The 72,089-nt window shown below is 38.9% G+C and overlaps 3 protein-coding genes across 5 annotated transcripts in view; 2 read left to right on the forward strand and 1 right to left on the reverse strand.

Moving 5' to 3' along the window:
* The first annotated feature begins 4,543 nt into the window (after window positions 1-4,543).
* chrnd.L (cholinergic receptor, nicotinic delta L homeolog) lies at window positions 4,544-23,154 on the forward strand. The gene is given in 12 exon segments (NM_001101797.1): window positions 4,544-4,660; window positions 5,278-5,423; window positions 7,310-7,354; window positions 8,513-8,622; window positions 10,710-10,865; window positions 12,099-12,214; window positions 12,503-12,703; window positions 12,813-12,924; window positions 13,145-13,259; window positions 14,840-15,050; window positions 18,693-18,811; window positions 22,762-23,154. Coding segments are annotated over 12 exon segments (1,566 nt in total). The 5' UTR covers window positions 4,544-4,608; the 3' UTR covers window positions 22,945-23,154.
* Window positions 23,155-26,910: 3,756 nt separating this feature from the next.
* Window positions 26,911-41,163, forward strand: chrng.L (cholinergic receptor, nicotinic gamma L homeolog). Of its 2 annotated transcripts, NM_001087446.1 has the most exon segments (12): window positions 26,956-27,014; window positions 30,052-30,191; window positions 30,358-30,402; window positions 30,559-30,668; window positions 31,664-31,819; window positions 33,720-33,814; window positions 34,984-35,184; window positions 35,770-35,884; window positions 36,103-36,217; window positions 36,538-36,748; window positions 37,832-37,965; window positions 40,516-41,163. In NM_001087446.1, coding segments are annotated over 12 exon segments (1,533 nt in total). In that variant the 5' UTR covers window positions 26,956-26,974; the 3' UTR covers window positions 40,687-41,163.
* Window positions 41,164-56,484: 15,321 nt separating this feature from the next.
* The window catches only part of MGC89871.L (eukaryotic translation initiation factor 4E family member 2 L homeolog), a 21,814-nt gene continuing 6,209 nt past the window's right edge, over window positions 56,485-72,089 (reverse strand). The window contains exons 4-6 of one of the 2 annotated variants that reach the window (XM_018241346.2): window positions 68,393-68,545; window positions 62,122-62,258; window positions 56,485-57,143 (exon numbers count right to left, since the gene is read on the reverse strand). In XM_018241346.2, the coding sequence (XP_018096835.1) occupies window positions 57,104-57,143; window positions 62,122-62,258; window positions 68,393-68,545 (330 nt within the window). In that variant the 3' untranslated portion in view covers window positions 56,485-57,103. 2 annotated transcript variants of the gene reach the window in all.

The following is a 72,089-nucleotide window of genomic DNA, read 5'->3' on the forward strand; positions in this document are numbered from 1 at the left end:
AATGAAGGGCTGTTATCCTCACTTAAAGGGTATGTAAAGTCTAAAAATTAAATTCCTTTAATGGGTCCACTGCCTAAAAATAAACCTATCTTCAATATACTTCCATTAAAAATTCTGTACCCTTTTCATAAAAATCATGATTTTCTGCATTTCAGCTCCCCTTCTCTCCACCCACACGGACTCCAGTCTGCATAAATTTCTTGGCCAAGCCAGCCAGCTGTTGTTGTTTTACTTCAAAACAATCTCTTCTTCTCTGAGTGTAGGGAAGCAGCGTGTGGAGTTGTCATGCAGGTTAACTTTAGTCAGGAGCGGACAAATAAATTAACCCAAAGTATCACTTATCATTTTGAAGTAAAGCAACCACCAGCCGGCCAGCTGAGTTGAGGAATTCATGCATGCTGAAGTCCGTGGGTATTGAGTGAAGGGGAGCTGGAGCACAGAAGATCACTGTTTCTATGAAAACTATACAGATTTTTTTAAATTAATGCAAATTAGAGAAGCAGTGGACCTGTTAAAGTAATTTTACTGTTTTGACTTTACATTTGCTTTAAGGAATTATAGGTTGCCTGCAAAATATATACGGTATAGTAAAGCTTGAGCTTGCATGTGAATCCTTAGAAACTGTGTACAGGAAAGTAAGCTACACAACAATATTTATGGAGTTTCAGCTTTCTGTCCAATGATTACTCTTGTCATTACAGTAGTGTAGACCTTTCAGAATCATATACTGCATACCAACTGTCCATCCTGACATTCTGCAGTGCTACATAGGGTAAAGTCACACACTGTGCCTGTCATAAAATGATGGGAGTCCACACACATTGTGCCAGTCATCAGCAGCAAAAGCAAACAAGGTTTTGAACTATATTAAAAAGGGTATAGATTCATGGAAGGAGAGGGTTATTCTTACCCTTTACTAAACACTGGTAAGGCCCACATATGACATATATATATCCACGCTAACAATTGAAAATAGTTTTTTTTAGAGTGAGAGCTGTGAATTCTCTCTCTCTGAATCAGTTGTTCTGGCAGATAAATTAGATAGCTTCAAGAAAGGGATGGGTGACTTTTTAGCAAGTGAGAAAATATTAATTTACATTATTGAAAATAGCCCTTAGTACATCCAGGGCTAGTTGATCCAGGGACTGGTCTGATTGCCATCTTGGAATTACATTTTTTTCCGCTCTGAGTCAAATTGGAAAGTCTTACCCTGGATTAACTAGTAGTTAGGGAGGTTTTATATAGACTTGAAAAGTTTAAAGTTTAATACAGGCCCGGACTGGCAATCTGTGGGTTCTGGCAAATACCAGAGGGTCTGCTATAAGGTCCCATAGAAAGTCGGTATTTAGTGGGCTTTTGGGGGCTTATTGGGCCTCTATGTGGGATTATTGGGCCTTGGTGTACCTGAAATGCCAGGGCCTATTTTAATTCTCAGTCTGGACCTGGTTTAATGGACATATATATCATTTTTATACTGTGTTCTGGGATGAGCAAAGTATTTCTGTCATAATGTTCTGGGGTATTCTATATGAAACTGGCACTATAGTTGTCCTGCAGGGTATTCTCGGGTATTATACATGATATTTGTACTGTATTTATTTTGCCATGTGTTCTGGGATATATAAAATTGGTAATATACATAAAGTTTCTAGTGAATTTATCCTGCATGTGTTCTAGGGTATTACACATGGAATCGACCCTTGGATACTATAAAGGATTTGTATCCCCTGGGGGGTGGGCCCTGCTAGCTTAGTAGTATATGGCTCCATGATTATTGATGGTGGCCATGATGGATCAGTTAGCAAAATGGCACATGCTGATTGATTGCTAAAGGTAACTTGATTAGATTATTATATAGTCCCCATGTTTCATGTCTTATGCCTATTTGAATGTAAGAATGCAATTTTGTGTGCAAAGTGTTTGATTCTAATGGATCAGGAGGGTATTTCTGGGACTACACTCCATCTGTCTTTGCCCTTAATGTAACACTAGGTCTGAGGGAATTAGATTTCTTGGCAAAGCCCAGCAAGCAGCCCACCTTTTCTATCATTTAGAACTTGTGGCTCTGTTTAAGTGACAAGTTTTATTGGTTCTTCAACAATACAGTATCTAACTATACACATTTTTTACACGTGGACTGTAAATTTTGTCCACTAACTCAGAAATATTTAGAGAAAATCACTCGAAAACTTGAGTCATATGATCTATAAGTGCAAAGAAGAAAATAACATAAGAATATTTTCTTAAAGGAGAACTAAACCCTTAATTAAAAAAACCCTACCCCCCAACCCTAGCCCCCCCCAGCCTAGGTGTTACCCTGGGTAAATGCCCCTTCTCAGATTCAGGGCATCAGAGTTTACAGGCACCGTCTTCTTCTCTTCGGTAATCTTTGGAATGAGATTGGTGTATCGGCGCATGCGCAGTTGAAGCAATCTTCAGCTGCTCATGCTCCGAAAGTCATGGAAATTGCCGAAGTGAAGGAAGAAGACCCAAAGATTACTGAAGTGCCGGAAGATGGCACCCATAAACTCTGATGCCCTGAATCTGCACTGAGGGGTAATTAAAGCGTTAGGGACATTTACCAGAGGTAGCAGCTAGGCTGCGGGGGAAGAGGGAGGGGGCCTATGTAGGGTAGGGGGTAGGGTTTTAGTTCTCCTTTAAAGGGATTGTTCACCTTTAAATAACTTTAAGTATGATGTAGGGAGTGATATTCTGAGACAATTTGCAATTGGTTTTCATTTTTTATTATTTGTGTTTTTTGAGTTATTTAGCTTTTTATTCGGCAGCCCTCCAGTTTGCAATTTCAGCAATCTGGTTGCTAAGGTCCAAATTACCCTAGCAACCATGCACTGATTTGAACAAGTGACTGAAATATGAATATGAGAGGCCTGAATAGAAAGACGAGTAATAAAAAGTAGCAATAACAATACATTTGTAGTCTTACAGAGCATTTGTTTTTAGATGCAGTCATTCACCACCATTTGAAAGTTGGAAAGTAGAAGGCACATAATTAAAAAATATATACAAATTAAATAATGAAGACCAATTAATAAGTTGCTTAGAATGGACCATTCCATGACATATTAAAAGGTAACTTGAAGCTGAACCACCCCTTTAATGTTATAAATAATTATGTCAATATTTAGTTATCAAAGGAAAAACTGAAAGCAGGGAGGTTCCTGGCTGCTCGTTATTTAATAACACTTCCGAAAATGTTGCTTCCTCTGTGAACCAGATGCAGCTGTTGTTTGGATAAGAGTGACAGAGCGGCTGGAGCCTCAGTGAATGAAGTATCACTCTGCCCTCGGCCATATTAACATATAAACTCTCTCCAATCACAGTCCGAGGAAGAGCAGCCCGGATGTTTAGAAATCTGCTCTCATTCTCCAAATTACTAGGCAAGGACCAGTTTATGGGTTACATGATGACAAATAGGATTAAAACAAAAACTAATGTTAATTCATCTACAAACTTATTTAAGTCCCTGTTAATGTAACTTTATACACATTGCTTATAACTCCAGATGTTACATAATTCCATATCCACCATCTCCACTGTTCCCTGTTTCTTAATTTATCATCTCCGGTTATGTATCATATTTCTTATATTATTTCTACCATGTAGCCTCTTCAACATGCCCTTCTATTTACTCTTTCTGACAAATACTATACAGTCTAACATTGATTTTAACTAATTTTACATTTCTGTCATTTTATTATTTTATTTTTAGGTCCCACCATCCCATTATAACACGTTTTTCTCTGAATATACATAACCTGCCCAACATATTTACTTTGATAAAAAACGCTAAGAAAGCTGTAATGTAATTCTGCTTCCGTAACTTATTTAATAATATTTTATGTTCATCCAGTTCCTATAATGGTAATGAAAAGCAGCAATGATAGATACTGTAACAAATATTTCCCCTGGGCTCTGGCTGAACATTAGTAGATGAAAACATAATTCTAAACACAGAAATAAATACTAGCTGTACAGTTATCTGCCCTGATTATTTTGTTGTTGTTTGGCATGTTTTCTCTATGAATGCTTTGCACTTATCCCAGGGACAAAACAAGAGTCTTTCTAACTAGTGTTAGAACTATAGATATACACTGATTGGGTGACATTTTATCTCACAGGAGGGGTATGCACATTTGTCTACGTTTGTTTATATGACCTTGAGCAACTGTTCTCCCTTTTTTTTAAGTTCTGCAAAACTGTGGCTCCTATTATTTTAAACATAATTTACAGTTCCAAAGTGACCACATTTTGTTTGCATACTGGCTTATTAAACCACATCCTGAAGAACACAGGGGTTTATATACCTCTCACAATACCCAATATTTCTACAATATGCAAGATGGTGTCAGTGGCAAGCGATTCAGGGCTAGTGTGTGACGGGCATGCCTGGCTGACGGTTGTTTGATTTGCTTTTCCTCCCAGCAGATTATTTACTCCTGTAGCATTGCACCTGTCCCTGTCTGTCTTCATTCAGCCTCAAATTTCTCTTCTAGAATCCATCCCATTCTGTTCGTTTGCAGGGGGAAGGGCAGCAATAAGCCTGAGAATACCCTGGGTGGGTGAGTGGGAGCTAAGGAACCAGCCACTATGGCTTGGATATGGATCTCCCTTCTACTGCCAATTTTAATCTATTTTCCAGGTAAGGCTTTACTATACTGTCAGATATGTATGAATATACTGTAAGATATATATACATATACTGTAAGATATATATACATGAGTGTTACCTTATGCCTCTTTCTAATTTATCTCAGTGTGAATCTCTTTCTTCCACTATCAGGTCATTCTGACACCAGAAGTTTTCCCCTAATATTACTTGTTAGTTATCTTTTCCTTCTCATCTTTCCCTGTTTGTCCTTCCCTGCTCTTCCCTAATGAGAATTGTTAAGGAAAAGTTATGTTACATGTGGTGTCATGGCTTTTCTTAGATTAACAGATACATAAACCACAAAATAAATATGTTGTAGAAACAATCTCAGCACTATATTGTCATGTGTATATGTCAGTAGGTTTTTTTGGATCTGGGTTAGATATAAGGAACCTTGAGACATTCTACCCAGTGTTGAGGTCAGTGGAGCAAACCTCAGACATGTGCCATGGCCCACACTTATACTGAACCAGGGAGGGTCAACCAGCATGCTGGAATACTGGGAGTTGCAGTTCAACACATTTAGCCTCAGGTTGAGGCTCATAAACAGATGTTTAGAATGTCATGTAGTGTAATGTTTATTAGGCTTGATGTTTTTCCACTACTAGGATGCTTTTCTGAGAGTGAAGAGGAGCGTCTGCTAAATCACATTTTTGTTGAGCGAGGGTATAGAAAGGAACTTCGGCCAGTGGAGCATACTGGTGAAACGGTGAATGTGTCTTTGGCTCTGACACTCTCTAACCTAATTTCCTTGGTATGTATGCACAAAATTTTAAAAAAGTAAGCAGGCAAAACTGCTTTACAGTGTATGTTTACTTATTATATTTATCCTTGAACAAGAATTACCAGTGTCCTATGCTGATTAAAGAAAATTTATGCCAAAATGTATACATTTATAAATGGGACATAGAGATTATATATAGTCCCCGTGGAGTAGATAATTTAAGTGCCCTATCATATTCAGTGTGGTCAGTTTTATCAGGAGCCAACTTACATGTATGTTTTGGAAGCATGGGGAGAGCATACAAATCCCAACATTGCAAGGCTGCAGTCTAGCATTATGCCACCATGGTGTCCATGATAACAACTATAGGAGAAAAGATGTTCCTGCCCATTACAGCATACAATCTAATTGAGTGTGTAATTTACACACACACAAAGAGAAAGGTAATAGGTATGAGTATTGCCAATGCTTGGGGCATTGGCCTGTAAGTGCCAATATTTAATCAGATACTTTGCAAGTGCTCCAAAAAATAGGCCTTGAGTTTAGTTTTGAAGAAGCTAAGGGAGGACTTCTTGTGGGGGAATTTTGGGATGGAACTGAAGTAGGCAAGTAGCAGAAGGATAGAAAGGGTTCAGGCTGCAGAAGACAGTGAATGTGGCTTAAAGAAAAGCATTGGGGATGGAACGGAGCATACAAAGACACAAGTGAAGATAGGAAGGTGGTTTAGTTTGTTAACTTGTGCATAAGATATATGTTATGAGAACAGTGGTATGCAGTTGTTTTTCTATGATATATGTTATGATATACTGAATATTGCCACCTTTACATACCCTGAAGTGGAAAGATGTATACTTATTAGGAATGCAGGAGAACATGCATTGACTGACCTGGGCATGTTGATGGAACTTGAATTATCAGAAACAGGACAAAGAGCTAATGTCTGGAACACAATGTGGTACCATATGTATAAAATGTCCTCAAAGAGATACTGAAACCAGAATATAACCTTTTTTATATCCATCATAACATTATTTTCGAATGCTAGTTATAACTTTGCCATAAAAGAATTTGCCCGATGCTTTTACATTCCCTATCTGATTTCCCGTGTTTGTCAATGAGGGGGCTGCCATATTTGTGCAGCAGAAATCTGTTAGCATTAGAAACTCTAACTGACAGACTGAGATGGGACAGTCAGGTTTAGGAACTTCAAGTAATAATTAGTTACAAAAGCAGAGCTATCAGCAAAAATTGATCAACGTGACCTTTATGTAACTTTTAATGTAGATTAATATTTTGAAAAGGAAATTTTTAGTGTCAGTATCACTTTAAACTTATTAAGACTTATGTGTAACACATTTGAAAATATTGTTTGTTCCATTTTATTAAAATTTCCCTGTCGCAATGTAATATTCTTAGTTAGGCTTTTATTGCATTGCTCAATTGCGCATTGCAAACCTTTAACACCTGCTCTGGAGCTTTGTTAAATATTGTGTCCATAAAAAACGGTTTGTGATTGCGAAATTTTATTACATACCCTGCGAACTTTCTCAAAAGCAGTTTGGTTGCAATCTTTGAGAGGTCTTAATCAGTCTTAATCAGTTAAAAATGGCTCAAACAGGGTCGCTATAGGGTGCAAGCATCTTTGCGAACGCTTTTTTTGCCATAATGAAGCATATAACATTCCCCTCTGACTCTTGTAGCATTTTCAGTTCTTTTATAGCTCTGTAAAACAGATATCACATTAACAAATAACTTACTTGTTCTCCAAGATGAGCTGAGGCTGCCAAACCATGTCAGGTGAAATTTTTGCCTTTACATCCCCTTTAAATAGAGTACTTGTATTTAAAATGCACAATTCAAAGGTGCTGGATGTAGAATTGATTGTCTTTTATATATCATAATATTCTGTATTGCAGAAAGAAGCTGATGAAACCCTTACCACAAACGTTTGGGTAGAACTGGTAAGTGTTTTTATAAGGTCATCTGAAATATTAAACTACTCAAAACGTACATTATTATTTATTTGAATACTATGGGGATAATATTGGCTAAGTGGGTTCATTCACCAAACTCAACTGCTCCAACTCCAGGGTTCCCACAGCAGCCTGCACCACATCAAAGTGCAATATCCAGCAGTTTAAGCTATAACAAAAATGCAGCTGCAATTTCAATGTGGGTTAAAATTGCAAGTACAATGCTGCATTGAGGGTAAAAATCACAATTTATGCTGAAATTGTACTTTGTGAGGAATCTTAAAGAGGTTGTTCACGTTTAAATTAACTTTTAGTATGATGTAGAGACTGCTATTATGAGACAGTTTGCAATTGGTTTTAATTTTGTATTATTTGTGTTTTTTGAATTAAGTTTTTATTCAGCAGCTCTCTAGTTTGCAGTATCAGCACTCTGGTTGCTAGGGTCCAAATTACCCTAACAACCATGCATTGATTTCAATAAGTGACTGGAATATGAATATGAGAGAATAGAAGGACGAGTAATAAAAAGTAGCAATAACAATACATTTGTAGCCTTACAGAGCATTTGATTTTTTAGATGACAACCATTTGAAAGCTGGAAAGAGTCAGAAAAAGAAGGCAAATAAATAAAAAAGAAATAATGAAGTCCAATTGAAAAGTTGTTTAGAACTGACCATCTATAACATACTAAAAGTTAAAGGGATTCTGTCATGATTTTTATGGTGTCATTTTTATTTCTAAATTACACTGTTTACACTGCAAATAATTCACTCTATTATATAAAATGTAATTCCTGAACCAATAAGTGTTCATGTGCTTTCAGAAAGAGCCAGTGCTGCTCTACGGAACTGCTTTCTGACAGGCTATTGTTTCTCCTACTCAATGTCACTTAAGGTGTCGCAGTGGGACCTGGATTTTTACTATTTATTAAATTTTATTATAATTAATAACGATACTTCTACTCTATTGTGTTAATTATATAGTGTAGCAGCACAGTTTCTGCATTGGCGTATCTGTTCCTACATTTATTCTGGAATTGTAACCTTACTTTATTGAGGACATAAAGTTTGGGAATAAGATAAAATTGTGATAAAATATTCACAATCTGATCCAGCACCTTACATATTACTTTTACTCTCTTCTTAGGCCTGGTATGATAAAAGGCTGGCATGGGACATGGAAACATACAATAACATTGACATTCTTAGGGTTCCACCTGACATGGTTTGGCAGCCTCAGCTCATCTTGGAGAACAAGTAAGTGAAGAAATTAGGGATGCACCGAATCCAGGATTCGGGCTTTTTCCGCAGGATTCGAATTTGGCTGAATCCTTCTGCCAGGCCGAACCGAATCCTAATTTGCATATGCAAATTAGGGACGGGAGGGAAACCGCATGACTTTTTGTCACATAACAAGGAAGTAGAAAATGTTTTCCCCTTCCCACCCCTAATTTGCATATGCAAATTAGGATTTGGTTCGGTATTCGCAGAATCTTCCGCGAAAGATGCGGGGATTCCGCCGAATCTAAAATAGTGGATTCGGTGCATCCCTAGAAGAAATGTTCATAATGGGTACATCTAATAATGTATTTACAACAGGGGTATAAATTCAAAAAATACATTTATGTATTTGTACTTTTTTCTGCAGTATATACCTGTCATATATAGAAATATAAGGACTCTTTGTCTAATAATAATGAATATCACTTGATGGAAAATTCTTGCATACCTTTCACTGATGTTTTGGATGCTTTTGGGGTATCTTTTGATGAAGAGACAGTAAATTTACTTACAGGGATATTTTTATTCTCACAGAAACTTTATGTTTAGTAATAACAATATTAGTTAGGCACCCAAAAAGAACATTGTTCTAATTTGATTATCCCCTGAAACAGACATTTATCAAAAAAACTAAGAAGCACTTAAAATGGATCTTCATTCCTGACAATTCCTGGTTAGTGGCATCACTGTTTGCATACAAGTTACTTATCTCCTAATCAAGTATATATACAGTAGTGCTGTCTATCGCAAATGATTTCTTAGGATATCCAATATAGTTTAGTTTCTTTATCTAGATTTCTAGGAATTCATATCTTCAGATGAAATACTTATTTCACTCTTATTCTAGCATACTGGATTTTAAACCATTTTATCAAATTAACCTTTGACCATTGTCTGTCCTGCTTTTTCTGCTGAATTGCTTGCAAGTTTGTCTATTGACATTATGGAACCCTGGAGCTACCATCACCCTGAATGTAGCAGGGTTCCTACAGATTATTGTGTTTATACGCAAAGCAGACTTGCTGCAAAAGTATAACATGGTAACAGCATTGTGAGCCCCAGAAGAGACACACCCCAGTTCTAAACAAAAAGTTACCTGCAACTTGCATTGGGGCATTGTACACAACTGCAACTCTTAGGGGTTTATTTATCAAAGTCCGAATTTATCTCAATATTTTCTGCTACAAACTCCAATCAAATCCGCTCGGGTTTTTTACGCTTATTGATTATTACATTTTCCCGATAATTTTCTTTGCGGGAAAAACAAATTTCACGTTTTTTTGGAATTTTCACCCGAAAACTCCGATAACTACGGGGTATTGCACGAAACCCAGCGCACATCGAAAAAATCGTTGGGACTTCTCCCATTGACTTATATGCAACCTCGACAGGTCTGAGATGCCGGATTTTCAGATTAGGACTTTTCCATCCTCTGGGTTTAATTTTACTTTGAGCTAAAAATGTATATTATTTTAAAAACGGCCCCTTTATTGGAGCTCTATGTCTGCTACAGTCCTTGTCATATTTCAAATGAGAGGTATGTCCTAACTGTCCCTGCCAGTAGGACAAGAATAGCCAATCACAGCCCTGCATTCACACATGCAAATACAAGCTTATGTTCCCTATCAGGTCAACCTAGCTGCTGATTGGTTCCTATTTTACAGTGTAGTGTCCTGAGTGTTGCTGGCTCTCCTGCACACCCTAACAAAGGAGCCAGCAGGAAGTGGAATAAATGGGTGGGGACTAGTAATGTTTTTGCAGAAATTTCCAATAAATAAATCTGAAACACTACTTTTTAAAGGACATTCCTTCTATATTTAAAGACTATAAAACATTGGCACTTTCTTGTTTTTCATAGAATATGTCTCCTTTAAAGTGCTGTCTGGGGCAAGGTTCTCACTTTACCTCATGACAATTATTCCCCTTTATTTTAATATATATTGACAATATATTGTTTGTCTTGCTTTAATACACATCACAAATACACATTTCTTCGTGATTTTCACATTATTATTCTTCATTATTGCATTGTTTGAAGCCAAATAACTTTCTTTTCTATGTAGCAACAATGGTGTCTTTGAGGTGGCTTACTACAGCAACGTCTTGATAAGCAGTGATGGCTTTATGTATTGGTTGCCCCCTGCTATATTCCAAACCTCATGCTCTATTAATGTCAACTACTTTCCATTTGACTGGCAGAACTGTTCTCTTAAGTTCAGGTAAGATACAATATTAATCTGTCTGCTTCCACTACCCCTCATCTGTCTACAAATGTAGCAAATATTACTATTGTTCTCTCGTCCCTTTCTCTTATTTACTCATACATTTCAATCTCATCCACTTTGAGATTGTATGTACACAGGATAAATTGTACACATATAAAATCTTTATGCTATATGGTTGATTAAGCATTTTGCATGAATGCACAGAAATCAGAGCATTCTGCATAATTCTAAATTAATTTTAGATTTGAAAGGTTAAAGGTACATGTAGTGATGGTCATAATTAGAGTTGGAACAGTACATGGCAACCTCAGATTCACCCAAACCAGTGAACAATTCCTTACCTTCTTGCCTTTCACTCTGCAAACAGAATCCACTTGTACAATGTGTTAGAGGGAATATGTTAGGTATGTCCATCAGAGGTGGGTATGATATTTTCTTCTTGCCCCCTTCTATAGATTAAGGCTGTATTAGGAATGCATTATTTCTGTTAAAGAGGCTGCATTAATAAAAATATGAGGCACAATTGCAGCAGTGTGGCTGCAATTAAACTGAAATTATGATGAAAATCATAGTTAAAATAAATGCAGATTTGATTATGGAATTGCACTTTGCACACTGCACTTCTGCTCATTAAAGGGCACGTCAACCCCAAAATAAAAATGTGCCTAATAAAAAAAAAACATAATTCTAGCTGCCTTGTCTTACATGGTTTCAAAAGTCTAAACCATCAGAGCAGAGTATAGAAAGGGACAGACAAACACAGCTTTCGGTAGCAATACATATACAAATACTTAAAAACATAAACAAAATTGTCATTAATGTATATTAGAACGTTGCTTAGAATTCCATTAACATTCCCTTTATTGGGCTCTAAACACTAGGCTCGTGCATGATGCCAAGCAACATTCTTCCTACTTTTTACAAATTGCCCTTTTTATTATTGTTCAGAATAATATCCTTTCAAAGGCCAGCAGCAGTCATCTGGTTTAAGGAGTCTAACGCTGTCATTCAGTAGTGCTTTTAACAATCAAATAATTGTGATTTCAAACAAAGACTGTTACCAAAGCTCAGCAAAGTGAGTGGGCACTGTGGGCCAACACTGCAGTCCCTATATCACAGATACAGTGCAACAGTAAACTATATAAGAAATAGCAGTGAGCTGAGTAAAAAAAGTAATTACAATATATACTAAAATGCATGTTCTTTGTTATACTTTTGCTGTTTCAGTTCCTTGACTTACAATGCAAAAGAAATAAACTTACAGCTCAGACAGGACCTTGATGAAGCCTCTCAAAGATACTATCCAGTGGAGTGGATCATTATTGATCCTGAAGGGTTCACAGGTAAAGATGCTACTGAGTATCAGATATAAGTAATGTATTGTAATGTATGTTCATGCTGTTTAACACCTCTATAAATAATCCCAATTGTATTTATTTAAGGGGAACTAAACTAAGGAGTTCTAGAGTGTTGCCCTAAGATACTAAACAATTCAATTTACACAAACATTCTCTTGAACATGGGAGTTCCCTTGTTTTACATGGAAAAAAATAATTCTTTGTCATTGTGCCATCCTGTGAGTTTTTATTTTTTTGTTTTCAATTGACTTTTCATTTCAATTCTTTTTGCAGAAAATGGTGAATGGGAGATAGTCCATATCCCAGCCAAGAAGAATATAGATAGAAGTTTGTCTCCTGAGAGCACCAAGTACCAGGACATAACGTTTTATCTGATAATAGAACGCAAACCCCTCTTCTATATAATTAACATCCTGGCACCTTGTGTGCTTATTGCACTAATGGCTAATCTTGTCTTCTACCTGCCAGCTGACAGTAAGTCTTCCATAAGGGCACGCCACTTAATTCAATTCACGACAGAGGCAAGGGGAAGAAAATATTGCTACTAGTATTCAGAATGGCAAGTAATAGCACTTTTTTGTAGGTGGGGAGAAGATGACCTTGGCAATATCTGTCCTCCTGGCCCAGTCTGTCTTCCTTTTGCTGATCTCACAGCGTCTTCCAGAGACTTCTTTTGCCATTCCACTCATTAGCAAGTGAGTCTTTGTTCATGAGTAAAAGGCAACAAAGAAAGATAACACATTTGTGACAATAAATTATAGCCCATACTAAGTAAAGGATGCTTTTCCTGCATATCTGTCATATTTCCTACACACAAACTTTAGGTAACCAAATTAACCTCATAGCAGCCCTGACAACAGACATTTTAAAAGGAAACCATTGCAGAAAATACAATGAATCTTCTTTTCATTTTAGGTATCTCATGTTTATCATGGTCCTAGTGACGATTGTGGTTGTAAGCTGTGTCATTGTGTTGAACTTACACTTCAGGACACCCAGTACACATGCAATATCTGAGCGGATGAAGGAGGTGAGCCAAGAGAGCTAACAAGTTGCTGTTTCTGTATGATTTCATTCAATGTGTGCCTTGTATATTGCTTTTAGTTTTCTTCATGTTTAAACATTAATTTATTGTTATTGTTAGCTGATTTTTTTGGTCTATGGATTAGCTTTTCTTCTGTTCTTTTCTTTTATTTCAATCAATTAGTACGCTATGTGAGGCCAGTCCAGGACTCTGTTAGGACAGTAGCTAATTAATATGTTATACAATCTAGGGGTGCAACTCACCCTTTTCATTACCCTGGTGGGTGGTGTTTAATATCTCTGCATATTCAGATAGGATTCCATTTGCAACTGGGTGGTTGCATAAAGCTTTTATCCAGTGGAACTTTTTAGGCCCTAGGACCAAATGTTCTAAACAGGTAAATAAAAAGTATGGGACCAAAGTCTCATCATAAGCGATGGTCGAATCTGTCATGAAACATTTTTCACACGATTTTGACACGAGCGACAATTTTTACACAAATTACTATGCAAGGGGGTTATTTACTAAACCTCAATTTTTTCTGGTTGGGCTTTTTGGGACAAAAACTGTAATGTTTAGTGGAAAAAAAAACTTTATTATACCCCTATGCAATAAAAAACCTGAATCCAAAAACCTGGCATATCAAGCCTGTTGAGGTCGTGTATAAGTCAATGGCAGATGCCCCTATCCCAATTTGAAGAGATCATGGTTTGCACTGGGTTTAGCCTGATAATTTGAAAAGGTCAGGATTTTCGGGCTATAACCCGAAAAAATAGAACGATTCGGGAGTAAAGTCTGAAAAATTCATACAATTCAAGTTTTTGCTCAATTTTATTGAGGTTTTTGCCAACCCGACTTTTTTCAATTATTTTATAGATAAATAAGGTAGAACCGTTGCTGGGATTTTGGTTGAGCTTTGCTTTATAAAAAAATTATATAAATTTGGATTTTAGTAAATAACCCCCTAAATGTTAATTTTCATTTGAACTACCCCTTAAAGGCAGCAGTATATGAAGTGGGTATGGCCAAAACTATCATTTGAACTCTTGTGAGGCTCACTCTATAGGGATCGTTTGTTATGTGCAGCGCAGGGTGCAAAGTATAAACAAAGGGTGCAATCTGCCGTATAGCAGACAATAAAACAAGGTTGCTTAGCACCAGTAGGTGCTGTGATCGCATCAGTTTATTTCTGCAAAATGCAAAGTGCAGCCAGACCCCATAAGTAAATGTTTTTTAGCTGAGGACTAAGGGGTGTAATTTAGAGCCACTTGGTGCTCTTGCATTTGTGTCTGAAGTGTCAGTGTAATTTTGGAAATGCAGAGTGCTAAATATGGTGATTATGTTAAGGTTGAAAAGGTTTGAGAAACCCTGCTATTGGGAATATAGAGTATACTTGTCAATATCCAGCAGGAAACAAAATTCCTAACAGCTATAATAAGTCTTTGTCGAGATGCTTGTGTCCTGTTGCAGGATCAGCAGTTTAATCAATGTATTTAGATATTAAATTATTTTTAAAGTGCTTTGCCCATTCTGTTATTAACTTACTAGTTTCCCTGAACTTCTTTATTTGGATATTCTATTTTCAGATCTTTCTTAACAAACTGCCCCGCATTCTGCACATGTCTCAGCCAGCAGAACCAGAACCCGAACCTTGGAGTGGAGTCCTTTTAAGGCGAAGTAGTTCAGTGGGTTACATTGTAAAGGCAGAGGAATATTACAGTGTCAAGTCCAGGAGCGAACTCATGTTTGAAAAGCAATCAGAACGCCATGGTTTAACCAGTCGAGCCACTCCTGCACGTAAGGACAATATTTTTATATAACAAGCACTACAAAATCACTTCATTTGCAGGAGTTTCAATGATCCATACTTATGAGCCATCATTTATGAGCTTTGAGAATTGTTGGTGTCCAATCCAAGCTGATTGTGTGTTTTAATTAGGTAACCTTTGAGTGGCAAAGGTCAATAGAGAAATGGGTTGGTTATGAGTTAATTATTACTGTCAGCTGTCAATCTGGATATTTCACTCTATCCAAGAGTGTTTGGTGATCTTCTGTTCCACAAAAGGACTAGAAATCTATCCTGGGTAATGATAAAGGTTTACTGTCACAGGGAAAACATGTTTTTTTTTCAAAACTCACCAGTTAATAGTGCTGCTCCAGCAGAATTCTGCACTGAAATAGATTTTTTTATTTCAATCAATTAGTACGCTATGTGAGGCAAGTCCAGGACTCTGTTAGGACAGTAGCTAATTAATATGTTATACAATCTAGGGGTGCAACTCACCCTTTTCATTACCCTGGTGGGTGGTGTTTAATATCTCTGCATATTCAGATAGGATTCCATTTGCAACTGGGTGGTTGCATAAAGCTTTTATCCAGTGGAACTTTTTAGGCCCTAGGACCAAATGTTCTAAACAGGTAAATAAAAAGTATGGGACCAAAGTCTCATCATAAGGATGGACGAATCTGTCATGAAACATTTTTCACACGATTTTGATTTTTGATTTTTTCAAAAGAACAAATAGATTTTTTATATTTAATTTTGAAATTTGGCATGGGGCTAAACATATTGTCAGTTCCCCAGGTGCCCTCAGGTCATGTGACTTCAGTTACTCTTTACTGCTGCACTCCAAGTTGGAGTGATATCACCGCCTCCCTTCCCTCTCCAGCAGCCCATCAACAGAACAATGGGTAACTAACCAGATAGCAGCGATCTGAGACCTCTGCTGAAGGATTTGTTTGTATTGCTCCCTAAAACCCCTGTTTTTTATTCCATAGCACACAACCCTGTTACTACCAGCACCCTATCAAATGGTGAAGTCAAGGCCAAGGCAGATATCTTAGTCTATGTTTCCCCTCACAACTTAGAAAGGTCCTGTTCATAATCATGCAGGCATTTAAAATCTAATCTTCCAGCTCCCTTATGAAATCTGCCCAACAAAAGTGCCAGCCCAGACATATTTCAGACCTCATTGGGTTACAAAAGGCTTTATAAAAAGAGCAAATCCACTCAACGTCCTGAAACCTTTAAAATCTCATGTAACATGGATGTTAAACAGATGAGTGGACCAATAAGAAGCCATGCTAGAATCACAGAAACCTAAACCCACAGCCAATTACTACTCTTATTTTGTGAGCAGACTAGGTGCCTTTTATCTATTGAGTCAAGCACTTGCTACTCAGCAGCCTTACCCTTTGTGCCCCAAATGTAACTCTTTCTTTGCGCACAATAAGGTTTTTAGTTACTATGAAGCAAAACATGGTTATACTATGATCCTCTTGCTCAGCTTGGCCCTCACAATGCAGGGTGCAGTGTTGTTGTACTAATACTCTCACCCTGTAAAATCAGATTATTAGGATACCAGTTGCCAGTTGCCCTTAAAGTGATACTGTCATGGGAAAAAAAAATCTTTTCAAAATCAATCAGTTAATAGTGCTGCTCCAGCAGAATTCTGCACTGAAATCCATTTCTCAAAAGAGAAAACAGATTTTTTTATATTCAATTTTGAAATCTGACATGGTGCTAGACATTTTGTAAATTTCCCAGCTGCCCCTGGTCATGTGACTTGTGCCTGCACTTTAGGAGAGAAATGCTTTCTGGCAGGCTGCTGTTTTTCCTTCTCAATGTAACTGAATGTGTCTCAGTGGGACATGGGTTTTTACTATTGAGTGCTGTTCTTAGATCTACCAGGCAGCTGTTATCTTGTGTTAGGGAGCTGTTACCTGGTTACCTTCCCATTGGTCTTTTGTTTGGCTGCTGGGGGGCAAAGGGAGGGGGGTGATATCACTCCAAATTGCAGTACAGCAGTAAAGAGTGATTGAAGTTTATCAGAGCACAAGTCACGACTTGGGGCAGCTGGGAAATTGACAAAATGTCTAGCCCCATGTCAGATTTCAAAATTGAATATAAAAAAAACTGTTTGCTCTTTTGAGAAATGGATTTCAGTGCAGAATTCTGCTGGAGCAGCACTATTAACTGATTCATTTTGAAAACATTTTTTTCCCATGACAGTATCCCTTTAACCATTAAACAAAGGATTTTTTAACAACAGAATAGAACTCATGTAGTAAAATGTGGTAATAAAGGTAGATTTGTTGCAGTAATATTCATTAACAGAGCAGACTACACTAGCAACGCTGTGGAGATGGAAGCGGCACATTTCAAATTCAATTTGTGGAGACAGATCATCTCCAGTGGAAACCTCAGGGATAAGCTTCTAGCCAGGCTCGGATTTGTGGAAAGGCCACAAAGGCCCGGGCCTAGGGTGGTAGAATTTTAGGGGGCGGCATGCTGCCCAACCACACCCACATTGGTTCGGAAGCACTGGGGATTCACAATAGATACAATAGTTTTAAAAATTTCCTGTGCGCCAATCGACAGTACTCCGGACCTGATGCTGAATATTTGTACACAAAGGAAGGGGAGGTAATGGGGGTGATGAATGACAGCGGGCCTAGGGTGACTGTTATGTAAATCTGGCACTGCTTCTAGCCAGAATCCCTGTATAAACCGTGGCCCCTTCACTTTCAGGCAGAGTATCGTCTGAGAGAGCTATCTTTGATCCATCAATCATGGCTGTTCATTGCTGCTCTTTCTAGGTCATCTGTTTTCTAACACTCCTAGTTTGTACTAAAAGTCCCTGTTCCCTGACTTTCACTAAGGGCTTGGATCCTATAGGACACTCTTTTTTACTGGGGCCTGGTGTTCCATGATGTCCAGCGGAAAGACAGAAAGGTAGAAGATTATATGGGGGTACAGAAGGAAGTAGATACTGCAACTATTGGCCTACTGAAAAAAGTTATGCTAATACTGTAGACTTATCTGTGAATATATAAAACATCTGTCCCGTTTCGCCGAAAAATTTGAGAAACAGCAAAAAGAATTTTTGACATGAGTGACAATTTTTATACGCTCGACTATTTTGTCCAAATACATTAAAGTCAATGGGTGTCCAAATAAATTTGACGCTCGTTAGTTTTTATGCGTGCGACAATTTTTCTACGCAACAATTTTTTTTTGACGCAACAGATTTTTCTCTGAAGTTTCGCAAATTTATTCTCAGGCGGCGAAACGTGGAAATTCACCACAAATCCCTGCCTGGCAAATTTATTCACCCATTACTAATGCTGAGGATAGTATATCTAAAGGGAAACTAATATTATTATAATAAGTTTTTCCTGTTCGTCTTCAGAGTTCATAAACTGTTGTAGTAAGACTTGTTGCTAGCTTTTGCTGAGGAACACGTGTTTCTTTTCTGTCACTGTACAGTCTTTGAAGCTGCACCAGTGGTACATCAAGTCAGATTTAGGTGAATTGTGAAAACTGAGGTGGAATTCGACATAAACTGAAAAATGGCATATAGATAAAATGAGTGTAAATATAATGACTTAAAATATTAGCCAATATTAAAAGTATTTAATCTTTTACCTTGTTTCCAGGAGTGAATCCACTGAATGCAAACAACTCACAGGACCAACTTTATGGAGAGATAAAACCAGCTATTGATGGAGCAAATTTTATTGTCAAACACATAAGGGATAAGAATGATTATAATGAGGTGGGTAAAATTTGACATCATCAGGATGAAAGCTGAGTGTTAGTTAAATCTAACCAGTAGGCCTTTCACTTGAAGTCATATTTACACTAAAGGGCAAATTCACTAACCTCCGTAAATTCGCCAGCGACGGCTTCGCTCACATTGCAACATTTCGCCAGGCGTAGATTCGCCAGGACAATGCTAATTCACTAAAATCCGAAATTGTGTCCAGGGCACTGAACTCTGGGGAAGTTGCACTAAAGTTACTGTGCCATGCCAAGCAAAGTTGCGATAGCGTTGCCTAATTTGCATGCGGCGGGAAGTTAAAGTTGAATGGACGTATATGTTGCAGCAAATACATTACACTACACAAGGCCAGGGAAACCTCAATAAAATAAAATAGAGTTGTTATATTGCCCTACACATGTGCCCAGTGTATAGTTTATGTGCCATCTGGTAGGAAATGTATGGGGGAGCCCGGGTACCCGAAAAATATTTTACGGACTTTTGCAGCCTATCACCCTGAAAAAAGTAAAAGACGTCAGTGTTTTTTGGGACTTAAAACATTTTTCAACTAAAAATTGAAGAGCTGGCGGTGGCAAGTCTGGCTAGAGTGAAAGTTCACCCTTTGATTAATACACCTTTAAAAGTCCCATAGAAATTAATGGAGAGAGGCAGAATTTCACTCAAGCGGACTGTGGTGATCTCTAAATTCACTCTTTGATAAATATACCCCAATAGCTTTTGAGTACTTCTAGATAAATGACATGCTTTATTATACAAGTGTTTATTTTTAGTGGTGCTTGCGAAGCAAAGCATCACTACTGTTATCTTGCAAACTTATTAGTGGTGCTTGCGAAGCAAAGCATCACTACTGTTATCTTGCAAACTTATTTTTATTCTTCTTCCGTATGAAAGTTTGGCGCGTAACTAGTCCCGCACCGTTTGTCCTAGACCCATGATTGAGGTGTCAAATCGTGCGGCTTAATCGGGAATGGGGTGGTATGACTTTTCTAAGGGGTGGGTGGTTAATTGCCCCTTGCGGGGGCAATTAACCACCCCGAAAAGTCCCATAGATTAACATTGAGGCCAACTTTTGACGGATTCTAGCGCAGAGAGGGAATCTTGTAGAAACGTTAAATTTACCACATTTGAAGAGGTTTGCGACCTGTGTCAGATGATACCCCACACGAGGGTATAAGTTTTACCCCCGGGGCAGGAGAGGTCCCCAAATTTGCCCCATTGACTTATAATGGGGAATTTATCGAATAACTAGTTTGTCGCAGACCCATGAATGAGGTGTCAAACCGTTCAGCTTATTCGGGAATGGGGTGTTGTGACTTTTCTGTCCTATTTTGGGGACCCAATGAGAAAATGTAAACAGCTGTAATTCTCACAGTAATAAAGCCAGAGCTCCCAAACTTGGCACCGTGGGTCACTGGTTGACTGCAGCCAAAATTTACAAAAAGTGGGCGGAGTCTATAACAGCCAATCAAATTTCAGCCATTCAATTAAATAGGAAAATTTTAAACTGCTGCCGCTCTTAGACGGTTAATGGCAGCCTCCTCAAAGTTGGCACAGTTGGTCACTGGGGGACTGGGATTAAAATTAAGAAAAGTGGGTGGAGCCAAAACCAACCAATCAGATTTCTTTGATTGGTTTTAATGGGAAAAATTAAGAAGGCTGCCATTCTCTCAGTATTGATGTCAGGGACCTTGAATATCACAAATGTGGTCGCTGGGGGTTTCCACTTCAAGTTTAGAAAAAGTGGGCGGAGCCACCAACAACCAATCAAATTTCATTCATTGATTTTCAATAGAAAAAAATAGAAATGCTGCCATTTTTACACATTAAATGACAGCATTCCCAAACTTTGGTATGTTAGTCACTGAGTGACTGTGGTTCACAATTAGGAAAAAAAGGGGCGGGGCAACAACAGCCAATCAGATTTGGGCCTGAGTTTTGCCACGGCAAGCACCACTCACATTTTCTTCAGGAAATGTACCTCTCTAGTTTGTCTATGTTGTGCTAAAAAAAAACGAATAGACGTAATTGTTATGTAAATATGTATTTACATTTTTCCTATTATACATGAGGCTAATATCGCCTTCTCAAAAAGTATTTATCTTATACATGGGAGCCCAAACATCCCTAAAATGGAGACAGGGTCAAGTGCTGTGGTAAATTGGCAGAAGAGTGGAGTGTCAGTTCAAAGAAGAGCAGAGAGATCTATAGTTAGAAACAAGCCACAGAAATTCTTATGCCAAAGGTCAGGGATAATGGGGGGAATCATGAGCTAAAAGGCAATCAGAAAGTGGCAGCTAAGTTGTGTGAGTGATAGGATGGACAGAGCCATGAGCACACTATATACAAATAAGATTTTGATTGTATTTATGATCTGTGTTATCTGGAATTTTTTTTCAATAAGAAGTTTAAGAACAGGGGTGTAACTAGATGTTACTAGGCCCCGCACAGAAAATGCCATCTGGGGCCCAACAGTAGTAAGTTGACCCAGTCTGCCAAGATATTGTCAGGGAGCCGGGAGCTCCCTCCAGGGAGGTAGTCTGGATCAAGGAGGAAGCCCTCTTGAGGGAGCAAGGTCGCGCTATCCAAAGGGTTAAGCAAGCGGATGGTCAGAGTCCAGGCAAGAGTTCAGTGGCAGGCAGATCAGGATCAAATAACAAGAGCCCAGGCAGAGGGTCAAAACCAAGGCAGGAGCAGGAATCAGGCGCCGCTACCCACGTGGCGGCCATGGGCGCCGCCATTTTGGGAGCGACGCCGGCGGAGGAGGACATGCCGCCTGGAGCTCCTGGGACTGCTCCGGGCTGCGATCGTGACAGTTATATTAAACTTGCTCATTAATTTGGACCCTCTACATTTCTGGGTCCCTCTGCTACTGTAGGATCTGTATTTACATCTCTGTTTAAGAAGCCTAAAAGAATAGTTTTGGCAATTATCAATAATATGTATGTAAAGCTCTGTACTACATAATCACCTACCCTTTGCATTGATCTGTGTCTTTGTGCACATCAAGGTACATATGGAAAGTGTTGAGTTAAAGCTATAGGTAAACCAATCAGAAATAAATCAGGCAAGCTAGAATTCTGTAGGATCGTGACCCATCTGGCATGAATATGTGCAGTCTATTTATGTACAGACCTGTGGGTGTCGGTTTAGCAGTCTGAGATATCAGCATTCTGTGGCCCATAGAGAATGAAAGGCATTCTAAGTGGGACTTTTCTACGTACACGAAGGGCACGTATACACCCTGCTTTACTTATAGCTGTGAAGAATCTCAAATACAGACTTTTAGAAATAAGGTGAGCCAATGTCCACAGAAACATTCGCCAAACGTAATCCTTTATTACCAGATATAACACTAAGCTGCATTCACTAATAAATGGCGACACCTGAATTTGCATTAGTAAATCTACTACAGGTATGTGACCTATTATCCAGAATGCTTGGGACCTGGTGTGTTCCGTATAACGGATCATTCCGTAATTTAAATCTACTAGAAAATCATGTAAACATTAAATAAACCTAATATAATGGTTTTACATCCAATAAGGATTAATTATATCTTAGTTTGGATCAAGTACAATGTACTGTTTAATTATTATAGAGAAAAAGGAAATCATTTTTCAAAATTTGGATTATTTGGATAAAATGGAGTCTATGGGAGACAGCCATTCCGTAATTCGGAGCATTCTGGATAATGGGTTTCCGAATAACGGATCCCATACCTGTACTATATTTTTTGTGTGTGTTTGGAAAATTTGCATGCTATAGTTCTATAGAAAGCGATCTCATATGGCCACAGTTTATTTTAAGTTAAGTGCTAAAGCCATCGTTTTCTGCGCTGTGCTTTATTTTTTGTAGGGCCTTATTGATAAAGAAACTCTGGCCACTATTTTGCATAACCTATCCTTTACCCATAATTGTTTTTCTATTCTTCTTTATCCCTTTAGGAAAAGGACAACTGGTATCGCATTGCTCGGACTGTTGACCGTTTGTGCCTCTTCCTTGTGACCCCTGTAATGATCATTGGGACTCTGTGGATATTTTTGGGAGGTGCTTATAACCTACCCCCTTCTCTTCCATTCCCTGGTGACCCCTTTATTTACACCAAAGAACACAGAAGACTGATATAGGAACAATCAGTAAGAGTGGGAACAGATCTTCAGGAAGTACGCAATGCACCTTCAGGGCCAACCAGTTTGGATACTGGAGCAAAGGATCATAAAAGTGTTCTAATACAAACTCATATAGTGCCATTTTTGACACTGCAATATTTCTTCAGAATTAGCTTTATAAAGTGTTGTTTTTAATGTATGAATCCAGTAAATGGCATAAATGTGTTCAAAAATATCTGTGTCATTTTTTTTTGCTGCTGAATATGTTGGAGCTCTAAAAAGATACATGCTAATTATAATAATAGCTCTTAAAATGTTATAGATATGCTATAAAATGGCATATACTTAGGAACTTTTCAGATGATCTTATTTTATTTCAAACGTTTTTTGAATGTATCATCTTTTTCTGCTCCTTTGCAGCTTCTGAATGGGGGCCACATAGTTGTAAAATTATTGCTATGTGAGGCTACAGTTTCATTGGTATTGTTACTTTTTACTTTAGGCTCTCTCCTATTCATATTTCAATCACTTATTCGATGCACTGCCTGGTTGCTAGGGTAAATTGGACCCGAGCAACCAGATAGCTGCTGAAATTCCATATTGCAGGAACAATATTGCTGAACAAACCACAAATACATCTGTCTACATCATAATAAATGCTAATTCAATTTAATTTAAAACTACCACTTTAAGAAATAAGGGCAATTATTATAATAATAAAACCTGACTTAAAAAATCATGAATATTTTGGAATTTATTAAACCCGAGGATGGAAAAGTCTGAATTTGAAAATCCAGCATCTCAGACCTGTAGAGATTGCATATAAATCAATGGGAGAAGTCCCAATGAGTTTTTGATGTGCGCTGGGTTTTGGGCAATACCCTGAAGTTTTCTGAGTTTTTGGGTGAAAATTACAAAAAAATTGAAAATCGGATGAAAATCGGATAAAAGTCCCGCAAAGCAAATTTTCTGGAAAATGTAATAATAAATATGCGTTAAAAACCCGAGTAGATTTGATCTGAGTTTGTAGCAGAAAATATTTAGATAAATTCGGAAGTTGATAAATAACCCTCTTTAATAATAATCACCCCCACCTCTTTTGCCACTAAAAGTAATAAAATAATACATATTTATAAGCAAGGTCAACATTTACTTTTGAATATCTGATACTGTAGATGGCCTGGCACTTTTCACTCACAAGGAATGTAATCATAGGCTATCTCAGAATATCACTCTCTACATCATACTAAATGTTTAATAAAAGGTGCACAACCCCTTTAAAAGTCAAATGTATATTCATTTAGCCAGCCCTCTGTTATCCCTATCATTTTTATACAGTGTTAACATGCTATCACTACTATACACTGAAGATGGTAATATGCATAAATGATGCTTATAAACCCTTTTTACCCTTATCCACAACAATCCAGCCATGCCCTTTAGGTGTATGGGTTTGATAATCTTGGCAACCAAAGCACTATGCTGGTCAGCCTGTTTTACCAAGTTATCCCCATAAGTATTGTTACTATAAAGTGGTGGGGCCTCATTACATGGTCTTAGCCTTTCTCTCCAAGCACTGCAAGAGATATAGATCTTAACAGAGGTTTAATGGCTTCTTTTGTAAGATGAACCCTCACACACACATACAGCTTCCTACATATCTCTGTGAGAGACAGCTTTAGAATGTATCTAGATTATTTTTTCAGTGTACAGACGCACAGGTGGCTGTACTAGAATTACTCATCTATTTAATAATCCACCTGTTCTCCAATAAATGTGCCACAAAAACCTGCAATGTCAAATGAGAAAAATCATGTGCAGCTGCAGTGTACAGCCTACAGTACATTGGCATACATGTACCACATCTCAAATGATTTGATCATGTGATATTTTGTATATAGTTTGTAGTGAAGACCAAAGCAACTTTGTGACACAGACGTAATTTTACCTTAGGAATCTTTTTTTCTTATCCAGGGTTTGGTTCTACTATAATATTGCAGTCAGCATTGTCTAGGAATCCAAGTTCAAGAAAAAAAAATATTCTATACATACAAATATGGGTGCAGATAATACATAAATTGCATCCATATTTGTAAATACATATATATTGCCTTTCATCCACTGTGGAACTGACATCAAAGAATCATAATGTAGCAGCAGGGGCGTAACTACCGGGGGAGCAGGGGATGCAAATGGGCCAGGGCCTGCACCCCCGCAAGATCGTGCGCGCTGCAGCCGACTGGAGTCGGCTGCAGCGGTAGAGAAAAATCACGCAGATGAGGGTGGGGGCGGGCCCGTCTGCACGGCCCGCACCAGGGTCCGCCCCCACCAAGTTACATTACTGTGTAGCAGCTCTGTATTCTCATTGCTCTAGTTTAGTTGTGCAAATAATTATATTACATTGTTCACGGCAATGCGGTTTAAAGGACACCAGTCACCCTGATTTTTTTTTTTACCCCACCTGAGGTTTAGCTAATAGAGCTCTGGTTGAGGGATTCAATAGTCTTTTTTCCAAAAAATATCCCCCCCCCCTCGCCAGTGCTAAGTCAATTGCTAGGCTGCCATCTTGCATAGTGTGCATGCACATAATGAGCAGGTCCCACAAGTTGATGTCACACACAAATGCATAATGAGTGAGTTGCAGAACTTGTTCATTATGCTCATGCACGTGCCTCAACATGGCCACCCACACCTGGTGAGGGCATCCTAGTGCTGGTGGCAGTGGTGTAAGAACCTCAACACTTTCCTCAGCAGCTCTCTTACCTGCTGCAGGGAATCAGAGCATGTCGGCACAGGGCGGATAGTGGGCGGAGTCCGGGCGGGAATCGAGTGGGTGCGGGAGGTGGGTGGAATGATGGGGATCCGAGATTTTTTTGCAGGGGGGCTCGGTGCACTCTAGTTACGCCACTGGCTGGTGGGAGCAATTTTTGTTAAAAAGTAACTCGTCTTCCCCAACTGGAGTGTGAGAGATTATTATCCTGTACCTGTGATTGGATAAAAAAAATTCAGAATGACCGATGCCCTTTAATAGTGAGAAAATGCCTTCTTGCCAAATTCCCATGATTACGCTGAATCGCTGTAATGAAATTTACTTGTGGCGAATCAATTGTTAGTGCAGGGGATGGCAGGAATGCAATTTTTGGGAGATTTGTCACCTACAGCACACCAGGAGCATTAGATCTTTCCATGTGCCAGTGACCTAATACATCTCCAGAGTCCCCTTCTAGCATCCAGAGTGATCAATGCTTAATATTTGGTTCCCCTGCACCTTGTTTTAGTTTCATGCAGAGACGCATTCACTTATAGTATGTGCCAATATCTCTTTTCAAGTTACCAGCAGATGTACAGTATGTGGTATTTATCAATATCACACGTCAGATTCCAGGAAAGCCTCTCACACTTACCTCACACTGTTGAGAGAAAGGAATCTGGCCAGTTCCTTGCAACTCTGACTAAGTGTATGGGAAGGACTAAATTCAGCCAGCAGAGTGACACACATTTAGTTATGCAGCAAACAGATGGCTTGTGCAGACAAATACTCCAATTCTCAGCTGTCTGTTGTGGTATAGGGCTATGTAAACCTAATCTGTTATATGGTAGGGGCAGACTGACAGGTGCTATTGTTCCTATTTGTCTTTTGCCCAAAACGAAGAATCCTTATATTCCCCTCCAAAATGTTTTATTTATATATTGTGTTGTTATTCTCAGCATTATCATTTGCATTTACTACTGTAGAACTCAGACTTCAATATTCCCATTTTGTAATAGCATTTACATTGTTCATTGCATCCAGTGATAACTAAGTGCTTGTGCCTTATAATAACGCATTCTGGCAGTACAGACTACTAATCATTGCGCCATCTAATGTGACACAGCCAAGTGAAGCAGGACATTGTTATTCCCCTTTGTCCCCTTTGGTATCAACAGCTGAATATGCCTATGACAGCTGGTGACAGTGTCCTGCAAGCCTGGCCATGCCCAAAAATAATCATTCCAGACATTGTAGGGAGGCTTACTCCACTCTGCACAGAGGACATGAAGAGGCGGCATGGATACAGTACTTCTGCTGGTGTCACTATGCATCTCAGGTAAGGGGAACAATTGATTAGACGAACTTTAATTAAGGAAGAAAATGCTTGTCTCCCTGCGGATATGTTATACTGTAAGTAAAGTAGGTTCCATATGCTTGCATTCACTTAGTATATCTAGAAAACTGCCATGAAGCAATATATTAATATGTTATGTTGTAGATTGATCTATGAATTTCCTTTTATTTGCCTAATGCTGAATACAAGGCAGGGCACATTTTCAAGTTTTTTTTCTTATCTAAAAGGAAGCAAGGCATTTTTTTATAGCAAACTGTGTTAAATGGGGTAATGTTTGTTATGCACGGAGGGGGGGGGGATTTGGAATAAAAAAATCTAATCCTAAATATCTGAATAAATGAAAATAACGTCATAACAAAAATCCACAGACTATTGCATCACAAAGCAAGTATTTGTATCAATGTTTGGATATGCCATAGATATAATACTTGATCTCTTATTTCTGCTAATTTTTTCAATAACCTTGTATATCCCTAGTAAATAACAATAAACTCCAGCAAAAACCTTTTATATAATTCAACATTCATTTGTGTGTGTGCACATTATAAAGTTGTTTTAAAGGGGTAGTTCACCTTTAAGTCAACTTTTTAGTATGTTATAGAATGACTAATTCTAAGTAACTTTTCAATTGCCCTTGATTATTTTCTTTTTTTAATGGTTTTTTGAATTATTTGCCTTCTTCTGATTCTTTCTAGTTTTCAAATTGGGGTTCAATGACGCAATCTAAAAGCAAATGCTTTCAAGACCTCAAATGTATTGTTGTTGCTACTTTTTATTACTTATATTCCTATTCAGGCCTTCTCCTATTCATATTCCAGTCCCTTATTCAAATCAGTGCATGGTTTCTAGGGTAATTTGGACCCTAGCAACCAGACTGCTGAAATTGCAAACTGGAGAGCTGCTGAATAAAAAGCTGAATAACTCAAAAACCACAAACAATAAAAAATCAAAACCAATTGCAAATTGTCTCAGAATTTCATTCTTTACATCTTTACATCACTCTAAATTTATTACACTAAAACAGACACATCCCTGTTGAAAATCACCCCAAATAAGATTTAACCTTTTAGATCTGTTGTCAACACTATGGGGATTATTTATTAAAAGTTGGGCTTGTGAGGTTTGTGAGGTTTTTATATAAAATAAACTCACAATTTAAACAAACTCAAATGTTTGCTTATTTATGAAAAAATCCGAATGTAAAAAGCTTGATTTAATGCAATTGGGGAAAACTCAAATACCTCGAACTTATAGTGAATTAAGTCCCCCCTCTTGTAAAATATAAGGATATTATTAGTTACCGAGGAGTTCCATGACCATATAAAAACACGAGGCCGAAGGCCGATTGTTTTTATACAGGTCATGGAACTCCGAGGTAGATTCTAATATCCTCATATTTTGCAACTGGGGGTCATTTCTTTATTATAATACACAAATTTCAGTGAGTCAAGTGACAGAAATGACATCAGAACTCACCGTTTATAAGGATATAATTTACAGGATATTCATGGCTCTTGTGTATTATAAGGGTATAATTTACAGGATATTCAAGGCCCTTTTGTATTATAGGCTTAAAAACCTTGAAAACCTTGAATTTATAGCGTTTTCAAGCAAAAACCAGTGCAAAACAATCGAAACTCATGAAGGCAAAAAACATTTTTAAATGGTTAAAGGGATTGCCATTGACTTTTACATGAATTGGCAACTTTGGAGTTTTTAGTAAAACTAACCTCGAAAAACTCAACTTGACCTTTAATAAATAATCCCCTATTTGTTTGCTGCACTATTTGAAGTTCAAAACTCAGTGGGGGTAATTTATCAACACTGGGCAAATTTGTCCATGGGCAGTAACCCATGGCAACCAATCAGTTTGCTGCATTCATTGTTCTACTTGCAGCTGGTTTCAAAAAGCTAATCACTGGTTGCTATAGGTAACTGCCCATGGGCAATTTTGCCCAGTGTTGATAAATGAGCCCCAGTATGTAGCTGATTGCTACCTTGAACTACTGGTGCCTGATGGGTTTTAATCAGAGCATTATCTAGATGAAGTTTATATATTCTAAATGTCTGTGCAAAGTGGAAGATTACCAAAAGGGTGACATAGGAGGCTAACTAGGCCCATAGTTCATATTGGGGAGAAGTTTTAGGAAAAGGGTGGGGCTTGAGCAGAATTTAAGGCAGCTTAGGGGCAGAGGATCAGAGGAGGGGGCTGGGCATCACCTAGGGCCAGAGCTGAAGTTAATCCACTCTTGTCTGTGTGGATTTCCTCTGGGTATTCCATTTTCTTCCTGCATTACAATTTATACAGGTAAGTTAATTGGCTCCTGCTAAAACTGTTCCTAATGTGTGTGAAAGTGATATTTATATGTTTACTAGAAGTCCTGTCAGGTTGATGGTATTTCTTAAGCACCTTTGGTCTGTACCTAACATAATAAGGAAATAGTGTGTCTTTTCTACAATGTTTCATGCTGGGTTTAGGGCTCAGTGTATTGCCATTAAGGGCCTGTCTCTTCTTCGGGCGACTAATCTCCCCCAAAAAGTCTTCCCGATGGCTAGAATCTAAATCGCTGGCGGGATGACCCTCAGTGCTCTTCTTTTTCCAAAGTTCCCTGAAGTTTTCTTGTGAGGCAATTTCGGGCAACTTCATAAAACAAAGCAATCCGAGTGCCATCCCGTCTGCAATTTAGACTCTAGCCTGTGGGAAGACTTTTCGGGGGAGATTAGTCACCCGAAGAAGAGTCGATTAAATCTCCCCGAATCTTAGCGTGTGCCCTTACCCTTGAGGTACATGTGCGAAATCACCATTGTGCCTCAGTTGACAGGAAAGTCCTTTGTGGTTATAGGGTCTAAGGTCAAGTCAAGGTCAAATTTTTTCCCAGTGATTGATACCACAGTGAGGGCACACCAAAGGATATTGGATCCAGTCAGAGGGAGGACATATACAGTATTTGTTGTGTGTCATAATATCATTCTGTCATTAATACCAACAAATATATTTCTGTTATGCTTCCCCTCTCAGCTGCTTTCTGCAACAACGAGGAAGAGAGGCTCTTAAATGACTTGATGAAGAATTACAATAAGAACTTGCGTCCTGTGGAAAAGGATGGCGACATTATCAGTGTCAGCATAAAATTGACCCTTACCAACCTCATTTCCCTGGTATGTGATATGTGACATGTAACATATAAACTGAAGAGTATCTTATCAAGCTTTATCATCATGTTCATTGTAGTTGTAACCAGTACACAAATTGCTGTGGAGAATGTATAGGTAAATAAACTTCTTTACGGGGCTGAAAATGTATGGACTGTTCTATCTCTTTCAGAATGAGAAAGAAGAAGCTCTGACAACCAATGTCTGGGTTGAAATGGTAAGTACTTCTTAACTTTTTTAATAGCCTTATTTTAAGTAGTCTTTATACAAAAATATATTATGTTTGTGTCAGGTTTTATTAATCTTATGCATTTAAAGTGTTTGTTATTTTTTTTCTTTTTTACAATTTTCTTGTTTGGTAATTTGTCCCTAGCAATGGAAAGACTATCGCCTGAGCTGGGACCCCAATGATTACCATGGTATTAGCATGATGCGAATTCCCTCAACCTCGGTGTGGCTTCCAGATGTGGGCTTAGAAAATAAGTAAGATCCATATTATGTTAATATGAAGTTATTAAATTTTAGGTATAAAATTGCAAAGTGAAGCCTTCTGAAATCAGAAGGTATTTACTTGTCTCATGCCATACACACAGCACTGCCTAGATACCAAAAATAAGAGTTTTAATTCTCCCAAAAGGCATCATTGGCAGAGACATTGAAATCACTCATTGGTGTGTAGGCAGCCATCTCAGGTCATTTTGCCATCATGTGCTTTCAGAAAGAGCCAGTGCTGCATTATAGAACTGCTTTCTGACAGCCTATTGTTTCTTCTACTCAATTTAACTGAAGGTGTTGCAGTGTGGTGTGGATTTTTACTTGAATGCTGTTCTTATATGTAGCAAGGAGCTGTTATCTTGTTACCTTCCCATTGTTTTGCTGATGGGCTGCTGGGGGGGAGGTAAGAGGGTGATATCACTCCAACTTGCAGTACAGCAGTAAAGAGTGACTGAAGCTTATCAGAACAAAAGTCACATGACTGGGGCACCTGGGAAATTGCAATATGTCTAGCCCCATGTCAGATTTCAAAATTAGATTTAAAAAAAATCAGTCAGTCAGAATCAAAATGCTGTTCAAGATACCATGTTCAAGTTTGTGCCTGTTAGTAAATTTTGCACAAAAGGGTGCAACTGTGCCTGCGAGTTAAGAGGTTGCACATGAGCAGGGAATGGCACCCTTCATTTAGGCACAGATTGACTCTCACAACATTGAGTGCCTGTGCCACTGAAAGGGAACCCTCTAATTACTGCCTAGTCAAGGCAAATGTTAGGTACAGGGCTCCATTGCATAGAAACTTGCAGGTGTACTGCAACTTGTGCCTCATGCCCCACAGTAGGTGCAACTGACAGATTGTCATATGCTACTAGTATACATGAGGCACAAGTTGTTTGTTTATGGCATTTTATTGGCGCAATACTTCATGTAGATATCATAATGAGCCCTGTACAATATAAGATATATTGTCTTTTTCTTCGCTGCAGTGTGGATGGGACATTTGATATTGCACTATACACCAACACGTTGGTATCCTCAGATGGTTCCATGTACTGGCTTCCTCCCGCCATCTACCGGAGCTCATGCCCTGTTGTAGTCACCTATTTTCCTTTTGACTGGCAGAACTGTTCCATAGTGTTTCAGTGAGTCATATTCAACTTTATTTTCTGTTTAATCATTACACATATAGGATATGATTTTGTACTTCAGAAATGTAACAAATATTTATATGGTCCCATTATACAAGTAGTATATGTCATACCAAAATGAAACATAATGAGTGGCCTCTGCTAATTGCAATATCCTCTTCTTCTGGCATTTGTAATTAACACAAGAATTACATGCAAACAGTTACTAGAACATGATATATATATATATAGTGAATAAAGTACCCCCCTATTATAAGTTACCGAGGAGTTTCCTGACCATATAAAAACACGAGACTGAAGGCTGAGTGTTTTTATACAGGTCATGGAACTCCGAGGTAGCTTCTAATATTCTTATATTTTGCAACTGGGGGTACTTTATTTATTATAATACACAAGTTTTAGTGAGTCATGTGACAGAAATGACATCAGAACTCACCGTTTATAAGGATATAATTTACAGGATATTCATGGCTTTTGTGTATTTTATATATATATATATATATATATATATATATATATATATATATATATATATATATATATATATATATATATATATATATATATATATATATTTAATATGGAAGGCATCCATTCTTATCTTAACGAACACAGAGCAGCTCTTATATTGATATATACTGAGCAGCACTTATACTGGTAAATATCCCTCCCACAACCAATTAGATTAATTTTTTTGCTCTTCATAAATGATATTTCTGTATAGGAATTATACTCCATACTTACTATGATAAGAAGCGGAACTGACAGGCACTCTTCCTTATATTTAAGCGTGCTCATACAATAAAATGTACTGAATCAAACTGTAATAAGATGTACACCAAGGTGTGCAGACATTCATATGCCTTTTGTTGACCTTTGGAAGTGCTTAGTATAATGGCTCTTGTGCAACAAATGCTTAAAAATTTGCTTAAAAGCAAGAAGTACTGATAAGAATAGTCATGCATGTGAAAGAAATAAGTCCATTAATTATTTTATATAAGCGCTATATTTGTGTTTGGGTATAATAAAATATACAGTCTTTATAATTATATATATATATATATATATATATATATATATATATATATATATATATATATATATATATATATATATATATATATATATATATATATATAGTCAACTACAAGAGGTCCTCTGCACTCAACCCATTATCAATATATTTAAGACATTTTGTGGTCACAACCTCATTGCACCCCTGCCTAATGGTTTTAAAAAATAGTGGTGAGTACAACTTTCCCTTGTTTGTTATATATATATATATATATATATATAGTCTTTATATTATTATTATTAGTAATAGTAGTAGTAGTAGTAGTAGTATTTATTATAGTCAATAATCAAAAGTTATGAGTAGTCATTTGTATTACTAGATCACTGTCTATTACCCAGGAGAAAACTAGAGCAGTCCAGCATCCAGTTTGCAATTACCTTTTGATGTTATTATGATAACCCATGCATCCTATTTGTGATTGGATGTTTACAATGTGAAATTAAGAAAGGTAATAGCCCATGTGACTTACTGTTTTTGGGCACATGCTTGTTTGCTAACTAGTGTATGTGTCAGCATGCCCTTCTGATGGCTGCCATATCATAATCATACTGTCTATAGCTATCAAACTGTCTATCAAAATGTGACTTCATATGATTATGTAGGTAATTTATTGGTTTTACTCTGGAAATTAGGATATATGTATTACATGAAATGATTGCTAGAATTTATTCCTATTTTGGAATCAGAGATCTGTTTCTGAGACATAAGGATGAGTGGTTATTTCCAGTGAATAGATTTTTGCATGTGAGCTCTACCTCTGCACCCTGTTTCTCAGTATCACCCTCAGCATCCAATACATTTTTCTTATGCTTTCCACAGGTCACAGACTTACAGCGCTAATGAGATCGAATTACTTCTTACAGTTGATGAACAGACAATCGAATGGATAGAAATAGACCCTGAAGCATTTACAGGTTAGACAACTTTATGTAATGTGTGAGCACACAGATAATTTCTTTACTCATATTTGACTTTATTCAAAGTAGTCAGGACAGCAAGGGCCAGGAACAAAAGATGTAGGAAAACTTATTATTATGGCTTAAATTAGCACTGTCCAACCCGAGGCTTTAGGGATGGATCTGGTCAACCATTTGCTTTTTAAGGTGTGGTTTCTACATTACCCTAGATCTCAATGGACTTCTTTGGCTGATATGATCATTTTGGTTAGCTATCCAGCTACATATAAAAACGTAAGAGGGAACTTACTGATATTATCAGTATGGTTGCACATGGTCCCTGCATGCAAAGTTCCTTGCAGTCTCAATTTAACAAGTATGGTATGATATCAACAATATGGCAGGGCAATATGATGACTTTGAAGCATAGATAGTTGCTAGGATGAGAGACTAGTGGCATTCAGTAGGGTTGTTTGCCTAGAGCTGCTGTAAATAGCAATGAATATGGCACACTTTGGCCATTATGCAATCCAGAACTCTAGTTGCTTTTTACATATAAAAGGCTTTGTAGTCACAGAATGCAACAGTGATTATGACCACTTGGGGGTGGTAAATATGTTGTCTATAACAGGGGTCCCCAACCGCCGGGCCGCGGCCCAGTACCGCGCCACAGACACTCCTGCACTGGGCCGCTGAGCCCAGCCCACAAAAACGAGGCGTGCCGAATTGGGTGCCGGCTGGTCCAAACTTGCTGCCGACCCCACCCCAACCCCACCCCCGGTCCTTGCAAAAAAAACAAACATTTTTTGCACCAGTCCCCGGTCCATAAAAGGTTGGGGACCGCTGGTCTATAACAATGTAATAATGTCCATGCTAACCCTGGCTGACACAGTCCAGTTCTTACACACTCTTTTGTGTAGATCCAAATGTTCATATTTTTAGAGAAAGTGTATTTAATAAAATCATTATATGTACAGTATTTTAGCAACCCCCTCCCCCTTATTTGTATTTCAACTGTTTACGTTACATTAACCAAAAATTTGTGTAGATCCAAATGTTCATATTTTTAGAGAAAGTGTATTTAATAAAATCCTTATATGTACAGTATTTTAGCAACCCCCTCCCCCTTATTTGTATTTCAACTGTTTACTTTACATTAACCAATAAATCACTCTGTCCGCTTACAGAAAATGGGGAATGGGCAATAAAACACATGCCAGCCAAGAGAATTATAAATCACAGGCTCCCTCGTGATGATGTCAATTATCAGCAAATTGTCTTCTATCTCATCATTCAACGGAAACCTCTCTTCTACATCATCAACATCATTGTACCCTGTGTCCTTATCTCCTTCGTCAGCATCCTCGTCTATTTCTTACCTGCCAAAGGTATCAGTGCTTGGAACACTATTTCTGCTGTCTATGGTTCATAAGGTCAAATAAAACGTCATCTTCCCATCCACATGTATTTCTTTCTGTTTCTGTTGAATTAACTGGTGTGATTCTGTTGGACTGAGCTGATTTGTCCTCCTGAAAATACCATCTTTTCATGCATCATGTATCATGTATAATGGCAGATGAGGAAGTAGGAAGAAATCCATCACCTCTGCTTTTATTGTTAGATAGTCGGACTGTCAGCCTGAATGAATAGAACGATAGTATGCAACAATAGCCCCCATATAGACATGTTGCACATTACCCTTCAGTTTGATGCAGTTGGTAGATATCTTTAAAGTCGGACAGTGTACGGTTACCTTCAGAGTAAGAGGTCTGGTTATAATTAGTGCCCTATAATAAATGGATGGATATATTTGTTTGGCAGATTATAGCAACCAATTAGAAAGTGGCATTTGATCAAGTGTCATCTGGTCTTTTAACAGAAGAATAATACTTTTGTCTTGTCCTAAAAAAGGTTTGCTCTCTTTAAGGGCAAGGTTAGAAGAAACATACAATTTTTCTTTGCTTTCTTGTCAGCTGGAGGACAGAAGTGTACTGTGTCCATCAACATCCTACTGGCCCAGACTGTCTTCCTTTTTCTTGTTGCCCAGAAGATTCCAGAGACTTCAACATCTGTGCCACTAATTGTAAAGTGAGTAGCTTGAGTAAAATAGATGACTTTATGATGTTCAAACAAAATCTATTATTAGAGTTTAATGAATGAGTTGCTTATAGTTCTCATGTAAATACAGGTGGGGCTCCAGCTGTTTCTAAGTTTCAATATGGATGTATAATAACAATAAGGCAACTATACAGGGAGCTACTGATGTGACTTCTAAATCACTAAACGCATTTCATCTGTTTTCCCAGGTATCTGACATTTCTGATGGTTGTGACTATTACAATTGTTGCCAACGCTGTCATAGTTTTAAATATCTCTCTTCGCACACCAAATACTCACAGCATGTCAAGCACTGTCCGAGAGGTAAGAGGAATGCTCACTGTCACAAATTTTCTTATTAGGGCAGTATAGACAGGCGTCTGATTGTTACATTAGAACAAGCATACATAAACTCATGTACAAAGCAAATTTTTCCAGAGAGCCAGTGGAATGAATTAACTGTAAAACATACAGTCATCATATAATTATTACCATTTACTACAAAACAATTTCATATTGTATTCTCATATGTTGGGTTAGATATCAATGCAAGCTACATATCTCAGTGTCACAAAAAGCTTCTTAGCCAGTTTTATTATGGTCAAATGTCCTATGACCAACTTGTTGTGTTTATGACTCCGCAGCTCTGTTTGAGAACTGTCCCTCGTCTACTGAGGATGCACCTCCGCCCAACTGATGCAGCACCTCCTCTAGCACCACTAATGCGTCGCAGTAGCTCTTTGGGATTGATGATGAAGGCGGATGAATATATGCTGAGAAAACCTCGCAGCCAGCTCATGTTCGAGAAACAAAAGGAAAGAGATGGACTCATGAAAGTGGTGCTAGATAAAATAGGTACTAATCATATACATGTGTTTTTTCTATTACAATGCACCCAATCCAGGATTTTTCTCAATTTCCAGGACTTTTTGCAGGATTTGTATTGGGCTGAATCAAGCACATCTGAAATCAATCACTTAGGGACAGAGTTATTATCCTTCAAGCATCAGGATTGCATCGTTTCAATAAATAACATTCTTTAACTTTTATTATTCCTCATCTTTGATTTCTTTTCCACCATCGATACTTTTCAATAAATAAATGGCACGCCACCTAAAACACTTTTATTTTTTGAAAAAGCAGGACTGTGAAAAAAAAATCTCAAATGAGAAAAAAAGCAATTGGTGCAAGTAAACACAAACAAAACAAAGAACTCAAACAACCTGATTCTGATGCACAAAGGATAATAAATCCTTAGAACTTATTATGGTTAGTATTTCACCAAACATTGGTGGCGTATTCAGGCAAATCTAAATAAAATTAGGCAGCACATCCTTATTTTTTAACATGACACGACGAAATATTAAAGGGGTGATTCACCTTTAAGTTAACATTTAGTATGATAATATAATAAAATAATAGAATGGCCAATTCTAAGCAATATTTAAATTGGTCTTCATTTTTCATAGTTTTTCCATCATTGGCCTAACTCTTTCCAGCTTTCAAATGGGGGCCATTTAAAAAGAAATGCTCCATAAGGCTACAAATGTATTGTTATTGCTACTTTTTATTAATCATCTTTCTGTTAAGACCCTCTCCTTTTATATTGCAATCTCGTATTTAAATCAATGTATTGTTGCTTAGGGTAATTTGGATCCTTGTAACCACATTGCTGAAATTGCAAACTGGAGAGCTGCTGAATAAAAAGCTACATAGCAAATCACAAATAATGAAAAATTAAAACCAACTGCAAATTGTCTCAGATTATCACCCTCTACATCATACTTAGACTTAACTCAAAGGTGGACAACCCCATTTAGCAGTTATAAGGAGGTTGTTTAAAGAGGAGTAGTGATAGATGAAGTGGACAGAGACATGCTAACATATTAAGGGTAAGGGCAATAACATTCAGTCTGATACATTTCATTTTTCTTTTAGGAAGGGGAATGGAAAACAATACATCAGATGATCTTGTCCACAGCCTGAACCATGCAGCTCCAGAGATTCGCACTTGTGTGGAAGCCTGCTGCCATATTGCCAGTGCGACTAGAGAGAAGAATGACTTTAAAAGCGTAAGTGTGTAAAAAAAACAGAATTTCTCCAATATTAACCTAAAAAGGGTAAGGCTATGTATCCCTCCCACTGTTATTTAACTGAAACTCCCAGTGTTTCCTTTCTGGGCATACAGAGACTGCAGTGCAGGTCACACTTGGACCTGATTTTGAGATATGCACTCACATCTTCTTTATTCCCATAAATCCATTCCTTTTGCCCTGAAGGAGTATGAGGGAAGAACCAGCTGTGTTAGTGTAAATGCCTGCATCTTTGGTGGGCTGGGCAGTCTACAACATGTCAATATTTATTTGTGTTGCCACTTTAAGTATTTATATTTTACTTTTCTCCAGTGGGATTAGAACTTTACAGCATTAAAAGCAGCCATCATAGTACTGTGTATATCTAGACACGTGTGACTTGTCACGGTCAGAAGGTGCCTCTGCCATTGTTACCAGAGTTTCCAGGGTCATTTTAAATTAAAACCATCATTATATTTGTAACCCTATTTTGGTTTAAAAAAGGCAATTGATAAACAAAGCATGGCAGTCCAACATCAAGTAGTAACTTACCAAGTAATGGAAGTGGCCCAGGTGCATTGCCCTGAGCCATCAGCAAGGGGAGCAGTCCAGACCAGAAATTTGTAGAGCAGGCACTCAAAAGGCAATCTTTCACCAACCAATTGAATCAAGTAAAAAAAATATTTATATATCACATATGTGATGTGACATAATTCCTTGGTGGAAGATTGTCTTTTAAATGCCTACTCTACAAATTTGTGTGGTTTAAAAAGGCAATTATCAACTAGAGTAGAGCAAAGGCTACATTGGACCCTCCTTCAGCAGGATGGGCCTTTGTTAGGTGGAAGGTGCACGTCATGGTGTTGCTGAACTACACCTTAATACTGCCAAAGATGTATTGTAAAATAAAGGAAAATGGATGCCAGGGGTTCTTTGCAAACAACAACAAAACAGGCTTTTTCAATATAAAGTGCCACAGGGTTGCAATACTCACAGCACATGAGGTAGATCAATAAATGCCAGGTACAATCACAGATGTAGCAGACACAGCATAGATAGCACTATTGAAATAATTGCAGGGGTGTTGAATGCATCTCAGTACCTCATGTGGTCTGGATCCCTACAATAGACGTGGAACAGGGATAGAACAATAACCTATTTCCCTTGTCAGTACTACAGTCCCTTTACTACAGGCAAGCAGAGCCTGGGAGGGGGAGCTACTCCCGTCTATCAAACTTGGTGAAGCTTGAAGCTGCTCTTGCTAGCTAAATCTAACTGACTCTTCCTAGAGAATATAACAGGGGCTATCCTGCACACTAGCTAACCGCATTCATGGGGTCCCTGTACCCCAACTTCTCCTAAGGGGTTTTCCCTTTAGGGCCTAACACTTCTGGGGCCTTGTTGACTCCATGCTCAGTGAACATTCACCCAGATCAACTGCTGCAGGCCAAAGAGGAAGGACCTCCCCCTGCAAAGCACAATGTTACAGTAATGCAGGATATAGTCATCAACCTGAGGGCCAATACATAGTAACATAGTAAGTTAGGTTGAAAAAGAACACACGTCCATCAAGTTCAACCTTTTGACTTTTTTTAACCTGCCTAACTGCCAGTTGATCCAGAGGAAGGCAAAAACTGGGCATGTAAGTAGGTAAATAAGAAAAAAAATAGTTACATGGGTTTTAACCAGCAACAAGGGAATGAAGCATTGGTAGGCAAATTAAGCCATAGGGACCATTAAACCTATGGGTCCCTACATATTTTTTATAATATGATATAATATATATAGGTCTATAGTGTAATGCTGTTAACCAGCGATGGGCGAATCTGTGCGAAATGCATTGAAGTCAAAGGGTGTCAAAATAATTGTGACGCGAGCGACAATTTTTATACGAGTGACTACTTTGTCCAAATGCATTAAAGTGAATGGGCTTCCGACACGTGACAATTTTATGCGTGCGACAATTCTGACTTTCTGACTATTCTGGATTTTTTGCCAAATTCGCTGGAAGCAAAACACGGAAATTAGACGCAAATTTGGGCCTGTCAAATTAGGAAAGCCCCAGGTCCCAAGCATTCTGGATAACAGGTCCCATACCTGTAAAAATAAAGATTTTTACAGATTAATGAAATTGTAATGACTGTATATTGCAAAGTTGCTTAGAATTATGTTTTCTTTTATAAGGCAAAACTTTATTTTTTTGGGGTTCCCTTTAAGAGATACAGTGATTATAAAAGCGGAGGTAAAGGAACTTAATTTACAGGAACTAGTCATTAGATTGCAGTAAATAAAACTCTGTAGTTCAAAAAGGACAATATTTATATATATAATAAATAAATATGAATAAATAACAAAACAGACAATTTGTTGATGGCAGTGAAGCCAAACCAGCACAGACGAAAAGTTTTATCAGGATCCTTAATATTTTAATGTAACTTTGGCTCTGTAATTCTAGCTACATACAATGTATAAGTGAACATTATACTATAAAGAGGAACAAAAATGTATTGTACTTATTGGTGTAATCAACCTTTCTTTGCTAAAACACAGGAGAACGAAGAGTGGATCTTGATGGGGCGAGTGATTGACCGGGTCTGTTTCTTGGTTATGTGTTTCGTTTTTTTCCTTGGAACCATTGGAACCTTCCTAGCAGGCCACTTTAACCAAGCCCCAGCACATCCTTTTCCTGGAGACTCCAAGCTCTACCAGCCAAGTACTTGAAAGGATCAGTAGTGACCTCTTGCTCCTGAGCCATACTAACATGGTTGATTGCAGAATTTCTACCTCTTGTAATGGTGAAATGGCAGTTGTAAGTCTGCAAGGCTTGCTGCTTTTCCTTTGAGCAGGATTCCATGGATAATGCTGTAAGACAGGTTTGGATCTACAAAAAAGTTGACTCTGTATGAGCTGTTCAGAGCTGGTTTAGGCAGATTTTGTATTGATGGTGTCACCCGAGTGGCTGACACTCTTCACAACAATTTGAGTGCACTGGGATATTGTTGATGGGAGATGTATGATAACTGAAGATAATGAGTGGAAATGCCAATCCACAGCTTTTTTCTTTCATTTTTACAGCAAAGAAGATATGTTCATCTTATTATTTGTTTCTCTGTGTATTGAAACTGTGCCAAATTCTGAAATGTAAGAAAACTTTGCCATTAAATATTGTAATAAATCAAGCTTGTTTTTTCCTTGGCATTGCTGGTGTGCAAATATGGGCTGTTTTGTGGTGCCAGCTATGCTGCTATACATTTACCGTAAACCTGAGGAGGTATAAATATTAAGTTAGGAAATGTGTTGGCTGGGTTCTTCTCGAGAGAAAAGAGAGAATCTTATTTCCTTACTCACTCCAGGAAGAGAAACACAAAGACTTGTCATTTGTATGTGTCAGTTTGTCAGCTGGTAAACAGAGCTTTAATCTGAAGGCTCCAATCCAAATCAAACAAAGTGCTGGATCCCCTTTATTCTGTGCTTTTGGAGGCTGAATAAGAAATTGTGGCAACTCATTTCCCAGAACTGCTTCTAAAATGGTGTCAATGTGAGGGTTGCAGTTTCTATTATTGGATAGTAATGCTAAAGTACTGAGCTCACTTGTGTACTCTGATTCATTGGATCCAAATTACAGTCTGCCCCTCCAGATATAGTGCTCAAAAGATGTCATATGCTTATATACTGACGACTGCACATAGTCACAGGAAGAACATTACAAATGTAGCTTTAAATTAACTTGAATTTCTGACTTTCATCTTAAAATTCCCTGTGTGGCAATAACCACACATAAGAATCTCCTTCTAGCAAATTTCTGTTCTCTGAATAACATTTATTTTGCAAAAGAGGCAATAAGCTACCTTCCCAGTTTTTTCAACATTCTAAAATATCAATAATATTATATTATTATTATATTATAATAATATTAGCAGGGGCCCCACAGCCCATTGATGACATTATCAGGTAAATGCAGAGTGTGTAAATTAGCACTTGGGCTTGGAAAGATATAGAAAAGAAGGACAAATTTGGAGTCATGGCTCTTTAGTGCCATGGAGTTGCTGTACCTTTAGGCTGGTACACAGGAAGCCCTGCACATAACATACATCATTTATAGTAATTAGTTTTAGAGTACAGCATATACATTCCTGCTGTGAGAGTTTATTGATATGATACCTAAATTAATTTTCTTCCGGTGGAGAGAAGGTAAAGTTCTTCCATGTGTAGGAACTATTTTTCATAAGCTTTGATGTATTCTGTGACAGAATATTACATGAATATCTTAAAAAATCAGGGAATGAATTTCATTTAGCAAAAGGGGAACATGCTGTCACCACTCAAAATTGTTAAAATTAAATTACTCTGAGTGTATGGTTATATAATACACACTTGAATACTCCATGCTCACCCATATGATTATATAATATGAGATTCAGATATTTTGTTCAAAAAGTCACTAAGAAAATGCTCCCCTTTAAACAAAGCAGGAATGATTTGTCCATTTACAATATATTACACTGGAATGATCAGAGTTAGTTCTTATAAAAAGAGTCAAATACTGAAATTAAAATATCAGATGTGGCATACAATTTGCCAGACTTTGACATGGTGGTCTATGTAAATATATTTCTATAATACACAAAAGCCATGAAAATCTTGTAAATTATATCCTTATAAACGGTGAGTACTGATGTCATCAGTTATAAACAGTGAGAAGGGAAGTCATTTCTGTCACATGACTCACTGAAACAAAGTACCCCCTGTCGTCGCAAAATATGAGGATATTAGAAGTTACCTCGGAGTTCCATGACTTGTATAAAAACACTTGGCCTTCAGCCTCATGCTTTTATATGGTCATGGAACTCCTCGGTAGCTTATAATAACCTTATACTTTACAACTGATATATATTCACTATATATTGTAATGTATGGACCAACAATCCCTGTTTTTTGTTAAGGGGTGACAGTTTAATAGCTTTTAGCACAACGTGTCTTAAAGTCTTTTCAATGTGAATGTAGAGGACCTATTGGTTTTCTAAAAGAATATTATATATATCTGAAAAGGACCATTCTTACAACTGCCATGAAATTATAAAGGTATTGATGAGCAAGGGTTGAGAAACGCTTGGACTACTGTACAAACAAAGCAAAAACTACAGAGCAGATGCTTCATGTTTACAAAACATTTTATCTCTGATAGCAGGTGTGAGTCTCCTCCTAGATGGACAAAACTGAGAAAAGAACAGCCATTTTCCATTAATCCCTCCAAGAATTTAGTTTTCTCTCCTTTTTCTTTAATGTTGACACACATCTCTTTGAATGACAGGCTGGAGTGCCCCCAGTAGAGAGGCTTTAAGCAGAATCTGTTTGGTTGAGATGGAAACAGCATTAGACACAGGAGGCAGGAACTAAGAAAGGATGTAACTGAGCTCACTTTCTCATAGTGATAGTGAAGATCTGCAGAAGTTCATGATTTCAGCAGCACTCATAGTTTCATCGTTTTTGCACTTACTGGATAAATTATCCCCCCTACAATTAGGGAGTTGATTTGCAGATACATTTGTATCATGTCAGCTATAGGTACACAGCCTTCCCTGTTTGGTTACCTGAAAAGAGAAAAACACATTGAGCCATTCTCTGGAATTTCTAAAGTAGACAAGAAGGTCTGTAGGTGCATTGAAAATATGCAAACTCAGCATGCTCTTCAACAGATGGATGATCTAGCAAATCCCAACAGAGCCAAAGCCAAAGGTAATGACACTATAGGAGTACTTCGCTATTCCAAAGGTGTGTCTTCAGTGGGAAAAGCATTCAGCCAAAAGGATCCAATACCATCTTCCTCCATTCCATCTATTCCAGGGGGTAGGGACCCTGAGGCACACAGGCCTTTAACAGTTGTTGAAGAGTTGGATGAATCGGTTTCTGCTGAGCTTCAAATCTTGGAAGGTGCCCAGCAGTTTTGCATAACTTCCAAACCACAAGGTAAGCTATATGCAATGAAACAGACAAAGTTAAGACATGTAAAATAAAAGTCTCCGATAATTGGCTGAACTAAGCTAGGAAGGTGTGAGCCTATAGAATTTGTAGAAACAAAAAGAATTTGTAGTCTTCCCAATAGTGAAGGCTATTTTCCCCATTTTTACAATTTGTATGTTTTCATTTTAGATCTAAGGACAGCTTATTTATTCTCAATTTCATTTTACATTTTTTAAAGCAGTTTTTAACTATACAAGGGGACACTACACCTAGCAAGCTTTCTGTAAAGAAGTGGTTTTCTTAATATATAAAAATGTATCATTTGATGTCCAGAGACCAATGAGAATATTGGGGCATCTTGTCATACAAAGAGCTCTGCTGGTTCCATTGTTTCAACTAGCCCTAAAACAAACTGGTGAACTAACCAGTGATATCCTGCCCCAAATACATGGCTTTTAAAGACTCCAACAGGCATTTTCTGGGGATTAAAATGCATAAATTAAACACCAGAAATAGTCTGTGAACTTTACTGTAGTTATGGGACTCACATGCAATTATATTCTCATTTACTTATAGACAATTTCTTGGGGCAGATTCCCTAAAGGGCGAAGTGACTAACGCTAGCGAATATTCGCCTACGTGACATCATTTTGGAACTTTTCCAATTTCCTAACGGGCGCAGGCGTCACTTCGCTAGCAAAGGAGATAGACGCTAGCGTTGCTTCACACTCTAGCGCCAGGTGAATTTTTGCTCTGGCGAACAGATGTCACTCCGCAAATTCACTAAGATGTGGATTTTACTGAACGTTACCTCATTCACCAGACTTGCCTTTGTCAGCTCAGACCAGGCGAAGTGCAATGGAGTGCATAGAACTTCCTTAATTTTTAGTGCAAAATTTTTCCCAAAAAAAGTCCCAAAAAACTCTGGCGTGATAGCCTGCAAAGGCCTGTAATTTTTTTTTTTGGGTATCCGGGTTCCCCCCTCCATTTTCTAACATATGGAACATAAACTATACACAGGGCTTTGCACTTTAGTGAATTGCCGTTGTCTTAGCGAATTTACGCATGGCAAAGTGTTACAATGGCGAAACTGCCGCTGGCGAATTTTCGATGGTTAAGGAATTTGCCCCCTTATGTTTTATTAACCAAACAACAGAAAGAAGTCCAGGTAGTATAATCACTATATATATACCCTCTGTAACTATTTATTCACAATGAGCTCCGCGGTGCATAGGACCTGGCCCTGTGGTGCAAAAGGGCCATTACCAAATATATTTCACTTTCAAGTGAGTCATTGGGGCCTTTAAAAAGTCACAGTTTACTGTTCATTAATTTACAGTTCTATTATTAGAGTGGCTATATACACATTTAATGCTTGACTTTTGGTTCTCCTGGTCTCTTCAAGATGAATGTGAAGCATAATCGTGTAAATTGTGTACATGGTGTAGTGTTCAGTTGTGGTTCTAGCCGTGAGTGAATTTTTATAATTAGAAGGATTATGGAGTCAGTGGTATTGTATATTAATAAAGGAGGATGTCTTTCTCTGTTTCAGGACTGAGCTGTCACCCTGAGAGATCATATGTAATATCAACACGCTCAACGAAACAATTACTTGTGGCTATTGAAGGTAACAGCACCATCAATCCCGAAATCAGAGATAGTAAATATTTTAAAAAAAAAGAGATTTATCGGAAGTCTGCATTTAACATATGTTTTGTACCTGAAATGAAGATCTGAATGAAGTATTAAGGTAATTCAAAAACAGATGTTTTGTATTGCTATCCATTATTGCTATGAATGCTAAATGCTGGACTGGCCCACAGCCATATTTTCTTTATAGGCACCTGATGGCATATTCCTAGGGTGCTAAAATTAAGGGGGATCACATTAGTTGAACATCTCAAAGGCTGGTATCATCTCCACAAGGTAGAGCAGAAATCTGTTCATTTTTCTTTTGGCTAAAACCGTGCTGCTTACAGGGCCTGGCTGAGATTTTTTTTAGATTTTAGGCATTACCTACTCAATTATCAGAGCAATATTTTTATGGGGGCTGCTTTTTATGAATGCAGCCAGGCCAGTAAAATAATGAAGAGCTAGGAGTAGACCACACACACATATACAATATAACAATTTTATCCCGTTTTAGTTTTGATACCTATGTCATTTTATATCAGACTCCAGCTGTCTTTGCCTGCACCTTTGTGGTCCTGCCCGGTCCTGTTCCCTCCGTCTCTGTGACTATAGCAATGAGGAAGTGCTAAGGTTCTGTAGACCTTACAGGGTGGATATGTGCTGCCTGTTCTGCTGTTTGATGGCCATTAGTGTATTCTCCTCATCTGACAATCTCATTGGCTCTGTGCGACAAAGGTAATCTTCTGCTCCTTTGTAATGGGGCTGTATATACCCATAAACACCTTTTTTCCACCATGAACTTTAGATGAAAATAAGTTTTGCCTGTTTTACGTCTGTTATAATCCACTAGGCTCAGTGTCATACATGTAAATGCCAAAGTAAGTAAATATCCATTTAAAATATGTAATGCTTAATTACTATTCTTTGTTGTAGGATATGTGACTGTATTAAAGGAGGTCGTGATGACCCATCCTACGCAGTATAGAATCTCAATTTTGGGTTCGAAATGCTCAATGACATATTGGGAGTAATAAAGCTTGAGAACAGAACATAAAATTAACAATTCCTGAAGGATAAGTTTAGGGCTAGATGAGTCGGATCTTGGCCTGCGGAGAAATGCAGCAGAGAATATACTCCTCTGCTTCTGCCCTTCTGTTTCCAGTTGCAGGGACAGCAGGCAAAAGGGTAGAAATGGAGGACCAGTTTCTCGGGCTGCAAGTCTACAACTTGTTTGGTACTAGCCAAGACCTCAGTACTACGCATGAGCTCAAACTCACTGCTAAAATTGTTTACCTGTGTAGTAATCCATAACAATCAAATATTTACACTGTCATTAGATCAAAGCTAATTGCAGGTTTTGCTACGCTGGTGCAAATGAAGTTAATAATTTAAGTATATTTTTCCAATGAGAGAAACTCTTGGGTGAAGGCCAGGTAGTCATTTACTCCATTATTGCTTTACAAGCCCAATTCAAACAAGCAGCTTAAAAGCAAATGTAAATGTACACCAGGCTTTGGAGAAGTTACATTATACTAAAAGGCTTTATTCCCATTCTCAAGGCAGAAATAGTAATCAGACACAGTACAAAAAAGGTTTAGGCCGCTCCAAACTCACCCCCCTGTGTGTTTTGCTTAGTGTAGCTCCATTTTTTAATTGTTGTAGTCCGGGTGCTCTGCCATTATCGTTCCCACTGAAATAGTAATTGCTCAAGGAATGGAAAGGTGGCACTCCGGTTAGATAAAAAAGGTGGTTTATTCCAACAGGTCACTAACCAACATCACCTGATGCGTTTCGTAGTTATTTACTGAATTATTGCTTTACAAGCCCAATTCAAACAAACAGGCTAAACCTATGATTAAGGGAATTACTCCCGAAACACGGCAGGTGATGTTGGTCAGTGACCTGTTGGAATAAACCACCTTTTTTATCTAACTGGAGTGCCGCCTTTCCATTAATGGAGAAATTGTAATCCACATGTTCTGCTAAAATACTGCTTATTGCAAATGCACAGTTATTTAGCAGGTTGTAAAACGACACACATTCATCATTTGCACCTTTTTTGAGCATGAGCAAAGTTGGATTAATCACCTCATATGCATGTTATATCAGGGCTTGGTTTGGACAGTCACCCTGCAGCTCTCTTGGATTATAGGTGATCTTGCCAAATTCATCTGCTGATTAGCAAGTGTGTGCTGTCAGACAAGGAAGTCAATGGCAATCTTTCAGGCTACTGGACTAATTGAACAATTGAATATAGCCAAACGTGTATGGCTAGTTGCATAGGATCTGACCCTTATAAATGTGAAGAAATCATAGTGTTTTCATAGAAATATTTATGAAAGCCTTTACTGAACTAGAATCAAGTAATTGCCATTTCTTGTTATTCTCACAACCCTTGCGGTGCTCTAGATGGAGTTTGTTCAGCCCAAGCCTTGCCGTGTGTGATGCTGATGGGAAAACAATTATGGAGATTAAAGGCTCATGGAGCGCAACCCGTTGCCACACTGATCAGGAGTTCCAGGTAATTCAACAAATAGAGAGGTTTTGAAACATAACATTTAGGGGGTTATTAAGGTTTGAGTTGTGTATTCCTTGAAAATTCAAGTTTTCAAGGTGATTTTTTGGTCAATACTCACATTTTCGGGTTAAAGTTTTTTTTTAACTTTATTATGCCCAGAACCTGGAAATAGCTTCAATCTAAAAATACACCATCTAAAACCTGTGGAGGTCATGTAGAAGTCAATGGCAGAGGTCACTTGAACCATTTCAAGATGTTAATAGCCTTCACGAGGTTTGAGGTTTTTTTTCAGTGCAATTTGATTTTTTTTCCCACCGAAAATTCGTTCAATTCTAGTTTCACAACTTGAACTCGCTGAATCAAGTTTTTTCCATTGGACTTTTTTGTTAAATAAGAAACCATTTGAGGTATAAAAAACTTGACCATTTGATAAATAACCCCTTCATTTATAACTGAATGGTGCTGAATATAATGTTAATGTTTTTTTACCTAAAGCTTTCCATTAGCAAAGACACTGGACAGTATATTTCTCCATCACCTTCATATTTAGGTGTACAAAGGACACATCTGCTATTAGCCTATTTTGTGAGCCATCAAAAAATTCGAAATGTTAGACGAGAGTATTTTCTTGGCATCAGCTATAGCCAGCATTGTTTGCATTGAAAATTCCTTACCCATGGCTTCATGGCTTTACTAATATGTCCTTGCATGGAGCTGTCTGTTAAGTCCTGCATTCTGCCTTCCTCTTTCACTTGTATTGGAGTCTGTCATGTTATTTCAAATGTCTTCTAGACAATGTTGTGTGTTCACAAACAGATTGACTCGTGTTTGCACAGCGACCTGCCTTAATCTTCCTGTCAATATTGACAGTTTAGCCAGAATTATCTGAAGGTCTCTCTGTTGGTAAGGTTGTCACAATCATGAAGCTCTGATTTGGTGCAGATACTTCCGCAGCATTAGACATATATCAGGCTGCATTTAATGCTTATTGATATTTCTTTAGCTTTAATAAATTGTGCCATGTTCTTTAGGAAGGCAGTTAACTGTATGTTTTAGGGGTCAAATTTGTAAGGGTTGTGAGGCTTTAACTACCTCAAATAAACTCGAATGTTTGCTTATTTATGAAAAAACACGAATTGAAAAAACTCCACGGAACGCAATCGGGGAAAAAAACTCAAATACCTTGAATTTATTGGCTAAAAAACATTGAATACCTCAAATTGATCGTGTTTTTGCGCACAAACCATTGTAAAAATCAGAAAATCATGAAGAAAAAAAAATGGTAAAGTAACCTCTGCCATTGACTTCTACAATACCTCAAGACCAGGATTTTGCTGGAGTATTTTTGGATTTGGGCTTTTAGCAGCTTCGGGCATAAAAAATCTCAAAAAATTTGAGTTATTTTCCCCCCCCCCAAAAATTCTTTTTTTTAGTAAAACTACCCTCGAAAAACTAAAATTTTTCAAGAAAACACAACTCAACCTTTAAAAAATAACCACCCTTGATGTCCGTTGTGCTAATAAAAAAAAGTATGGCATATCTATAAAAATCATAGCTTTTCCCTTACCTAAAATTTTATATTTCCTAAAGAGTCTGAGGATAATTTTTTTCCTGATATATTTTCATTATTTCTATATACTTGTAGGTGACTTCATTGGATGGCCAGCTCTTGGCTGTCATCTGGAAGAGGTGGCCAGGATTTAATATGGACTATAACATGGACCATGACTTTTTTGGCATAAACAGTAAGAAAGTTTGTAGAAAAGTAACCAGTTATGCCTATCCTATTAAATGAAAATGTACATTAGAATGTTTCTTTGTTACCTTTATAGATAACTTTACACACACACTCACAAAAGTATCTGGACATCACCTCATTCCAAACCCAAGGATATTAATATAAGATTGGTCTTCTCTTTGCTGCCTCTACTCTTCTGGGAGAGCACATTCCCACTATACTTCAGCCAATGTTTGGCATTGCACATGTTGATGTTAGGCTTGTGTGCAGCTGCTTACCCAAGAATAGAGTCACTGACGAACAGTCTTGTCCAGATAGTTTCTAGAGACATTTTGGAACTTGGCAGGAAGTGTTCCAATGGAGGGCATATTATTGTAGCAGTATCCTAATAATAAACACACACATTGATTGCCCAAACTGTAGTTTCACAGCTTTGGTTAATGGGGTGAATGCAAAAATCATGACAAATTCGTGATTTTTTTTATATAAAACCTGACTTATAAAAATCACAAATTTTTATTAAACCCCCGAGGATGGAAAAGTAAGAATCCGAAAATCCGGCATCTCAGACCTGTCGAGGTTGCATATAAGTCAATGGGAGAAGTCCCAATGATTTTTTGATGTGCGCTGGGTTTCGGGCAATAGCCCGAAGTTTTCGAGTGAAAATTATGAAAAAATCGTGAAAATCGGATAATAAAGTCCGAAAAATTTGTGAAAATCAGATTTTTTCCCGGAAAGCAAATTTTCGGGAAAATGTAATAATAAATAAGCGTACAAAACCCGAGCGGATTTGATCAGAGTTTGTAGCAGAAAATATTGAGATAAATAACCCCCTTAGTATTTTATAAAATACCCTATTCCTAGCAGTTTTGTGATTGGTTTTCATTAACAATTTTTTTCTAGTTTAAGCCTATTTATTCTGCCTCTTTCCAGCTTTCAAATGGGGGTCACTGCCCTCAGGAGCCCTGTGAGGCTACAATTTGTTACGGCTACTTTTCATTACTTATCTTTACTTTATATGCATGCCCTCTACTATTCATATCCCCACCTCATGATCAATCTACTGCCTGGTTGCTAGGGTAAATAAGACCCTAGCAACCAGATAGCTGCTAAAATACCAAACAGAGAGCTGTTGGAGAAAAAACATTAAAAATAAGTAATTAAGACCAATTGTAAACTGTCTCGGAAAATCAATGTCTACGTCATATTACATTAGATGAACTACCCCTTTAAGGGTGGTGGCACACGCAGCATTCCAGGGAGATAAGTCGCCCAGCAACGTATCTCCTCTTCTTTGGGCGACTAATCTCCCTGAAATGCTGCGTGTGCCACCATCCTTAAAGGGGTAGTTCATCAAATGTAATATGATGTAGACATTGATTTTCTGAGACAGTTTGCAATTGGTCTTACTTTCTTATTTATAGCACTCAGATCACTTTGGAAGTCACCCGAAGTTTCCTTGTGAGGCATTTTGGGGATATTAGTCTCCCGAAGAAGAGATTTGTCGATGGGCGACTAATCTCCCGGAACGCTGCGTGTGCCACCACCCTAAACTAACACACTGTTGATTGCTAGCTACCTTTCTCTAGGATAGCACTGCATAATTGCTAACATTCTTGTCATACATACAGAGGAGGTGTTCATACTATATGTGGTTATTTACAGCTGTTCATCTGCCAGTAATCAATGCTATTTTATCTTTCTGCTAGTATCGGCTACTCTCAGTACAGCTGAAATCGCCCTTCTTTTGGCTGCTGCTTTCTTACTGGTAAGAACCTTCCTTTTATTGGACCTACTTATTCACCCCATATCAGACATGTCACTATACAGGATCAGGCAGGTAGGAGACTATTTGTGGAAGTTGAGGGGATAAAAAACAAGTTATATCCCTATGCTTTCAGCACCCCCCTCAGTGTTGCTAATCTAGCACTGCTTTCCTTCAATGTGAACAATATTGTCTCCATCTTTTATTCATTTCTATCATTTTTTCCCCACTTGCCTCTAAATATTTCCCCTTATTCTCATAAAGTCCAATTTAGAGGTTATATTATCATCTGAAACTGCCCCACTTTAATTAGTGTCAATCACTTACCGTTTGCATTTGCTTTAAAATGCAGCAGAAGGTCATCTGACACATAGGCGCTGTACATATACAACAATAGCTTATAAAAATGCATGTTCTGGAAGCTTAAAACATATTTTCATAGTTGTGAACAACTAGATCATGTAAGCAGATTACAAGAAGCCAGCTGGTTACAGCAATTCCATTTATCATCTGTATAATAATACAGGTATGGGATCCTGTTATCCGGAAACCCACTATCCAGAAAGCTACGAATTACAGAAAGGCTGTCTCCCATAGGCTCTATTTTATCCAAATGTTTTAAAATGTTTCCTTTTTCATTGTTCTTGATCCAAACTAAGATATAAGTAGTCCTTATTGGAAGCGAAACCAGCCTATTGGGTTTATTTAATGTTTACATGATTTACTAGTGGACTAAAGGTATGAAGATCCAAATTACGGAAAGTTCCGTTATACGGAAGGTCCCAACCATTACGAATAACAGGTCCCATACGTGTAATAATAATCAGTTGCTATGTCCCTTATATGAAGAGATTTCCAGCTGAGTGATATTGTTGTTTTTTTCTTTTCTATGCAGAATTACATGTTCTTTGAGATGAGCTGACGAGGATACAGAGGAAGACTTGGTAGAGAAGAGACATGACAACAAACAGCTAAAGACATTACAGAGCCATTAGAGAAGATCTAGCAATGGAGTATTGTAAACATACAATTATGTTTTTACTTTTTGAACATATTGATCTTCGGTCAAACAGTATATAAATATATAATGACGTAACTGAATAAAAAATAACTAAAAAAAAACAAATTTGGTTAATTTTCTCCTGGCATACAATCTCTGTTGAAATTGACGGGTTTAAAAATCTCGTCGGATAGAGGACCGCATTGGTTTGTCGATGAGGCCCACAATATGACCGCCCCTATTCTTCTCGTTGTGATCCCTTCATTGGGCCCTAGGGTACACTATTGGATCAGCCCGATATCGCTTACCTCAAGGCGACATTGCCAAATGAGTATCTCCCCATGTATGGCCGAACTTTAGTGAATTGGAGAATTATCCCTGGTAGTTCACCTAGAGAAGAGAGTTGAATTTACGCCAACGCAAAGAGAATTTTCACCACTGCAAAGTTAATTCTCCAAAACTTTTTGTATTCCCCTTTCAGTAAATTGGCGATGTTGAAAGGAATCTTCCTTTTTGGTGAAACCACTTAAAATTTTCACTTTCACCCTTTAGTAAATGTGTCCCATAGTCTCTTTTTTTCCTTTTCAGCTACTCCTTGGTGGATTTACTGGAATGTTTAGGGTCATTGCTCATTGGGACATGCTCAAGATCAATTTTCGGGTTAGCTTCAGTCTTTTGACACATGGTCTCACATTATTCTCAAGCTCTCTCTGTACAATGAAGCATTTATAGTGAATTATATTATTGTGAGCTGGTCAGGCCCTGATGCAGCAAAGCAGCCTCAAACCAGAACATATTTACCACCATGCTTTACTGATGGTATGCTATTCTTCTGGTGAAATACTCTCTTCTGGTAATAACTTTACCATCTTGAGCATATTGTTCCAGAAGCCCTGGTTCACAGGCAAATTTATAGTCTTGCCCTGTTGTTCCTTCTAGAAAGCAAAGGCTATTTCCAGGCTTACATCAGTAGTGGCAAAAACTACCTGTAGGCTCCATGTCTGAACTTGTTGGTTTGGCCTGGCCAAACAGCATAATGACTGATTCAACAACAAATAGCAAACCCAACTAAAGATCCTCAGCACCTGATCTAGTGCACCTGATTGTAGGGGCATACTTACATTTCCCACATAAGAAATTTGCATTAACATTTATTTAAATTACACAATGGACTACTAAATGTCATTGGTGCATGATATTTGTTATATTATATCTCACTGATCTATCTGTATTGTTAAAATGAAGATCAAATATGTGTATGTCGAAATATTTTTAAAAAGCCAAACGTTGCTATTGGGTGTACAGTTACTTCATTTTTCACATGGCTGTATATACAAAATTAACACAAATATAATGAAACACATTAAAAGCTGTTCTCTGAATCCTAATGGATTTAGCTGTGTGATAAATATAAAATATCTACAACTTATTCCCTAACCTCACAATTAATGTGCGTTCCTGAACATGACTGTGGCCACATAGTAGTAAACATTTTTAAGTTGTAGAGAAGCAGAACATGAATGCATTAATAGTAGAACCCCCATTTTATGTATTTTTAGGGGACCAGAAAAAATGGTGTAGAATCCAGGAAAATATAATTCAGGGAAATGCATTATATATTGGTGGGACCACAATAACACAGTGTAAAAAGAGGAAAAACATAAAAATCAGGGTAAAATGTGAAATTTACACTTCACTGTAGTAATAATAATATTTAAAAAGAGAAACAAATAAAGTAGTGGCTACAAAATTGCTCAGATTATGTATTTGTAATTTTTTAGAATGGTAAAATAATGTGTTTTTAGCAAAAACTATTTTCACTGTGTGGCGTATGCTGTGTCATATGTTATGGTGTATAAATGTGTGGGGCTGGGAAGCATTCTGTATAGGAATATAAGGATTTCATTAACTATTGTATGTTAATTTTGGTCTTTTTAATCCTTTCTTATAAATATGTTACTAGCATAAAGGCAGATCTTTTGGGACTGCAAACACTAAAACTGACAAAAAGTAGACACTTTTATTATGAAAATAAATATTTGGCTACCCATCATTTGGGTCTGTGCAGATTTATCGGTAGAGGACAACATCAAAGGAATATTTAATTAAGATATCTGGCGAATCAATGGCCAGATATTAGTTGGACAGGCATTAGTTTTGGCCCCATACACAGGCCATGACAACCGGTGTAAGTTCAATTAAAGACTGAGTCAATGTCTTACACAAGATTGTGTGTGTACTGTTGAATTATCCATGCAACATTAATCACATAGCCAAGGCAGTGATGAGCCTGAGGTGACATTCCCAATGCCAGCCCCCCCCCCCCCCCCCCAGAATTGCAGTTGCACCCTGCACACCAGAAGTCAAATTTCCAGTTTAAAAAAAAAAGAATTCTCGCAACTAAAAGGAGAATTTAACTAAAAAAAATCCTACCCTACGTAGAACCTCCTCCCCCCAGCCTGGCTGCAACAAGGGGAAATGCCCCAAACTTTTTACTTACCCCTCGGGGGAAGATTCAGGGATCGCAGTTCACGGCAGCCATCTTCCGAGTCTTTGGTAATTTGAGACGGAGACCGGCGAAGCGGCGCACGCGCATTTGGAGCAATTTCCTGCAACAACTGCATGCACCGAAATAGACAGAAATTGCAGAAGTGCCAGAAGAAGACTTGAAGACCCGGAAGATGGCTGCCGTGAACTGTGATCCCTGTATCTGAACTGCGGGGTAAGTAAAAAGTTAGGGGCATTCCTCGAGTTAGCAGCTTGGCTGGGGGGGGGTGGGAAGGTCCACGTAGGGAAGGGTTTTAAGCTGGCCATAGACGCAAAGATCTGATCGTACGAATCCAGGATTCGTACGATTTTCGAACCGTGTGTGGAGAGTCCCGTCATTTTTCGTCCGGCGGAGATCGGTTGTTTGGTCGATCGGACAGGTTAGAAAATTTCTGTCGGCTGCGGATAATATCTCTGCGTGTATTGCCGATCGTACGATTTTCAGTGGAAGACTGTCACTAGCTTTGGTTGGACATAGATATCGTACGATTGCTGTCAGGGGCAGAACATTGCTGATCTGTTCTTTAACTAATCTGACTGGTAAGACTTTGATCTGAATGGTTAGTGGCGGGTCGGGAGATGGGAAAGTCCGATCGTACGGTGATTCGCACGATTGGATCTTTGCATCTATGGCCAGCTTTAGGGTTGAATTCTCCTTTAAGATCCCAGGGGCGGATTTTTTGCCTCATGGAAGGAGCGTCCCTGAGCTAAAATACACAGGGGGTTGACTTATTAAGAATTGAAAAAGAGGAACAGTTCATCAATTTTAAAATACAAAGCTATGTTCTTTATCATGATAGCTTTTTATGTTTTTTGCACTGAATGCATTCCCCCCTCCCCCATGTTCATTCTTTTTTAACAATTTTGTTTTTTCAAAAAAAAAAAAAAAAAATGTCAATGGTGCCAGGCTTTAAGGTGGCCATAGACGTAACAATTCCGATCTTTCTTGGAAAAGATCGTTCATTTCAATACACACGTGTAGAGCTGAATTGTCAGATATACAGGTAAAAACAATAGAATTCTACCTGTATCCGACGATTCAGCACTAACAATGGCCGATGTTTGGGTCCCTTCAAAGGCACCCAATTTTCCTTCCAGCCCGAACGACGAGCCGACCGATATCCAAGTCTTCTGCCGATATCGGTCGGCTCTTTTCCCACCATACACGCACCAAATATCGTACGAAAATTTGTTTAGTACAATATTATCTGTGCGTCTATGGCCACCTTTAGGTTGCAAGCTTCTATTTTTCCACCTCTTGTGAACAAGCTGGCAAAATCCATTTCCTCCATTCTAAATAAATCAACCCCCTAGTGAAATGTCACTGGAGTAAAATACATTATAAAAATGGAACCAAGGAGTTCTTACGATTTAATGTCAAAGCTGTAGCAGGAGTGACAGCCGCAGACATCAGCAAACAGACATTTTTTCTATATACACAAAGTATAATACTGATATGTCTCAGTAATGGGTCAGGTAATACGATTACTACTATACAAATAATCCTTTGCATAACAAATGGAAAGGAAAGTAACAAAGTGCTGAAGAAAAGGAACAAGGCCAATGCTTGAGAAGAAAGGGTAGCTTCTCAATAGAAGGGAGCACTTAACTCCATCGGTGCTGAAGAGCACTCTACATACAAAAGAAAGTTCAACGCCAATCTTCTTTCATCAATTAAAAATGAAATAAAATCTAGAAATAAAATAAGATTCCGAAAATAAATGTACAAGGCTTTTTCCCTCTTGTGAGGGATGCAGCTGTAGTGGAGAGCTCTTGAAAAGACGATTGCTGTAGATAACAGGTTTAAAAAAAACAAAAACAACAAAAAGGTCAAACCCAATCCCAGCCAGAGTTGAGGCTGTATGGAACTTTGTCCAAGAACCGTTGGGCCACTGGCCATGAAGCTACTTGTGGTGCTTAAAACCAAGAATACTCAAACTGAAAGCAGGCCAGCAAAGCAGGAGAAGATCCTTATGTTCACAAAGCAATTTTGGTATTTCTGAAGCTTGTTTTGTCCCTGCAAATAAAATAAAGTAGCAATTAACGGGTGCAACCAACAACAGTATGCAGTTTTGCTGAAATGGGTTGTTCACCTTTAAATGAACTTTTAGTATGATGTAGATAGTGATATTCTGAGACAATTTGCAAATGGTTTTCATTTTTATTTGTTTTTTTTTTTTTAGTTATTTAGTTTTTTATTCAGCAGTTTGCCATTTCAGCTATTTGGTTGTTAGGATCCAAAAAGTCCTAGCAACCATGCACTGATTTAAATGAGAGACTGGAATATGAATAGGAGAGGGCCTGAATAGAAAGATGAGCAATAAAAAGTAGCAGTAACAATATATGTGTAGTCTTTCAGAGCATTTGTTGTTTAAAGGAAAACTATACCCCCAAAATGAATACTTGCAACAGATGTATCAAATTAAGTGTCATATTAAAAAATCTTACCAAACTGGAATATGTATGTAAGTAAAGATTGCCCTATTACATCTCTTGCCTTGAGCCCCCATTTCGTGATGGTCTGTGTGCTGTCTCAGAGATCACCTGACCAGAAATACTTCAACTCTAACTGTAACAGGAAGAAGTGTTGAAGCAAAAGACCGAACTCTGTCTGTTAATTGGCTCATGTGACTAAACAAGTATAGTTTGTTGGTATGTTTGTGTGCACAGTGACTCATATGATCTCAGGGGGGCGGCCCTTATTTTTTTAAAATGGCAATTTTCTATTTATGGATTACACAATGGCACATACTACTAAAAAACGATATTATAATAAAAATAGTTTATTTACATGAAGCAGGGTTTTACATATGAGCTGTTTTAAACAATATATTTTTTATAGAGACCTACATTGTTTGGGGGGTATAGTTTTCCTTTAAATGGGGGCAGTGACCCCATTTGAAAGCTGGAGAGAGTCAGAAGATGAAGAAGGCAATTAATTCAAAAACTATAAAAAATAAATAATGAAGACCAATTGAAAAGGTGTTTACAAATTGGCCATTCTAGAACATACTAAAAATCAACTTGAAGGTCAACCACCCCTTTAAAGGGATTTGTCATCGGAAAACATGATTTTTTTTTCAAAACACATCAGTTAATAGTGCTACTCCAGCAGAATTCTGCACTGAAATTCATTTCTCAAAAGAGCAAACAGATTTTATTTATATTCAGTTTTGAAATCTGACATGGGGCTAAACATTTTGTCAATTTCCCAGCTGCCCCTGGTCATGTGACTTGTGCCTGCACTTTAGGAGAGAAATGCTTTCTGGCAGGCTGCTGTTTTTCCTTCTCAATGTAACTGAATGTGTCTCAGGGACATGGGTTTTTACTATTGAGTGTTGTTCTTAGATCTACCAGGCAGCTGTTATCTTGTGTTAGGGCTATTCCACACGGGGAGATAGCCACGCGTTTGCGGCGACAAAGCGCCGCGCCAGTCGCCGCGACCGGCGCAGGCGACAGTTTTGTATGGGCGCCTATGTAAAAACGCCTGTGCTAACCACACGAGGCGATGCGCTTTTCAACAGTCGCCTGAAAAAGCCTGGCGAGGCATTTTCAGGCGACTGTTGAAAAGCGCATCGCCTCGTGTGGTTAGCACAGGCGTTTTTACATAGGCGCCCATACAAAACTGTCGCCTGCGCCGGTCGCGGCGACTGGCGCGGCGCTTTGTCGCCGCGACCGCAAACGTGTGGCTATCTCCCCGTGTGGACTAGCCCTTAGGGAGCTGTTATCTGGTTACCTTCCCATTGTTCTTTTGTTTGGCTGTTGGGGGCGGGGGAGGGAGGGGGTGATATCACTCCAACTTGCAGTACAGCAGTAAAGAGTGATTGAAGTTTATCAGAGCACAAGTCACATGATTGGAGGCAGCTGGGAAATTGACAATATGTCTAGAGCCCCATGTCAGATTTCAAAATTGAATATAAAAAAATCTATTTGCTCTTTGAGAAATGGATTTCAGTGCAGAATTCTACTGGAGCAGCATTATTAACTGATTCATTTTGAAAAAACTTTTTTTTCCCATGACAGTATCCCTTTTAAACTCATCTCTCTAATGTGGGCCTGGTATTGTTAAAGGGACAGGGCACTGATCTAGCTCCTCTTTATTTGCTGTAATCAAACATTCCAACACACATAAAAAGAACGTTTATTTCTGAAATGCATGCAAAAATGGGACAATAATTTAAGAGGCTTGACTATTTGGAAGAATTTTTTTTTTTTTTTTAAAAAGACCCTTCCGCTGGGTGTGGTATTTAGGGAGAGATGGAGAATTCAGTCAGCGGCCGCTGTCGTTCACTAGGACGTGGAAAAACCAACAAAAAATACCACTTTACTTTAATCTGATTCTGTTATAAAAATAAGAGTTACTGGGATTTATAGACATTTATTAAATGTAAGGGCCTCCTAAACAATGTCTATGTGTGACTGAAAGGGCTAATGATTTCTTTTGTTTACAGTCCAACAACAACAGGGTCAAAAGAGAAATACAAAACACATACATATGTAGTAGTGCAGCAGGGTTGGTGAGTGGAGCTAGTGCTCCTCTTTCCAGCCATCTTGCACCAGGAGTATGAGTATGAGAATGCTCCTGTTCATCGATCAGAGAAGAGAACAACAGGCTGTGCAAGATGGCACTCACCAACCCCTCTGTATTTAACTCTTGTTTAAAACAAATTAGGGCCCCCAGTGGTGCAGTTCAGGGATAAAGACAAAGTCCTCTGGAGGGGGTCTAGAGTATTAGCAAGGCTTTAGTTCTCTTGTAACTAATTTGTTTTACAGTTGGCCCAAAGATTATTATTATTAGAAAATTCTATCCAAATCAACCAGCTGAGGGAAAGTCAAACCTATTGTGTCTAGTGCTTCAGAGATGAAGTGTTAAAGGCTCCTTGCTCATTTACAACTTAAAAAACAAGGAAAGTTAAACTAAAGAAGTAGGCTAGAAATGCTATACATTATGTTTTGGGCTTCTGTACCAGCCCCAGGCAACCACAGCCCTTTAACAGTTAAGATCTGTGTCTCCAAAGATGCCCCAGTAGCTCCCCATCTTTTTTTCTGCTGATTCACTGCACATGCTCTGTGCTGCGGTCACTTACTAAGCTTAGGGACCCACTCACAATATACAGTACACAGTATAAATGTCACAATATAAGGCTGATTAGTAATTAATACAGATAATTAGTACATGGCAGCACAAAAACCAGTGCAACTAGCATCAGAATTAAATAATCAGTCCTGTAGCATCATCTGATATTACAGACCAACCTCAATTTCTGCTGGATAATTTGTGACGACCCCTAAGATTAGCTTCTCAACAGCTGCTCAGAGCCCACTGAGCATGTGAGTGTCACAGACACTTTCCAAGATGGTGACCCCCTGTGACAAGTGTGAAGTCCTGGATCATTGCTGCTATTGACAAGCTGAAACTTTAGGCTGATGCAATAAATTCAGTATTTAAAACCTGGCATTTTTAGGGGTTCCTTCTCCTTTAAAGATGCCATGTGTATTTTATCATAATCTCTACCCTGGGGTCAGAACATCCCAATTATAGTTATACACTGCAAAGGTATTGGTAGGACAGATAAAGGGAACTCTAAGGGTAATGGCACACAGAGATTTTGCCACACAAGCCATTTTAGCTCACGGGTAGGCGGCAAAACACTTTTGCACGGATAACGAAAATGGTGCAGAGCGTGCAGGTGTAGCCACAAGGCATGCCATTATTGTTGCAAACAAATATTTTCAAAGTTTGGAGGTATAATAGGCTGAACGGTGGGTGTACTGGCCTGAGCTAAAAATAACACCCTAAAGAACTGACCTTCATGAGCACGCATCTGTAACCTCTCTTAGTAACTCAAGTTTGTAGCTCAGCAAGACCAGTTGAAAGACCTCAGACTGAAGATCTGACAACCAGTTTGCTCTACAGAATCAAAATGAGCAGCAAGTGTCCCTTAAGCATCAACAATAAACAAACACATAGGGGGTTATTTAAGGTTCGACTTGTGTTTTCCATGAAAATGTGAATTTTTTTTTTTGGTCAAAACTTTAAAAAAAAAATGATACCCCGACCCTGGAAAAAGTATGAATCCGAAAATATCTAAAACCTGTCAAGGTCATGTAATAGTGAATGGCAGAGGTCCCTTGAACCATTTGAAGATGTTAATAGCCTTCATGATGTTCAAGATTTTTTGGAGGGTTTTGCCAGAAAACTTGAATAAATAGAGAGATTTCCAGCAGTAAACTCGATTAATTTGAGTTTCGCAACTTAAACTCAAGTTTTTTTTCCATTCAAATTTTTTCTTAAATAAGATACCATTCGAGTTGTTAGTTCATTCAAGGTACAGCTATAGGATCCGTTATCCGGAAAGCTCCGAATTATGGAAAGGTCGTCTCCCATAGACTCCATTTTATCCAAATAATCCAAATTTTTAAAAGTGATTTCCTTTTTCTCTATAATTAAACAGTACTTAATCCAAACTTTTTTTTTTTTTAAAGAACTTTTATGACTTTAGCATACAGGATATGAGGTCACTGACATAAGATTGAGGAGGATGTAGCTTCATCATATCAGTTTGCAAGGTCTAAATTGGCAAAGGAAACGCTCACGAAAGAGGTAACACTCTGTAAAATTCGCACTTAACTGAATTTGCGGATTAACGATTGTTCGCCTGATCGAAAATTCGTTGGTTAAACTACGCTAGTAAGGGTCTCTTTCGCTAGTGAATTGCCCTCTACACCTGTAAATGGGCGATGTGACTGCGGACAGGATTTCTGGCGAATATTTGCTAGCGAAGGCCACTTTACCCTTTAGTAAATCTGCTCCCTTGAGTTTGAGTTTCAGAGTTTCTAGTGCGAGATCAGTGTTTTTAATATGATTTGGCCTTAAAAATGTATTTTCCAAACTCAGGTACGCTGTTATCCTTTATATAGTTCAGACCATCAAAATGAAAAGGTAATTTTTAAAAAGGTAATCATTCACGCTTTGCAAGGTGAGAGTTACATACTTGATGCTGTCTGTGTGCGTTTTGTATTCCATAACAGTATTGGGAGGCAAATTCAGGACTCGGCGCAATGTGTCTCGGATACGAGCAGTGGTTGCCTGATCACTTGCAGTCTTGTTCCAAATGGATATGATGTCTTCCTGCACATTCAATAAAGGAAATTATTTCTTGTTATTTATTAATCATATACCTGAATCACAGATATAAGAATTAACACTCATACAGCCTCAACCTAATGTGTTTTATCTGTATGGATGATTAAAATAAACAAAGCTGGTAAGATTTTTACCAACCAAATGCAATGGCAATTTCAAGTACTACTTGCAAACTTAAGGTTGTAATGTATGATGAAGAAGCAGAGTGTCTGCAGAATAATTTAATCTTGCACTGTCCTCAATCCCTACTGCCAATCTGTTCAGAGGGATAGCCTACACTGGAATATTGGGCTATGTGTATATTTTAATTATTCATATAATATAAAGGAGGATTTTTTCAAATTTTTAAACAATTATGTGTAAACTTCTTCTTACCAAAGTTCTACCAGGAGCAAAATTTTAACATCCTCTTTAATTTAAATTGCTAAATATATTTCTCTCCTCTCCAGGTCAGGACAGCTGTTTTTTGCACATTATAATTGTTTAAAACCATTTAAAAAGCCTCCTTTATAAATAGTTAACATATACCCCTACTTGATTATTCCAGGATAGGTTATCCTTCTCAAGGAAGGGGTAGCCGCCACCCCAACTCCACTACGCACATACATTCACAGTAGGGATTTAGGAGAGTGCAGGGTTAAATTATTCTTAATAATAATCATCTGCCTATAAAGCAGTGATTGAGGAGAGCCCTCAGAGAGCAGGACTGCTGTGATCAAGCCTTAATTCAGGGCTTCAATTAAAGCTTTATCACAGCAGTCCTGCTCTCGGAGTGCTCTCCTCAATCACTGTTATACAAGTATAATGGGATAGCGGTAACCTGGATGGGGGTTGATGCACCTGTGCTTAAAATAATCAAACGTAAGAACACTTTCCAAATTTTAAATAATCATTTGCCCTTGATTGAAAGATTATGTATTTTAAGGGCCCTTACTCACGGGCATTTGAAGCTGTGCAGGAGTAGACGCGCTGAATTCTTTTCAATTACAGCTGTGCTCACACAGATGCATGTAAGTGCCGAACGCAGGTTGGGACGCAGCATGTTGCATTTCACCTGCGTTAGCCGCTTACATGCATCTAAGTAAAGCCGTATTGAAAAGAATTCAGCGGTCTACTCCTGTGATCCCCTGCGGCTGAACACATAAAACCGTAACGCACCCGTGAGTAAGGGCCCTTAATTGTTATCTGCCTATCTTACCCATATAATTTAAATTATTCATTTATAAAAGAAAAGAAAGTATCAATAAGCACATGCACAATTTAAAACAGACCATCTGTGGGTGTGTTTGAAATTGTGTGATGTTTGTAATTTACTTGCACTTCGAAGCACTCTTTGGAATCTGTGCACTAACCGCATTTAGTTTACTAATAACAGGGCACCATCCAGATGGAAACTAACTTTTCCCTATGTTTGTATGGTCCTCCAGGTTCCTCCCACAATAAAAACCATAAAACAGTTTAATTGACTCCTGGTGAAATTGATTTGAATCGACAGGACTGAACTTAGTTAAGCTCTACTAGCGGTGCAAGGGATTCTGTAATTTCAACAAGACATATAAAATATGTCCTGCTAGAACATCATGTAAACATTAAACAAACCCAATAGACATTAATTATATCTTAGTTTGGATCAAGTAGAAGGTATTGCTTTATTATAAACTAAAAATCCACTTCACACATGCGCTCAAATCCTACAACCTTTTAGTTCCTGAAACTTGTCAATAGGGAGTGCTATTTGCAATCCCAAGTACGTAAAGGATTCTACTACTTGTAAGGGGCAGGCAGTCAATGACTCGCCGGGCTGCAACGGATCGACCAAAAACAATACAGATTTGTGCGTGTTCGTCTGTAAACCGGAGACTCTGCCAAATATTTGTGTGAGCTCAACCAGGGCTTGCAAAGATTGACCCCTATCACCAAGATATACTAATGTGTCGTCTGCATATAATTGGATCTTTTCTGCTTGGCCCTCTCTTTCAAACCCTCTGATTTGGGGATGTAACCTTACCGCCTGGGCGAAGGGTTCAATGGCCAACGCAAAGAGCAAAGGGGAGAGAGGGCACCCCTGCCTCGTTCCCCTGGTAAGTGAAAAGCTCGGAGTGTGGAGAGAGTTAAGCCTCAGGGAAGCTGTGGGGAGCTTATACAACAACTGAACCATAGTGATAAATTTTGGGCCAAATCCCATGAAATCCATAACCTGCCAGAGGTAGGGCCACTCCACCGTATCAAAAGCTTTGGCAATGTCAAGCGCTGCAATGGCCCTACCCCCCTTGACCCCGCAATCCAACATCATATTAAGATAGAGTCTCCTGGTGTTTAGACTGGTGGTTTTCTGAGGAATGAACCCCACTTGGTCAGGGTTAATTATCTGGGTAATTACTCTACTTAGTCTCCTAGCAAGGACTTTTGCATAGATTTTCACATCAGCCGTGAGAAGTGAAATGGGGCGAAAGGATTCACACAGCTGGGGATCCTTCCCCGGCTTGGGAAGTAACACTATTGCAGCTTCATATAGGGATTGTGGTAACTGCCCCAGCTGTATGGCTCCATTGTACATGTTCAGGAGCTGCGGCGTCAAGGTTTTAGAGTGCCGCTTGTAAATCTCAATAGGGAGGCCATCAGACCCAGCTGCTTTACCCACTGGAAAGGAGTCCACCGCTTCCTGTATTTCTAAGAGAGTTAAATCTGCTTCTAAAGTCTCCCTATATTCAGGAGTGAGAGCAGGGAGACAACCCCTCTGCAAGAAAGCTGCAATTTCCTCACTAGAGACATTCAATTTGCTGGAGTATAAATCAGTGTAAAAATCAGTAAGCATACTCTTAACCTCAGTAGGATTAGTATGGAGGATTCCGTGTTTGTCCTTCAAGACAGGGATCGGTGGGGGTGAGTGCTGAGATTTGGCTAAGTGTGCAAGCATCCGCCCTGCTTTTTCTCCATGCTCATAAACTCCAACTTTAGAAAAATAGAGATAATTTTGCGCTTTGGTTTTAAGACTTAGGGAATAGTCATCTTGCGCAACTTGGAGCAGTTTAAAATTCTCCGGAGTAGGAGCTAAAGCTACTCGAGCGTCACACTCAGCAACTTTTTCTTCCAAAACCTGAGTCGCTAGCCTAGACTGTTTCTTATAAGCAGTGATATCCGCAGCTATAGAATTTCGTACATAGATCTTAAGGGAGTCCCAAATCGGTAGAACGCAGGGGATTCCCGAATTTAGTTCGAGGAATTCCTTTATCACCTCTTCCACATCCTCCTGGTTGTCCAGGATGTTCAACCACACAGGGTGTATAGCGAGGCGAGGCCTATCCGGCTTATGCAATGCAGTGAGCTTAAGTTGGAGAGGAGCATGGTCGGATATACCTCTGGGGAGGTAACAGGCAAATGTGACGTGAGGAACCGCAGCAGCATTGACAAAGGCCAGGTCTATTCTAGAAAGCGCCTGCTGGGCAACCGTATAGCATGAGTATAGCTTTTTGGCTGGGTTCGTGACTCGCCAGATATCTAGCAACTCCAGTGCCTGACACATTCTGCTAAGCTTGGTGTGTTGAGGGGGCGGCCTGTCAGGACGCTTGAGCAGTCTATCTATTTCTGGGCACATGACTTCATTAAAATCCCCAGCTGCTATAACCAAGGCATGAGGGTATTGAATTAGCTGGTCAGCTAGGCATTGGATAACCCGAGTATCAAATGGAGGGGGGATATAGATATTTGCCAGCAGGACTTCCCGGGAATGAATAGAACCATGCAAGAAAATATATCTGCCTTAAGGATCAGATTTAATGCTATCAAAAACAAAGGGAACAGATTTACTAATGAGAATGGACACTCCTGAGGAATGGGTCGAGTATTCGGCGTGGTAAGCCCAACCCACCCAGGGCCTCCGCAGAGCCAGTACCTTAGATCCTGTCAAGTGGGTTTCCTGCAGGAATGCAATGGAGGTGGCATGTCGCTTCAGGAAATCCATGACCAGCCTACGTTTTATTGGGCAGTTCAGACCCCTTACATTCCAACTAGTGAGGTTAATCGCCATTTTCCTGTCTTCCCAGATGTAACAGCATATATACCTTAAACATTGCAGTACAAGTTAAAGCATTTCTTTGAGCAGAGAGCAAAAAAATTGCATAAAAAAGTTTAACAAATGGCTTAGGGATGCATAACATAAAAACATCACTAAGCCGCCCAAAAGATAAACCCCCCTCCCCTTCTACCTCATAACTGACAAAAGGCAGAACTTGAACCCCAAAGTTAACCCGTTGGAACATTCCTGTTGGGGGCGTGCCGTGCCACTCCGTTGGCGCCCCTAAAGGTAAATAAAAATAGTGGCTGCAACAAGCAAAATAAAAGTCAAAAATAAGTCAAAAAAGAAAAAACAAAGGGAAAAAAGACGCAACTTGGTACAAAGAAAAAGAGCTGTTGAACCCGCAGCTTCAGACATGCAGATAAACATTAACCCACTCCGGGACATCCCAGGAGAAATGCTGCAGGGTACTGATAGCGGTCCTTCATAAAACCCAAAGGGATCCATTATAACTGACATAGGCCATCAATGCTCGGGCATAGGTGGAGTAAAAGTGCCCCAATGGGCGGAGGTAGTAACCAAAAACTTCCCGCAAGGCCCAAGAGAAGGCAGTCAAGCACAGTACTCACATACAGATTGCAGCATATCCGTTGAAAAACTAATTTACTCCTCTTGCATCCAACCACTGGTTAAGATCTCGTGGTGCAGTAAAAAATAAGGTACGATCATCCGCTTGTATCCGGAGCCTGGCAGGATAGAGCATGGCGTAGGTGAGCCCAGCGTTGCGCAAACGGATCTTGCAGCTCTGGAATCCCGCGCGTTGCCTCTGGACCTCCATGGAGTAATCAGCGTAAATGGAAACCGTGGCGTCCTGATACTGCAGCCGACCCCGAACTCTAGCCAGTGCAAGCACCTTGTCGCGGTCCCTTGCGTTGAGGAGCTTGGCGATCATCGGCCTAGGTGGGGCTCCCGGTGGGGATTGCCTGGTAGGTACCCGGTGCGCCCGCTCAACAGTAAACGTCGCGGAGAGTTGGTCCGCCCCAAAGGTTGTTTTGAGCCAGGCTTCAATAAAAGTTTCGGGAGCAGCCCCCTCGGCCCTCTCAGGGAAGCCCACGAAACGTAGGTTACTCCTACGCAGACGATTCTCCAGATCGTCCGACTTGCGCTGGCATTCCACCATCATTTTCTGCATTTCACGATATTGTGCAGGCAATTCACCGCATGCGTCTTCAAGAGTGCTTACCCGCGACTCCACTGCTGTAGTTCTCTCCCGCAGCTTTTGGAGGTCGTGCTTAATAATGGACAAATCAATTTTGATTTCGTCCGTCTTGGACTCTATGAGCGTAGTACAGGAATCATTGGCAGCCCGGATTTCTTTCAGAACATCGCGAAGTGTTGGCTCACCCAGCGGTTCATCTGCAGGATGTGGGTCCCCGACCTCATCATTATTGTTGGGGTCGGCCGCCGCAGACTCCCTCTCAGGGGTTGAGCGTTGCGATGTTGGGCCTTTACCGCCGCCATTTTGAGACGAGTTTCTGGCATACTTGTCTAGCCGGGCTGCAGCCTCCGATGCCCTTTTCTGCGCTTTATTCTGCCCCATGAGCTCTCGTTGGGGTAAAGGATGCTCGTCGGAATGCTCCAGCTCCAAAAGTAGAAGTAATAGAGCAGGTTAATCAGGATATAAGCCGGGTGTGCTGCGGAGCTCTACCAAGCGCGTGCTATCCCATCAGCAGTCAGGCCACGCCCCCCATCCTACAACCTTTTAGTGTTATTAGTAATATTATGCAGGCTTAATTCCTGCACCACTTATCTATGAGTACGTTGGGGATCACACGAAACGCATTAGGGAAAATGTCTGGTTAATAAATCTGTTTTATTTCACCGCTGTCTACTGATCTGTCGAGTGCATGCCGCAAGGATATTGTATCGACTGTTTTATTATTACAAAGAAAAAGAGAAATCAGTTTTAAAAATGTGGATTATTTGGATAAATTTAGTTTATGGGAGACAAGCTTTCTGTAATTCAGATCTTTCTGGATTAACAGGTTCCCAGATAACGGATCCCATACCTGTATAGCATACTTTACCACAAGCAGAATCTCACCTGGAAACGAACAGAGACAACAGCTCCACAGATCTCCTCTCCAACCATGAACTGCTCTCCCAACATGGCCAGTATGAGATTCTCCCAGCATCGTGATGCTAGACCTTTGCGAAGGCGAATTATCCACTTTCCTCCATTTTTGTTTGCATCATCCTATGCAGAGAGGAGAGAAACTTAGTATTTATCATTCTGCAATGTTGTACTACTGTAATATATAATAAGAAGTTTGGTCAAATATCAGCAGTTTTAATTGCTATAATGTTTGTTTCATTACAATTAGATCCCCTAATAGCTCAACAATGTTCAAAGAAATAAAAGGGTTCACATTTCGGAAAAATATATACATTTTTTAAATTAAAATTCATATGCTGGCTCTCTCTGCCCTGAGTGCTAGATTGCAAGGATTTGTGCAATAAAACATATATTGCTTACACTGCAAATTAGTAAAAAATGTCAGTCCTTTAAGTATTTCTTGCCGATCCCTTCACAGTCCCTCCACTGTAAAAAAAAGTCCAAAAAAAGTCCTGGGAGCGCTATTGGACCCAGGAGAGGCACCACAGGGGAGCACGAAATATTTGGCAGAATCGCCCTGAGGGAGCGCACTCGAACTTTTTGTTGGGACTAAATGCGTATTACCCAAGGAGGGTAAATGTGAGTGTACATTTTTATTTGTTTTTAATTATGTTTTAATAAAAGCGATATCACACTATCCTCGGTTCCTATTTCCCATTCGGAGTCAAACAGGAGTGGAGAGCTGGATGAGGAACCAAAAAGGAATTATCTTGATATGCACGATGCCACAATAGTGGTTTGTAAGTAGGCATTCTGTACATAGTATGGAGGCGCTCCACTATTGAATTGCTTTCTTTTAAAGGAAGGTCACTTTTTCGTTTTTATATTCACGTGGATCCAGTTTTCTTTTTCCTTTCTTTAATTAACAGCGGCTCAAAGAAAAGGGGAGTACACCTTTCTTTCCAAGTGCACAGGGTGACATTCCCTTTTGAACGTATTACACTATATTTTGTTTCTAATTTCTGTTGCCACAGGCGCTGATCCCCATATATATTCCCTAGGGAATACATATATTTCTGCTAAGGATTTGTGCAAGCTCTTAAACTTCCTCCAGAGTTAATATGTTTGTTCCTGTACTACCATTTCTTAAGATTCTTGTTAGCTCTCCCCTAACTTTTACAACAGAGCATTGTCTCCAAGTTTGGTTAAGGGAAGAGACGGCACATGAACTACTGGAAGGGACAGAACTAGCACTTTACACTGGTCCCTGCAAGACTACACTTAAAATCAGGCTGGATGGGTTAAGCAAAGAAGCACACAACATGAGAAGAAGTATGGTTCTCTATGATTTTGGTAATACTTCTTTCCCTGGCATTATTTTGTGGTGTACCTATACAAGCTTGCTAATCCTTACATTACAGTGCTGCAATGTTCACAAACAGGCCTCATATAATGCTGGGGTGAATCCATGTAACCTGTGACATTTCTCGTTAACTGCCTCTTAGATCAGTGCTGTCCAACTAGAGGTCCTCGACCCCCCTTGTGTGGCACCTCACATGAAAGTTTGCCTGCTGTGACTGCTTACCTTGTGTAAGCTTTAAAAGGTATTCAGTACTGAGATGAACTGGCCCCTGCATTGTTTATGCCTCAAATTCAGACAGTAAGGACACCTGTAATCCCCCTGCACTGTCCACACATGTTTGCACCCCTAAAGCCCTGTACTGTTCACACATCAGAACCAGACTGAAACTAGCCAAATTGTTCACCTGTTCACATCCCATACAACTGCCTGTTCTATGTTCCCTGTGTGTGCCATACTCTGTCTGCCCTATGTTCCCTATGTGTATCATACGCTGCCTGTCCTATGGTCCCTGTGTGTGTCATACTCTGCCTGCCCTAAGCTCCCGGTGTGTGCCATACTCTGCCTGCCCTATGCTCCGTATGTGCCATACTCTGCCTGTTCTATGTTCCCTGTGTGTGCCATACTCTAACTGCCCTATGCTCCCTGTGTGTGCTATGCACTGCCTGCTATATGCACCCTGTGTGTGCCATGCTCTGCCTAACCTAAGCTCCCTGTGTGTGCCATACTCTGCCTGCCCTATGCTCCTTGTGTGTGTCATACTCTGCCTGTCCTATGCTGCCTTTGTGTCCCATACTCTGCCTGTCCTGTGCTCCCTGTGTGTGTGTCATACTCTGCCTGTCCTATGCTGCCTTTGTGTCCCATACTCTGCCTGTCCTGTTCTGGGGGGTGCTGTGTTATCCACAAAGGAGGAGGAGGGGTATATGAATTTAAGGGTATGTTTTAATATGACTTACATTTTTCACATATGAGCGATACACCTGCAGTGAGCACCAACCATTTAGTTTTTTGTGTGCTACCACAATTAATGTGGACATGGTCTTAAAAGTTCTTGCGGTAACATGGGTGTGGTATAAAGTGGGTGTGGTTTAAAAATAGGGAATGGTCAACACTGGCTTCCATTATCCACCACATAGCCAAATTCAGGCCCTCAGTACCACAGAAGTTGGACAGCACTGCCTTAGATCATTACACTGGGCTGTTCACACATACTTTTCTACATCTGTAACACTGTAATGAGCTAAGGGGGCCCTGACCAAAGGTTGGGCCTATAAGGGGTGGGGGTTCTGAAAAGGTCCAACAACCACTGACATAAGCATATATGAAAGATATCAGCCCAGTTATGATAGCAAATGAATAAAATGAAAAAAAAAAAATCTGTATTTGTAGTGCCTACAGCAATTTGATAATTAAGAATAGAACAATAGTAATGACAAAAACATACATTTACACTAAGATATGGGGGTTAATGCAGCAAAATGAACATGGAATAGATCAGTGTAAAAAGTAATTTTTCACCTTCAAAAGCAGTTCTGAAAAGGGGGGTCGCCAACTCTGTAAGTGTTCTAAATTGATACATTTAGTGGATACGAGCAGAATCCCTGATTTTCATTAAAGGCAGCTGTTAGAATTGATACAATAGTTGCCAATACTCCAGAGATGCTGCTGAGAAATGTATCAACTAAATGTTGCAAAACTGTAAGAGTTCAGGGTCTGCACCTGAATTACTGAGCTGCCAGACTGAAACACCAGAGACAGGGACATTAAAATTTAAAGGGGATGTATAGATTCTTAGCACTATATAAAAAACTTTATAATATATATAATCTGTTAAAACTTTTGTACCTGTTTTGAGATAAAGGTGAAAGTTTCTGCATCTCCTCTACCTTGATCACGATCCCTCTTGAACTTCAGCAGCCGCCAATCATCCTACTCCCTGGTGCTCTAAGGGCCAACAACTCCTCAACAAATTCAGCTGCAAGTGACTTAAGTGATTCATGGGCTATCCCTTCCATGCTCCGATGCTGATAACTACTGAAAGGGATCAAGGGTGACCTAACCTGCACGCACAAACATACTTGTTGAGGAATTGCTGCCCCTAAGTAGGATAGTTGGCGGCCGCTGAACTTCAAGAGGGATCGTGATCTAGGGAGAGGAGAGAAAGCTGCAGAAATTATCACCTGTATCTCAAAGCAGGTAAAAAAGTTTCAACAGACATATATTAAAAAAAAATGATATTTAGTACTGAGGATTTATACATACATTTAAAAAACTACTTTATGTCCCCTTTAAACTTTTTTGGAAAAAACAGTACAAAATTGAAAA

This window comes from Xenopus laevis, chromosome 5L (assembly GCF_017654675.1).
Source record: "Xenopus laevis strain J_2021 chromosome 5L, Xenopus_laevis_v10.1, whole genome shotgun sequence".
In the NCBI taxonomy this organism is placed as follows: domain Eukaryota; kingdom Metazoa; phylum Chordata; class Amphibia; order Anura; family Pipidae; genus Xenopus; species Xenopus laevis.

Bases quoted from the DNA above. Each gene is read 5' to 3' on its own strand.
- chrng.L (XM_018241329.2), top strand. From the start codon at position 26,975: ATGGATACAGTACTTCTGCTGGTGTCACTATGCATCTCAG. The intron at 30,669-33,719 runs GTAAGATCCATA...TGCTTTCCACAG, and splicing joins GATGTGGGCTTAGAAAATAA to GTCACAGACTTACAGCGCTA. The intron at 35,185-35,769 runs GTATCAGTGCTT...CTTTCTTGTCAG, and splicing joins CTATTTCTTACCTGCCAAAG to CTGGAGGACAGAAGTGTACT.